The following is a 71,170-nucleotide window of genomic DNA, read 5'->3' on the forward strand; positions in this document are numbered from 1 at the left end:
CGGGGGAAGAATAAGGTCTCGGAGCTGTAGCCAACCTTTCCTCCGACATACCTCCTCGGCTTTCTCCAGCTTTCTTGTATTTTTCTTTTTCTTACTTATGTAGTAAGCTTTGACGTAGGCTGATTCCAGCTTTTCATTTGTACACTGTACTATTTCTTCATCGTAATAAAAATGGAAATTGATTTACATGTTTTAAGCGTTGATCTAATGGGCAACACAACTTTGTGAACGAATGTGCTCTATGTATGTGTTGCTTTGAGAATATTTGTGATAAAGCTACTTTGAAGCATAATCTAATCAACTCTCATCTGTCAGCACTATCAGGCATTATATCGATAACTTGTAATAAATCAGACTTAAGAAACTAACCGGGATATCAGTTGGATATTCTGTGATAAGCGCGTGAATATCGTTCAAGGCTGATGATTTATAAATATTCCATCCGAGCAATCGACTGGGAGTTAGGGAACTCCGATGGCGCTTTTGTGTACTTGGTTTCCCCATAGGCTTGAGTCCGAGGACCATGCAATGCCTTGGTTCTGTCCAAAATTTTTTGTTTTTCTTTTTAAGTAGTTGGTTTCCCCAGAGGCTTGGGTCCGAGGACCATGCAAGGCCTTGGTTCTGTCCAAAACTTGTATGCTTCTTTTTAAGTAGTTGGTTTCCCCAGAGGCTTGGGTCCGAGAACCATGCAAGGCCTTGGTTCTGTCCAAAACTTGTATGCTTCTTTTTAAGTAGTTGGTTTCCCCAGAGGCTTGGGTCCGAGGACCATGCAAGGCCTTGGTTCTGTCCAAAACTTGTATGCTTCTTTTTAAGTAGTTGGTTTCCCCAGAGGCTTGGGTCTGAGGACCATGCAAGGCCTTGGTTCTGTCCAAAACTTGTTTGTATTTGGTTTCCCCACAGGCTTGGGTCCGAGGACCATGCAAGGCCTTGGTTCTGTCCAAAACTTGTATGCTTCTTTTTAAGTAGTTGGTTTCCCCAGAGGCTTGGGTCTGAGGACCATGCAAGGCCTTGGTTCTGTCCAAAACTTGTTTGTATTTGGTTTCCCCACAGGCTTGGGTCTGAGGACCATGCAAGGCCTTGGTTCTGTCCAAAACTTGTTGGTATTTGGTTTCCCCACAGGCTTGGGTCTGAGAACCATGCAAGGCCTTGGTTCTGTCCAAAACTTGTTGGTATTTGGTTTCCCCAGAGGCTTGGGTCCGAGGACCATGCAAGGCCTTGGTTCTGTCCAAAACTTGTATGCTTCTTTTTAAGTAGTTGGTTTCCCCAGAGGCTTGGGTCCGAGAACCATGCAAGGCCTTGGTTCTGTCCAAAACTTGTATGCTTCTTTTTAAGTAGTTGGTTTCCCCAGAGGCTTGGGTCCGAGGACCATGCAAGGCCTTGGTTCTGTCCAAAACTTGTATGCTTCTTTTTAAGTAGTTGGTTTCCCCAGAGGCTTGGGTCCGAGGACCATGCAAGGCCTTGGTTCTGTCCAAAACTTGTATGCTTCTTTTTAAGTAGTTGGTTTCCCTAGAGGCTTGGGTCCGAGGACCATGCAAGGCCTTGGTTCTGTCCAAAACTTGTTTGTATTTGGTTTCCCCACAGGCTTGGGTCTGAGGACCATGCAAGGCCTTGGTTCTGTCCAAAACTTGTTGGTATTTGGTTTCCCCACAGGCTTGGGTCCGAGGACCATGCAAGGCCTTGGTTCTGTCCAAAACTTGTTGGTATTTGGTTTCCCCACAGGCTTGGGTCTGAGGACCATGCAAGGCTTTGGTTCTGTCCAAAACTTGTTGGTATTTGGTTTCCCCACAGGCTTGGGTCTGAGGACCATGCAAGGCCTTGGTTCTGTCCAAAACTTGTTGGAGATCAGCCACTAGACCATGGCGGGGGGATTTGGCCTGAAGCCGGAAGCCCCTAGAGCTGCCCGCGCTGTTGACACTGCAGGGCGTAGCCCCTAGCAAAAATTCGGGTCGGAGCAACGACTGCATGTCGCCGGAGATGGAGGGAATCCCACAAACCTCAGCTGGCTAGAGAGTTGACTCAAACACCTCCTGCGCCAACGCGCAAGCCTTCCCACAGACGGCGCCAATTGTAAGGACACAAAATCTTTAACGGCCCAACATCGATGTTGGGCTCGCACACGGAAAGTCCCTCACAATAATATTTGTAGAGAGTGGGCTTGAAAGGCCAGCGTTGGATCACAGGGTGACATTTTGGGCCGGACTATAGATGAACCAATATGAGAAAGAGCTTTGGGCTGGATATTCAGGCCCTTCAATCTTGTATCTAGGAGGATTTGGCTCCTCGGATCATGTCCGAGGAACGATGGTGCTGTCCCCGGTTACCCGTCGGAGGGTTTTTATGTGGTGTCCGGCATATATTATCCAGGCATTCTCTTTCATCAAGTCTTTCTCCAGAAGCTAGATGGGAGCCCCCCCCCTTTGGTCACATAACATTCTCTTTTATACTAGCCTACGTTTGTTGTCCTTCGTCCACGTGTAGGGTCGATCTTTCTAGGACAGATATCTGTCCCATCAGTCTAATCCCAAAAATTGCTGGAAATGATCCATAAAGCCTAAGATCCCGGCTCTGTTAGGGGCAGTGTCATGTCAGGGAAGGGTATTAAAGACAACTTCCCCAGGATATTTTTTGATCTTTCCAACTTACTCGTATTCCATTTCTATCCATGAGGTTTTGGACCTGCCGAGGACGAAACCGTCCTCGGCTATGTCTTCGGGCTATTTTTATGTTTCCTAGTTTCGAGCTTGGGCCCTGGCCTCCTTCAGTTTAAGACCGGTGGGCTTCCCATAAGCGTGTGGGCCGGACCCATAAATTATTGGACCCCACAGTTTTCTTATCAAATATTTGTCTATAATTTTAGCAAAAGAATAAATAATAAACTATAAATCCATTTGAAATATTAATAAAATTATTAATTATTGTTGTTTAGTTTTTCATTAATTTATTTGTCTTTTATAAACTATAATTTGTTATATTATTGTTTCATTAATTATAAAATTATTAATTGTTGTTTAGCCAAACATAATTTAATTTGTTTGTCTTTTATAATGTATTGGTTAATTCAATTATTAATTATTGTTTATTAGTTGCTTCCCACAATTAATTATTGGTTAATTAAATTGTTGTTTAAACTTATGTATTAATTAAATTAATACTTATTTAATATTTTTATATTATAATATATTTCATTTAAAATCCATTTTTGGTGAATTTCTTGCTCATTTGTGATATTTTCATCTAAATTTTGTGTTATATTTTGTTTATTACTAATAACGAATTTATCCATTGATCTTTGTTGAGACTCAATTAGTTTTTTTTTTTTTTTAAGTTTTTCATATTCAGATGCATATTTTCTAGTAAATATTTTTAATCAAACAATATATTTACAAAGACTAAAAAAAAAAAAAAAAACTTTCAAGTATAGAGCAAATGAGAAATAAAACCTTATTTATATAAAAAGTATTATTATAATTTCACCGAACAATAAAATTTTTTTAGCAATCTCAACCTGCATAGATAAAAATTTATTCATTATATTCCCAATAACTAATATATATATATATATATATATAAACACAAGATTAAAACAAAAAAATAAAAAATAAACACAATACTGTACAAGCCCAGGGCCCTAGCCCAGCCAAGAGGATGCCTGCCAAGATGGCACCCACAAAAAAAATAAAAAAACAAATCCAATTGCACCAATAACACACACCCAAAAAAAAGGCCCAGACGTGGTGAAACGTCCAGCCCACTGCACAGAGAAAAATTATCTTTAACAAATCTAAAGAAGACTAGAAGAGTCTAGAGAAAGCCAGTAAAAGTGAAAGGAATCAAAACCCAAATGCAGCCCTCAGCAGCAGCGGAAAAAAAAAAAAAAAAGATGAGATCGGAGGAAGCTTGGTCTAGGGCCGGCCCTGACAGTGGGAGTGGAGAGAGAATGAGAGAGGCGGAGAGCATGAGTTGAGAGAAAAAAGCAGAGCAAGAATGAGAAAAAGAAAGGTAAAATTTTTAGAGATTTGAGGTTTTTTTTTTTTTTTTTTTTTTTTTTTTGTTTTGACAACTTCTAATGCGTTTTTGGTTTTTTATTATTTTGTTTTTACAATCCGTGGGTTTGCTACCATGTTGGGTTTGCTACATTGTTTTTTTCCGTTAGATTGGGTTTGTAATCTGTTGTTTACGATTGATGTTGAGCCTTTTTTTCTTTTTCTTTTTTAAATTTTTGGGTGTTCCTAATTTTGGTTGAGGGTGTTCCTAATTTTTTTGTTTTAAGGGTAAAAAAATAAAAAAAAAATTTAATTATTATATATATAAAAAAAAAATTTCAGGTCAGGGTGTTCTTGGGAACACCCTGACCTCAACGTGGAGAAGCAAAAAAACCCCAAGCAGCAGTAAATTGGGTTCTAAAAAAAAAAAAAAAAAAAAATCATTCCCTGCCTAGTGTTCTTCTAGTTTGAAAAAAAGAGTGTATAGAAAGCTAGTAGCCAAATCAATCTCCAGGCTTCCGTATGGATTTCATTTATAAGGATAATTACAAGCATTTGAAAAATAAAAAGATTACAACAAAAAGGGATAAACTCTAGTTATCTGATGTTATGTCTCTAACTTTATCTTCAATAGCTTCAACAAATGGTGATTTACTAGGATTCATATTCTTAACACTTGTACCCATCAGAAACCCACAAAACAAATACAAAACAAAAACAGAAAAATTACTTCTCTGTCGTAATCCCATCTTCATAACCATTGCCACACCCTTCTGTTACCATTGACACCACAAAGAAATTACTCACATCGGAAATCACAACACACAGGTTACCCATCCCTCAGCCCAAAATCACTATTTATGCCATCTTCGGCAGATAAAGTGAACACTTACCCTCAATCCAGTCAAGCCACTCCACGAAGTATCATGCTGCTACCGAGATCCCACCGGAAGCATTCCTACCCACTCATTTCAAAAAAAAAAAAAAAAACCAAGGAGAGAATGGGTCCGGCAGTGGTGATGTTGCAGAGAGAAGGGAGAGGAGATTGCAAGAAATAGGATAGCTTGAAGTGGCTTTTTTTGAACCATTAGATCATTTAGTTGCCACATCTATACAAAAAAATGGAGAGAACGGGAGAGGAGCTGGACCCATAAGAATAATACTAAATTACTAATGGAAGAGATACCTCATCCTTCAAAAGTCTTCTTTCCTAACTTTTTTAAGAGGACATCCTCCAAAGTGCAAGGCAGGATGTTTCCTAGCAACCAATTCTTTAATTCAACCAAAATCCTTTCCTAATATCCCAAATACTTTTTTAATTAAAATATCTTCCAAAACTTTTAACCTTTTCTATTTCTATTCCATTTATTTACAGCAACAAACTTAATTGTAGTCAATGACTACAACTCGCACGACTAAATATTCTAAAAATATAACCGTTTGATTATATGTTCTTAGCAAAAAAACACATACGTCAAATTTTGTGTTAATAAGATGTTGTTTACTGTTCAATTCATACACTTATTTTTTATGCATAATTTTAGAATATAAAAAATTTAAATTTAAATATTTTATTGATAATATAGTTATTGATTTTTTTTTTTTTTTTTAGGAATTTTGCAAGTATGAAAAATATAAAAAGAAAATGTAATCCATGGAAAATACAAGTGCTTTAAGTTTTCATATAAGTTTTTAATCTAATTACTATTTTATGAAAATCATTACAATTTACATTTTCAATTTTATTTGTAAATTTAACTGTGTTCTTATTATAATTATCATTTTAAATTACTTTAAATCCATTGTTTACTCACTAGCCCACATGGGCCCGACTGCATTCCACTTTAAATCCATTGTTTCAAACTGTTTTTAATGTTTCCCTCCCATTTGGTCGTTAAAACTAATGGAGTATGTTGTTCATCTTTCAAGCCCTCAAACTCACACAAAATCTCTCTCTAAAGCTCACCAAAACACTCTCTCTCACAAACGGAAACCCCAAATCCTTTTCACAACGCCATACCACAACAACAGTGCCCAATCTAAAGCCTCTCAACTCCAAGATTTCAAGCTACATGAGAAACGGCCTCGTCGAAGAAGCTCAGAAACTGTTTGATAAAATGCCTCTGAGAAATACGGTCACGTGGAACGCGATGATTCGTGGGTACTTCATAAATGGGAGATTTGTTGAAGCGGTCAATTTCTTCGATCAAATGCCTGAAAGGGATATTTTTTCATATAACACAGTGATTGATGGGATGATGCAGTGTGGGGATGTGGATGGTGCCAGAGAGGTTTTTGATGGGATGCCATTCAGAGATGTTGTTACTTGGAATTCAATGGTTTCTGGGTATATTCGCAATGGTATGATTTACAAAGCAGTAGAAGCATTTGATGGGATGCTGTTGAAAGACGTGATTTCATGGAATGCCACAATATTTGGATTAGGAGAAAATGATCAAGGTGACGAAGGTTTAAAGCTGTTTATTAGAATGAAAGAATCAGGTCCATCTGCAGATAAAGCTACATTTACTAGTGTTTTGACAATATGTTCAGACTTGCCAACCTTACAGTTTGGAAAACAAACTCATGCAGACGTTATAAAATCTGGTTTTAATAGTTTCATTTCAGTTTCCAACGCAATGATTACCATGTATGCAAGATGCGGAAGCATGCATTCTGCTCTGCTGGAGTTCTCTTCCATGTCAAGCCATGACATCATTTCATGGAATTCTATAATATGCGGCTATGCACACCATGGAATTGGTGAAAAAGCCCTCGAGATGTTTGAAAGAATGAGATTAACTGATATAATGCCTAATCATATAACCTTTGTTGGTGTCCTATCTGCTTGTAGCTATGCTGGGTTGGTAGACCAAGGTAGGTACTACTTTGATTTCATGAAATCCAAGTGTTGTCTTCAGCCGGAAATTGAACATTATACATGTATTGTTGATTTGTTGGGGAGATTTGGACTCATAGATGAGGCAATGAACTTTTTAGATCAAATGAGAGCAGATGGAGTTGAAGTTCCTGCAAGTGTTTGGGGAGCTTTGCTAGGAGCCTGTAGAATTTACAAGAACATTGAGGTGGGCAAGATTGCTGGCGGGAGGGTTTTGGAAGTAGACCCTTGTAACTCTGGTGTGTATTTGATCTTGGCTGAATTGTTTTTGAGCGGTGGAAAGAGAGAAGAAGCTGAAAAAATTTGGGCTCAAATGAAAGAGAATGGAGTCAAGAAGCAACCAGGATGTAGTTGGATTGAGGTAAACCGCAGTGCACATATATTTCTTTCAGGAGATAGTTCACACCCTGAGTTCAGTAGAGTCTGTTGTGTTTTAGACTTGATACATATGGAGTTGGAGATCAAAATTTCAGAATCAAATGCTGCTTCATTTCAACAGATAAAAAAAGTTCCATTTGATGGACATTATGGGTGAGATCATTTTTGCTCACAATATATGTACCATATTGTTCGGATCCATGACTTAAATACAAAGAACTTATGGGTACAAGTTGATGGGATAAGGATTAAGATTTAAGAAGGACATGGATGGGGATCTGGAGTTGTTGCTTTTGTAGATTGGAGTTGCCAGTCAGAGGATAAATCAAGTAAAAATGTAACATTGTCCCACAACCCAGTAGAACTTTGAAATTTGGGTTGATCACTTGATTACTAATCTTAATATATCGAAATACAGGTGGGACCAAATTATCATGCTGTTTCTTCAAGAGTATATATACAAAGTGTGCTCAGGTGTATGCCGCCTAGCAGAAATGGAAGCATGTCTAGTAATGTTCAAGCAGATCTTAGTTTTTAATTTTCTGGGATGCTTTAAGGATTGCAACAATAGCAGAGGAGGGAAACAAGATTGTCAAAAGGTCGGCAGAAGAGAAGAGGTCGGTGAAAAAAGATTTTGTATTTACCCTTTTATGATAGAGGCAAACATTTTTAAGTCTTTGAAAAATACACACACCCCAATTTGATCCCTATAACTTACAACTTTTAAATGGAGTACCTAAAGAATTTTAAAATTTTCTCCCAAATTGTTTTTTCTTTTTTTAAATTTGCAATATTAAGTTCTTCCGTTTGTCTAATTGACAGAAATTAATGGTGCTGGTTTTTTTTTTTTTTTTTTTTTTGAGCTAACTCTTATGTGGTTAAAGGAAGTCCAGTTGAACATCCACACTCTTTACCTATGTAAAGCGATTATATGGAATTTCTTTTTTTGGGTAGATATGGCTCATTCATGTGTTATTTTATTCTGATTAAAATTAAAAGTTACCTAACCAAAATAATTTTAAAACAAAAAAAAAAAATCATATTTTTTTTTTTGCCTATTTATTAACGTAATGATTATTTTTTTACTAGAATATTACTAATGAAATTAGCAGTTAAACCTCTATGCTAAAAAATTAATTGGTGTCTTGGTCTAATAATAAAGATAAATCATCAAGAACGGACGTTATAAATTGAAACAATCTCTCAAAAAAAAAAAAAAAAAAAAAATAGTTGACCAAATTCCTAAACAAATTCAGATTCTTGGAACCATTTAAAATTTACGGTTATTTGTATCCACCAACAACTATGGGGCTGTTTGGAATGTACATCCAACAATTAACGCCTTAATTCAAAATTAATGTTCACTTTACCATCCAAAATTAGTATTTATTCTTGGAACCATTTAAAATTTACGGTTACCAACAATTATGGGTTACAATGTACGTCCTACAATTAACACCTTAATTCAAAATTAATGTTCACTCCACCATCCAAAATTAGATTTTTTTTTTTTTTTTTTTTAGAAGAGGTAGAGTTTCAACCTATAACGTTTGTTCTTGATGATTACCTTTTATCATCAAATTAAAATATCAATTGGTTTTTGGTGTAGGCAAGGATAAAATCTTAGATTTTTTATTCGATAATAAGAAACTTTACTAGTTAAGTTAATTGAAACTCACTCCCAAATTAGTATCTAAATTAACAAGTTCGTAAGTAGATTAATTTCTAATTAAAATGTTGGATGATTACCTTTTATCATTAGATTAAAATATCAATTGGTTTTTGGTGTAGGCAAGGATAGAACCTTAAATTTTTTATTCGACAATAAGAAACTTTACTAGTTAAGCTAACTAAAACCCACTCCCAAATTAGTATCTAAATTAACAAGTTCGTAAGTAGATTAATTTCTAATTAAAATGTTGGTTGTAAAATTTTCATACTTTAAGGTTACATTGCAAATTTTCCTATAATTTAGGATGAATGGTTCAATAATTATATGTTAATCTAAATGGTACTGTATATATAATTCATTAACTGAAAATTAGTGCTGACTGTAGAATTTTTTTTTTTTTTTTTTTTTTAGTGCAGTGCAAAAACTCCAGTATTGTTTTTTTTTTTTTTTTTTTTTGAGATTAAAAAAATTAATTTAGTTAGTACAATATCAGCTGCTCACTTCTTGGCACCTAAAACAAAGCAATGACAGTTAAATATGTCAAAAACACTGGAATGAAAGAGAGGGGGAAAAGGGAAATGAAAATGAAGTGATTTATACATGGTGTGTGTAGGGAATTTAACCAAAAATTCCTAACCTGTGAGAAACAAAACAAATAGAGAAAACACACGCCAAAGAAAATAATCACAAGCACAAGACAATATTTATGTGGTTCGGTAATTTGCCTACGTCCACGGAGTTGCAGGGATTTCACTATTATCAGGGAAAATACAATAGTGCACAAGAACACCCTCAAGAAACCCAAATCCCAATTAACCCAAATCCCAATTACACCCTAGCACTCTCTCATAGAAAAATTAAGAATAGAAGCTGACTGCCTCTCTTTTCTCTATTTTCTCTCATGCGGCTTGCTCACTAGGTTAATTGGAATTTTTCTTTTTCTTTAATCTCACGGCAGCCCTTAAAATATAATATATATATATATATATATATATTACTTTATGTAAAGTCGGCTGAGTGGGATTCCTAATACAACTTGTATTAGGTCAATTTATGGCCGGATTGGGCTTTATGGGCTTGTGGCAAATTCAAGCCACACTAACAAATCTCCACCTTGGCTTGAATTGATCAAGCTACACTAGGAAACTCCTCCATCAGCTCCACCTTAGCCCTTAAGGGCTCACAAGCTGCAAACATCAGCCACAATCCTCCATAACACAATCCTTCATCCCTGCAACTCATCCTCTTGTCCTCAAGCTAGAAGACCAATTGAAGCTGCGCACAGCTTCAACTTTTCAATAGTGACACCCTTAGTCAACATGTCTGCTGGGTTCTTAGATCCACAAATCTTCTCAAGCATTACCAGCTTATCTTCAACAAGGTAACGGATAAAGTGGTATTTTGTCTGTATGTGCTTCGACTTTGAATGAAAAGCTGAATTTTTGGCAAGAAAGATTGCACTCTGACTGTCACTGTGTAGAATGCCCATCTTCTGCTTCTTACCCAATTCATCTAAGAAACCATGTAGCCAAATCATCTCCTTTCCAGCTTCAGTTGCTGCAACATACTCAGCTTCTGTACTAGACAAAGTAACAATCTTCTGTAGATTTGAAGCCCATGATATAGCTGTACCACCCAGAGTAAAAACAAACTCAGTAGTACTCTTTCTACTATCAATATCACCAGCAAAATCAGCATCTACATAACCCTGCAGTTTCAAACTTGCACCTGTGAAGCAAAGACATGTATCTGATGAACCCTTCAGATATCTCAGAATCCACTTGACTGCCTCCCAATTCTGCTTTCCAGGCCTACTCATGAATCTGCTCACAACTCCCACTGCATGTGCAATGTCTGGCCTTGTACACACCATAGCATACATCAAGCTGCCAATAGCTGAGGCATAGGGCACCTTGCTCATATGGTCCCTTTCTTCTTCTGTCTTCGGTGATTGTTCTTTGCTTAGTTTGAAATGACTACCCAAGGGTGTGCTCACTGGTTTAGCTTCATTCATGTTGAACCTGCTGAGAACTTTCTTCACATACTCTGACTGTGAAAGCTTCAATGTACCATTAGCCTTGTCTCTAATGATTCTCATACCAAGGATTTGCTTTGCAGCTCCCAAATCCTTCATTGCAAACTGTTTGGACAATTGCTTCTTCAGATTATTAATCTCCTCAATGCTAGACCCTGCAATAAGCATATCATCCACATACAACAGTAATATGATGTAAGAATTGTCAAAAAACTTAACATAGCAACAGTGATCAGCTTCACATCTCTTGAACCCAATTCTGTGCATAAAACTGTCAAATTTCTTGTACCACTGTCTAGGAGCTTGTTTTAGGCCATACAAGCTTTTTCTTAGTTTGCAAACTAATTTCTCTTGTCCTTGAGCAATGAACCCTTCTGGCTGAATCATGTAAAGGTCTTCCTCCAAGTCACCATGAAGGAAGGCTGTCTTCACATCTAACTGCTCAAGATGTAAGTTTTCTGTAGCCACCATTCCCAGTACTAGTCTGATTGTTGACATCTTCACAACTGGAGAAAATATTTCTGTGTAGTCAATGCCTTCCTTCTGCTGAAACCCTTTAACGACTAATCTGGCCTTGTAACGTTTGCTACCATCATGCTCATTCTTTATTCTGTATACCCACTTGTTGTGCAAAGCCTTCTTTCCTACTGGCAATTCAGTCAGTTCCCATGTCTGATTCCCCAACAAGGAATCCATCTCATCCTTCATGGCTAACTCCCACTTGCTTGAATTCTCATCTTGCAAGGCTTCATCATAACACTCTGGCTCACCACCATCAGTCAACAGGAGATAATTTAGAGTGGGTGAATAACGCTGTGGAGGTCTAATGTTTCTGGAAGATCTGCGGACTTCAACTACAGGTGTACTCAGATCTACCTGTGAATTTACATTCTCTTTATCTTCTTCACCCCTTTTCTGGACAGTACCTTCAGTTAATTCATCTAAGTTGACAAACTCAGATTTCTTTTGATCTATCCCTGTAACATCTGACACTACAGTTGACCTGTCCTTATACATAACCTGTTCATTAAATATCACATTTCTACTTCTGATGATTTTCCTGTTTTGTTCATCCCAAAATCTATAGCCAAATTTCTCATCACCATAGCCAATGAAAAAACATATTTTAGACTTTGCATCAAGTTTACTACGAGCATCAGAATCAATATGAACATAAGAAACACAACCAAAAACTTTTAAGTGTGAAAACTTTACCTCTTTACCGCTGCAAACCTCCTCAGGAAGTCTGAACTCCATGGGAACTGAAGGTCCTCGGTTTATCAGGTAAGTTGCAGTGCTAACAGCATCAGCCCAAAAAGTTTTTGGTAGTCCAGTATGCAACCTCATACTCCTAGCACGCTCATTGAGAGTTCTGTTCATGCGCTCAGCCACACCATTTTGCTGTGGTGTCCCAGGAATGGTCTTCTCCATCCTAATTCCCTGTGCAGCACAATACTGATTGAACCCTCCATCTATGTACTCTCCTCCATTATCTGACCTCAAACATTTTACTTTTAAACCTGATCTGTCTCAACCATGGCCTTCCACTTCTTAAAGATTTCAAATACATCAGATTTATTTTTCAGAAAATAAGCCCATACCTTTCTGCTTGAGTCATCAATAAAAGTGATGTAGTACCTTGAACCTCCAAGGGATGCAACTGGAGAAGGCCCCCACAAATCAGTGTGTACTAACTCCAATTTTCTAGCCTTCGGTGTCCTGCCAGTTTTCAAGAAGCTCACCTTTTTCTGCTTTCCTAAGATGCAACTTTCACACATGTCAAAATCAATGGACTTCAATTCTGGTAGTTTTCCTTTTGACAGCAGCATCTTCATCCCTTTCTCACTCATATGACCAAGTCTGCAGTGCCATAGGCTTGTATTAATACTTACATCAGCAACTGCAATTGTGTCTCTTGGACTTGAGGTCATGTACAGAGTACCAGTCTTCTTTCCACGAGCCAATACCCTAGCTCCCTTTGTAACCTTCCAAGTACCACCAACAAATAGTATTGCATGTCCTTCATCATCAAGTTGTCTAACAGAAATCAGATTCCTCCTCAGGTCAGGAATATGTCGAATCTTCTCCAGTAACCAAACAGACCCATTGGGCAACAATATTCGAACATCTCCCATACCCACAACATCCAAGGCTGAACCATCAGCCAAATACACCTTACCAAAATCACCTGCAACATAATTTTGTATGATTTCTCGGTGTGGAGTGGTATGAAACGAAGCTCCTGAATCCAAAACCCAATCATCAAGTGGACTGTCTACTGCAAGAAGTAATGCATCCTGTACCTCTTCTGTTACAGCATTAGCAGAATCATCTTTATTCTTCTTCTTAGGACTTTTGCATTGATTCCTAAAGTGACCTGTTTTTCCATAATTCCAGCATTGTACTTGTTGGCCTAATCTAGATTTACTTCTGTTCCGATTAGAATTTCTGGATTTTGATCTGCCTCGATTTGAATTTCTGTTATTACCTCTGCCTCTTGTCTCAAGGTTTAGGGCAGAACCAGATCTTGAGGATTCACCTGCATCTCTTCTGCGAATCTCCTCAGCCAGAATTAAATCTCGTATATCATTGTACTTGAGTTTTTCCTTTCCTGTAGAATTACTTACTGCCATCCTCATTGCCTCCCAACTGTTTGGCAAAGAAGCCAAAACGATCAGTGCACGGATCTCATCATCAAAGTCAATTTCTACAGACGACAATTGATTTGTGATAGTGTTAAATTCATTCAGATGTTGTGCTACTGATGCATTCTCTAACATCTTCAGATTGAACAGTTTCTTCATCAAGTGCACTTTATTGTTTGCTGACGGCTTATCATACATACCAGACAAAGCCTTCATCAGATCTGCTGTGGTCTTCTCCTTTACAACATTGTGTGCAACAGACCTAAACAGAGTTAACCTGATAACTCCTAGTACCTGTCTGTCAAGAAGAGCCCATTCATCAGCCTTCATAGCCTCAGGTTTTGTTCCTAAAAGAGGCAGATGCAATTTCCTCCCGTAGAGATAATCTTCAATCTGCATCCTCCAATACGCGAAGTCTGTGCCATCAAACTTTTCTATTCCAGACGCCTTTCCTGCTTCCTCTGCCATTGCTCCCACTCAAACCTAACCCTAGGCTCTGATACCAGTTGTAGGGAATTTAACCAAAAATTCCTAACCTGTGAGAAACAAAACAAATAGAGAAAACACACGCCAAAGAAAATAATCACAAGCACAAAACAATATTTACGTGGTTCGGCAATTTGCCTACGTCCACGGAGTTGCAGGGATTTTACTATTATCAGGGAAAATACAATAGTGCACAAGACCACTCTCAAGAAACCTAAATCTCAATTACACCCTAGCACTCTCTCATAGAAAAATTAAGAATAGAAGCTGACTGCCTCTCTTTTCTCTATTTTCTCTCATGCGGCTTGCTCACTAGGTTAATTGGAATTTTTCTTTTTCTTTAATCTCACGGTAGCCCTTAAAATATAATATATATATATATTACTTTATGTAAAGTCGGCTGAGTGGGATTCCTAATACAACTTGTATTAGGTCAATTTATGGCCGGATTGGGCTTTATGGGCTTGTGGCAAATTCAAGCCACACTAACAGTGTGAAACTTTGCCATTGTGTGAATTGTATTATGTGAAGGATATTACAATAAAGCATGAGATTTTTTTCAGAAAAAGGAGAAAAAACCCCTGCATTTCAGTACAATCTACTGAAGTTCAAGCACCAACCGGCATATAATCTAACACTAGGTTTTCACAGAGCTTGGTTTGTTAGTCCTGAGGTATCTTTTTTGACTTGGAACTGCTACTGTGGACCCTTTCTTTCCTCTAAGGTCGCCCTTACTATCATCGGCATCCTTGGATTTCCTTGTGTGAACAGTACATTCAGTGATGTTGCTCGAGATAATCTTACACTGTGCATGTCTGCTTTGAACCAAGTTGTGGTTCTTCAAACCTGAAGGTCGTTTTGCTTTGACCCTATTTTTATTCCCAATCATCACGTCATTATCTGAATAGAAATTTACCAAACCTGTGGCAAATTACTCGTCAAAAAGCTGGTCAAAAAGCCCAATTTTCATTGGCAATATCAAAAACCCAATTTTCACTGGCAATATCAAAAGCCCAATCTTCATTGGCAATATCAAAAAAGCACAATCCCCACTGGCAATATCAAAAGCTCAGTTCCCACTGGCAATATCCAAAACCTAATTTTCATTGGCACTATTTTATCAAAAAAGCCCAAGATTATTAACGCTTGGCAAAGAAAAAATATCATGGTATAATATGAATATGGCAAAAACCATGGCAATTGTCTTATAAAAGCTTATTAGGAGTTATCTTGAAGATTATGTTCTCATATTATAAACTCATGAAATACATGGTCATCATTTGCATCACAACATCCATAACATATACCTTCAGCACTCATGGTAAATATTCAAACCCACAAGCTCATCATTTGAATTATGATGGGATTATTAGAAACCATGAACATTATTTACAATATGGAATTCATCATAGTAAATGTTATTTACAAAGGCATTTTGAAACTTGTCCTATTGTTTCAAATATTACAATTAATTGCCCAAAGGCCCATTGCAAGTATTTATGAAAAACCAAAAAATATTTGCTAATAAAAATCCATGAGGAATGAAAACCCATGGCAAACATGCGTTGTTAATGTCCATTTTGTAGGATGTATACAACCCAGACTATGTGAGCAAGCCCAATGTAAAAGATCCCAGCAAGAGACAAAGGATTGAAAGTGGACAAACCAGCCCCTGTTCATCCCTAACCAAAGTACAGTTGGAGGCCCCTACAAGAGAACCAAGTCTTTGAGGATGAACTAGGGACTGTCCCATCAGCTTTCTGTCACCCTCTACCTAACGTGAACAGTGCCCGAGGGTTGTGATACTAGTTGAAGTCTAAAGGATGATGGAACTTCATCATCCTCAAGACTGTACCTCCAGGAAAAAGGGAGCTAAAACCAAGTTATTCAAACCTCAACAAATTGATACTATAAATGTCAAAAAAGTTCAAGACATGATTCATGTGCCAAGCCCATGAATCCTAAAGGGGAAAAATTGGAAACATGTGGTTTGGAGGGCATAAAGGGATCTCTAGCGGAACCCCCTAGAGTGGACTTAGAGTTTGACACCTGGCTTGGGGTGTTGAATTCTACTTCTTGGGGATCCAAATCTCAGTTGCAGTATTAGGATTCGTTCTTGATACATGCCTTAATCCCATTGGTTAAGCTTAGCCCCAAAAATCCTGGCATTTAATGCAAAGCACTCCAAAATCCCATCATGTGTCATATATTACTCAAAGAAGCAAGGTAGCTCCTAAAGTAAATCTCCTACTTCTGGCCAAATCCTAGGAAGATTAACCTTGATTCACTTCCTCTGATCAGTCCTACGTTTTTTGGATTCTTGTTAATTAATACTTCTCTAAAACTTCATTATAAAAACATAAGCACCTCAGCCCACAAAGACAGCTACTCCCTCTGAAACTCTTGATTTGTTTGCCATTTTACTTGTGGTTTAACTCTCCTTTAGCTCACCACTCATTCCTCTTAGACCACACCTACTTAACCTCAGATATTCTTTTCCCCTTTTACACAACCACAGGTCATAAATGTCTCCCAATTAGTCATAAACAACCCACTACTCACTAAAGCCTTAACCTCAGTATTAATCCTATACCACTCACTCAAAACAACCCACATTACCTCATTCATGCCTTATGAACACACACTCACCAAAATCTTAATTTAATACTTGTTGCACTGAGTTGGGATCCCTCTCTCCCTTCACACCATGCCAATTAATCATTTTCTCCTTCCTATGAAACTTTTAATTTTACTGTTAAAAGATATAATGTATTTGTAACAATCGAACTCTTCCCTCACATTGATGTAATGATGGCCGAAAGTACAATAAATTCCCCTAACCGAGACATATAAGGACCCCTAGGAGTTAACACTTTTCTAAATTTATTTAATCATTGACTACTGGATTGTGTAATTTCACCTTTGCTGTTGGAAAATTTATCTTTCTAGACTTGAGTGTAATTTCACTCTTACCGCTGGAGAATTTATTTCCCTGGTACTATCAAAACAAAACCACTAACGTATTAATTAAGTATTGCAAAGTATTTTCATTGGGCTTTTGTTGTTGTTTTGTCAAGTGCAGCATTTGTCTCTTGCTTGGATAGGTTTGTCATCACACCGAAAGTCTTTGGGTACCATTTTAAGAGTCCATAGTTGAGTTTCGGCTTGACTTCCTGACATTTTATTCAGAGGCATTAATTTCTCCCTCGACAGATTGATAACATAGTTATTGATTTTTTTTTTTTTTTTTTTTTTATCTCTTTTAGAAATTTTGCAAGCATGAAAAATTTAAAAAGAAAATGTAATCCATGGAAAATCTTCAAGTGACCTTGAAGTAATTGTGAGATCGGTTGTGTTCAACAATCAATTTTTTAACGTTAGATTACTGTGAAGATGAAGGCTAGCTCTGCAGTTACAGCAGGAGAAGGGATCTCAGATACCGTGTTTGTGTACTCGTATTAGAGGTCTTATAAGTCAACGTGTATCACAACTTTTTTATAGTGGGTTTAACTAGTTGGACTAGGTTTTTCTTGGAGTGTTTTACGGTTTACCTTGTTAGATTTTCACTTCGTAAACAATTCATCGTCTCTTGTGTGTGAATGCGTGATTGTTTTTGTTGCGTTTGATGTACTGCTCTATCAAATCACCACTGAAACTGGCGAGCTAACTACTTCAACTATAATTGTAAATTTGTTAAAACTGTTAGAAAGCGGAACTAGGAGCATAAACGGAATTTTCGGTATATTAATTTGACTGGGAGTCTTGAGAAAATGTTTTATAGAAGTTGATGGATCATGAATACTCATCTCTCTAACATGTGATATTCCACATTGTAGTTACATAAGGTAGTCTTGATGAGTAATATACTCTCAATTTTCTGAGGACCTAATCAGTCACTCGTTTTAGAATAGAGACACAATATTTCTTAATTGAGAATAGGTCTTATTCTATTGTTACTAGGGAAATGACAGTACTTAGTAGAAACAATACTACAGTCTACAGACATGCATGCATGACTGACTTGGAATACAAAAACAACAACTCTCAAAACAATATTGATTACTGAAGAACTTGGAACCCCCTCAGAAATGCAAGACGGACACATTGTATTCAACCACAGCATTTCCGGTCTTTTGATTAAACCAAACTGTCTTCGCCAAAGCGTAGCCCCAAGCATATCGGAAAACTCTTAGGAGTTAACACTTTCTTAAATTTATTTAATCATTGACTACTGGATTGTGTAATTTCACCCTCACCGTTGGAGAATTTATCTTTTTGGATTTAAGTGTAATTTCACCCTTACCGCTGGAGAATTTATTTTCCTTGTACTATCAGAACAAGACCACTAACATATTAATAAAGTATTTTCATTGGGTTTTTGTTGTTGTTTTGTCAAGTGCAGCATTTGCCTCTTGCTTAGATAGGTTTGTCATCACACCAAAAACCTTTGGGTACCATTTTAAGAGCCCATAGTTGAGTTTCGGCTTGGCTTCCTGACATTTTATTCAGAGACATTAATTTTTTCCTTGACAGATTGATAACATAGTTATTGATTTTTTTTTTTTTTTTTTTATCTTTTTAAAAAATTTTGCAAACATGAAAAATATAAAAAGAAAATGTAATCCATGGAAAATACAAGTGCTTCAAGTTTTCATATAAGTTTTTATTCTGATTACTATTTTACGAAAATCATTACAGTTTACATTTACAATTTTATTTGTAAATTTAACTGTGTTCTTATTATAATTATCATTTTAAATTACTTTAAATCCATTATAATTTTAACTCTCTCAAGGTGTTTCAAACTGTTTTTACAGTTTCCCTCCCATTTGGTCGTTAAAACTACTGGAGTATGTTGTTCATCTTTCAAGCCCTCAAACTCACACAAAATCTCTCTCTAAAGCTCACTAAAACACTCTCTCTCACAAACGGAAACCCCAAATCCTTTTCACAACGCCATACCACAACAACACTTCCCAATCTAAAGCCTCTCAACTCCAAGATTTCAAGCTACATGAGAAACGGCCTCATCGAAGAAGCTCAGAAACTGTTTGATAAAATGCCTCTGAGAAATACGGTCACGTGGAACGCGATGATTCGTGGGTACTTTATAAATGGGAGATTTGTTGAAGCGGTCAATTTCTTCGATCAAATGCCTGAAAGGGATATTTTTTCATATAACACAGTGATTGATGGGATGATGCAGTGTGGGGATGTGGATGGTGCCAGAGAGGTTTTTGATGGGATGCCATTCAGAGATGTTGTTACTTGGAATTCAATGGTTTCTGGGTATATTCGCAATGGTATGATTTACAAAGCAGTAGAAGCATTTGATGGGATGCTGTTGAAAGATGTGATTTCATGGAACTTGGTAATTGGGGGGCTTGTAAATTGTGGAGATTTGGATTTGGCTGAAGAGTATTTCAGACAAATGATTGTTCGGGATATTGTGTCTTGGACTATAATGATTTCGGGGCTGGCTAGTGCAGGACGGGTTCTTGAAGCTCGTGAGCTCTTTGTGAACATGCCTGTAAGGGATGTTCGGGCTTGGAATGCAATGATGGTTGGATATATAGAAAATGGACAGATTGAAATTGCAGAGGATTTGTTTCAGAAAATGCCCAAGCACAATTTTGAGTCTTGGAATGAATTGATAAGTGGGTTGGTGAGGAGCAAAAGAGTTACTCATGCTATAAATCTTTTCATGGAGATGCCACAGAAATGTCAAAAAATGTGGAACTCAATCCTGTTGGAACTAGTAAGAAATGGGCTCATCAAACAAGTTCATGCTATTATGGAGAAATTCCCATACAGTGATGTTGTGACATGGACAAATTTGATTGTTGGATATTTTGGATTAGGTGAGGTTGGGGGAGCAATTCAGATTTTTGAATTGATGCCAGCCCGAGATGCAACTGTGTGGAATGCCACAGTATTTGGATTAGGAGAAAATGATCAAGGTGAGGAAGGTTTAAAGCTGTTTATTAGAATGACAGAATCAGGTCCATCTGCAGATAAAGCTACATTCACTAGTGTTTTGACAATATGTTCAGACTTGCCAACCTTACAGTTTGGAAAACAAACTCATGCAGGCGTTATAAAATCTGGTTTTAATAGTTTCATTTCAGTTTCCAACGCAATGATTACCATGTATGCAAGATGCGGAAGCATGCATTCTGCTCTGTTGGAGTTCTCTTCCATGTCAAGCCATGACATCATTTCGTGGAATTCTATAATATGTGGCTATGCACACCATGGAAATGGTGAAAAAGCCCTCGAGATGTTTGAAAGAATGAGATTAACTGATACAATGCCTAATCATATAACCTTTGTTGGTGTTCTATCTGCATGTAGCCATGCTGGGTTGGTAGACCAAGGTAGGTACTACTTTGATTTCATGAAATCCAAGTGTTGTCTTCAACCAAAAATTGAACATTATACATGTATTGTTGATTTGTTGGGGAGATTTGGACTCATAGATGAGGCAATGAACTTTTTAGATCAAATGAGAGCAGATGGAGTTGAAGTTCCTGCAAGTGTTTGGGGAGCTTTGCTAGGAGCCTGTAGAATTTACAAGAACATTGAGGTGGGCAAGATTGCTGGCGAGAGGGTTTTGGAAGTAGACCCTTGTAACTCTGGTGTGTATTTGATCTTGGCTGAATTGTTTTTGAGTGGTGGAAAGAGAGGAGAAGCTGAAAAAATTTGGGCTCAAATGAAAGAGAATGGAGTCAAGAAGCAACCAGGATGTAGTTGGATTGAGGTAAACCGCAGTGCACATATATTTCTTTCAGGAGATAGTTCACACCCTGAGTTCAGTAGAGTCTGTTGTGTTTTAGACTTGATACATATGGAGTTGGAGATCAAAATTTCAGAATCGAATGCTGTTTCATTTCAACAGATAAAAGTTCCATTTGATGGACATTATGGGTGAGATCATTTTTGCTCACAATATATGTACCATATTGTTCGGATCCATGACTTAAATACAAAGAACTTATGGGTACAAGTTGATGGGATAAGGATTAGGATTTAAGAAGGAAATGGATGGGAATCTGGAGTTGTTGCTTTTGTAGATTGGAGTTGCCAGTCAGAGGATAAATCAAGTAAGTAAAAATGTAACATTGTCCCACAACCCAGTAGAAGTTTGAAATTTGGGTTGATCACTTGATTACTAATCTTAATACATCGAAATACAGATGGGACCAAATTATCATGCTGTTTCTTCAAGAGTATATATACAAAGTGTGCTCAGGTGTATGCCTCCTAGCAGAAATGGAAGCATGTCTAGTAATGTTCAAGCAGATCTTAGTTTTTAATTTTCTGGGATGCTTTAAGGATTGCAACAATAGCAGAGGAGGGAAACAAGATTGCCAAAAGGTCGGCAGAAGAGAAGAGGTCGGTGAAAAAAGATTTTGTATTTACCCTTTATAATTGGCTAAGATTTAATTTAGTGGTGAGCATACAAGTTTGTATCGATATATTTTTATAGATATTCAAATATGATAGAGGCAAACATTTTTAAGTCTTTGAAAAATACACACACCCCAATTTGATCCCTATAACTTACAACTTTTAAATGGAGTACCTAAAGAATTTTAAAATTTTCTCCCAAATTGTTTTTTCTTTTTTTAAATTTGCAATATTAAGTTCTTCCTTTTGTCTAATTGACAGAAATTGATGGTGCTGTTTTTTTTTTTGAGCTAACTCTTATGTGGTTAAAGGAAGTCAGTTGAACATCCACACTCTTTACATATGAAAAGCGATCATATGGAATTTCTTTTTTTGGGTAGATATGGCTCATTCATGTGTTATTTTATTCTATTTAAAATTAAGAGTTACCCAACCAAAATAATTTTAAAAAAAAAAATTAAATCAGAATTTTTTTTGCCTATTTATTAACGTAACAACCATTTTTTTACTGGGATATTGCTAATTAAATTAGCAGTTAACCGTCTATACTAAAAAACCAATTAGTGTCTTAATCTAATAATAAAGAAAAATTATCAGGAACGAACGACATAGATTGAAACTATTTCTCAAAAAAAAAAAAAAAACAATTGACCAAATTCCAAAACAAATTCAGATTCTTGGAACCATTTAAAATTGACGGTTATTTGGATCCACCAACAATTATGGGGCTGTTTGCAATGTACCTCCTACAATTAACACCTTAATTCAAAATTAATGTTCACTCCACCATCCAAAATTAGTATTTTTTTTTTTTTTTTTTGAAGAGGTAGAGCTTCAACCTATAGCGTCTGTAAGCGGGTATAGAACTCCAGATTTCTTATTCGACAATAAGAGACTTTATAAATAAACTAACTGCAACTTACTCCAAAATTAGTATCTAAATTAACAAGTTAGTAAGTAGATTAATTTCTAATTAAAACATTGATTGTAAAATTTTCATACTTAAAGGTTACATTGCAAATTTTCCTATAATTTAGGATGAATGGTTCAATAATTATATGTTAATCTAAATGGTTTTGTATATATAATACATTAACTGAAAATTAGTGCTGACTGTAGAATTTTTTTTTTAGTTTAGAGTGTGCAGTGCAAAAACTCCAGTATTGTTTTTTTTTTTTTTTTTGAGATAAAAAAATTTAATTTAGTTAGTACAATATAAACTGCTCACTTCTTGGCACCTAAAACAAAGCAAAGTTAAATATGTCAGAAACACTGGAATGAAAGAGGGGAAAAGGGAAATGAAAATGAAGTGATTTATACATGGTGTAAAACTTTGCCATTGTGTGAATTGTATTATGTGAAGGATAATTACAATAAAGTATGAGATTTTTTAAGAAAAAGGAGAAAAAACCCCTGCATTTCAGTACAATCTACTGAAGTTCAAGCACCAACCGGCATATAATCTAACACTAAGTTTTCACAGAGCTTGGTTTGTTAGTCCTGAGGTATCTTTTTTGACTAGGAACTGCTACTGTGGACCCTTTCTTTCCTCTAAGGTCGCCCTTACTATCATCGGCATCCTTGGATTTCCTTGTGTGAACAGTACACTCAGTGATGTTGCTCGAGATAATCTTACACTGTGCATGTCTGCTTTGAACCAAGTTGTGGTTCTTAAAACCTGAAGGTCGTTTTGCTTTGACCCTATTTTTATTCCCAATCATCTCGTCATTATCTGAATAGAAATTTACCAAATGCCAAGAGTTAAAAAGGCTGCAAATAGATCATAGGTGAGGTTAAATTTGTCTCAATGTGTGTGTGTGTGTGTGGATGTTGATGAAACTTGCATTAGGAAATAAGTTACGCCGCAGTCTCTACAAGTACATTTCAGACTCAATTTCTTTAAGTTAATTCTTTCCCTTCCTAAAGCATAATGATAAAACTTTGGAAAAAGTTTGGTTCCAAACACGTTTAGAGTTATCTTGCTCCAACCTACAACATGGCAATTGAAGAAACCATCCATTTGTAATTTAGTCACATGAATTTTTTAAAAAGTCACATGACTGGTCTAAATATTAGACATAGATTGTATTATAATTTTCCAGGAAAAGCCAAGCTTTGTCCTAAAATTTTATCCCCACCAAAAGAAAAATGATTGGACTCTTAGCTTCCATCTACAAAAAGTGAATTATCTTAGCATCTCTCTCTCTCACTCTACGCTTCTGTATCTAGCCAAAGATTCTTCCCACAATCATAGTTCATCACTGCATACGGATTGACTTGCTCCAGTGAAGTATTCTTCAAAGGTCTCTATCATTGCAGTTAAAAGCAAACCTTAACCATTGTGAGATGTCGCTATGCTATATCTATTGTAGTTTTTGGTTGACTTTATAAGTTATGCAATAGCTACATGAAACATGGATGGTTGTTATGTGCTGCACACACAGAAGAATATGTCCCTGATTCGTTTTTGGATGATCTTACTATTTTAGAAGTTGTGATGAAGACAATAACAATCTTGTGCTACAAAGTGCAAACACCTAGTTGTTTAGATTTTTTAAAAAACTCCCCCTAAGATGGTCAATTCAGAAAGTATCATAAGGATAGAAAAATTGTAATTACACAAACTGCCAGATATTATGATGATGATGATGATGATAACAATAACAATAATAATAATAATAACTTCCCTCTGTATTATATTTTATTTCTTAAAAATTCTCTAGAATTTCATTTGGGAGAAATTATTCCCATATTGTCTATATAAGGTCATTAATAACTAATAGAACCTAATTGCAAGAACTGAATGAGACAGAAACCAAAAAAAAAAAAAAAGGAAAAAGTAAGATTATAATGAAGTAGTTATGTGAAATTACCTGGACTAGATAAGACAGCACGTGGACGCAGGATTGAGCTGGCTCTAATACTTATTTTATCATCCTCATCAATCTTTTTGTCAATTTCCCCTGTTCCTGTTGATCAACAGAGGAGGATGTCATAACTGTAAGATATCTCTATACAAAAATACATGCAGGATTTTTTTTCCAGAAATCTGTGGGGCAAAACCAAACCTTCAGATGCAGAAATTGTGGGCATAATCAAACTTTCAGATACAGAAGTTGTTGACACAAGTACGTTTGGTACATAAGACTTTGGAATTTTTGCAACATATGCTGGAGAAATTTCTTCATTTTCCTTTGCTGAAATGGGGATGAGAGGAAGAAGAATAAGAAAAAGAAGTTAAGGATTATATTTTAAAACCCAACTACCATTCAATCTACTGAAAGTAAACATAGATATAGCTTTACCAAAAAGAAAAGAAAAGATAGAAGTTTAACAAACTTCATCACAGCAGTTAGAGGTCTTCAATTTAAACAATACTCTTGTGATAATGTTTCAATTTAAAATTGTTGGTTTCATGTATCAATTTACCTCATTCAGACAGAAATCAGTGACATTTGAACCAAGGCTAGTTTTGTTTCAACTTCCAAAGAGGATAAAATATCATCAGGAAAGATGTATCAAAGCTTTGTCTCAGGAGGTAAACCACAGGAGGACTTTGCACTTGCCTTTAGCATTTTAGAAAATATTTCTTGGATTGCAAGTGATAAAACATTCTGAGCTAGTCTGGTTGTGAGATGCTGCTAAGGGAAAATATATTTATGGGACCTGTAAGTCACTCTGATCAAAGTTTGATGCAAGAAACTACACAAACTAGTGACTGTAAATTTCCCTAATGTTAACTACCTCTGTAAATTTTATTTGATTTAACTGTCATTTTGGTTCTTAACCTTTGCACCATGTTTCATAATGGTCTCTAACCTTTCAAATGTCATTTCGTTCTTCGTGTCAAAATAGTCATTGTTGTTAAGTAGTGGATGGAAGTGTGCCTCTGCTTGTCAGATCAAACTTTTTCATCCACTACTTTTCAACAATGACTATTTTGATACAAGAACAAAAGGTTAGGAACTAAAATGACACATTTGATAGGTTAGGAACCATTTTGAAATATGGTGCAAAGGTTAGGACAAATATGGTAACTAAACCTTTCTTTATATACCATAATTCCTTTAGAAGCGGTTGGGCCAAAAAGATCCTCATAATGCACATTTGGCAATTGACCCTTCTTCGGTCACTGGGTCCTAGGGCCACAATGATCAACCCATCTCGGGAGGATGTAACTGCATTACCGTACTCCTGTAGGAATCTTCCCTTTGGCTAGTCAGTATGATACGATGATCCCCCTCAAAATGAGGGTCTCACATCAGCATTTTATCGTGCCCTACCAATTGTCAATCACATTTAATATGATTGAACTCGTTCCATGCGCCTACAGTTTTGAGGTGGTTCATGGTTGTCCTGTACCCGTCCTTTTAGTCAAACGAAGGTCTGAAAGGCCAAGAGAACAATCAACAGACAGGCCAAAAAGCCTGATCTTGGGGGATAATTCCCACCAAATTCAAGTCCTCTCCATTCTATAAATATCCCATTACTCCACTAATATTACCCTAACACTATTGGCTCTACCTGTTTTGTTGACTTTAACCTTTAGGGCCTCCTTGGCCAGCCTCCTCCATAGGTTGGCCTTGGTTGTACTAAGTTTTTTGTTGGCAGAAAAACACCTGTGCTGTGTCCTTACTGCACTTCAAGTTTTTAAATACACTCACCTATGACTTCTGTAATTCATTCTCTAGTACTTTTGCATTGCATTCTCACAAGCTTTAATTTTTAATCTTCCCGCCTAGTTGGCACCTCCCAATGTTGCCAACAGAGAGATACAGAGTTTGAATCCACCCTCCACCAATCCAATTATCTAAAAAAAGAAAGGAAATCTTCCCAATTACCTGCCAAACCAGGGCCCAATTAAAACCGGGATGTTTTCAAACAAAATGGTCAGTACTCATGTTTCTCCGATGTTTCTTACTTATTTATTTTTCAGTCAATTCCGTACCAAATGCAGATGGAACTTTACGTTGCTCGATCCATCGGATTCTTTTGACTAAGTCAAAAGGTACTTGGATTAAAATTTTTTTTTTTAGAAAAAAAAAAAGTCAAAAGGTCCTACTGAAGCTGACACTGCCTTCATCTTACCTTGGCAGAAAAAAGATAAAAATTTCACCCAAATAACCAATTCCCATATAGATGATCTAAATTTTAAAACAACCAAAAATCTCAGGGCAGTTTCACAAGGCGATTATTACTCAATAAAATTTTTTTAAAAAAAAAAAACTAAAAATAGGATTAAATTAAGTTAATAATCTAAAGGAAGTTAAAAAAAAGAAGAAGTAGGAAAGAGAGGAGAAAGAAGTACCTGGAAAAGAAGAATCATCATTCAATGGAAGCAAAGAAGGTCCCTTGAAATCCTCTTGATCGTCTTGTTCCCTGACTTTCACCTTTGGATACACTTGAAGATTCCAAATAAAACAACAAAACCCATTTCAGTATTCAAGAAAACTTGTACAACAAACAAAACAAAAACCAAAGAAAAAGAAGAAGACCAAGATGAAAAAAAAAAAAAAAAAAAAAAACCAAACCTGTTTCTTCCATTTTTTTAATTTTTTTTTTGTGGTTGGTGCTGAGAGTCGTGAGTCGTTAGTTTATTATTAAGCTACCAAGAAAAAAAGCATGGCATGGAGGGAAAGAAAGCCAAAAACACGGAAAGCAAGAGTTGTTGAGTGGTGCGGATATTCGATAGAGAAAGGGTGTGAATTTGGAACTAACTTTGCTTTTTGTTTTGATTGATGATTGCGGAAAGGAAAGGAAATGAAACAGTAATATAGAATGCGCAAGCGCAACGAATCGAATCGAATCACTCCTCTGCAAAATGTCGCCTTCCTTTCCCACGTGGTCTCTTTTAAAATTTAAACTTTTGGCTTTTATTTTATAGCCTCCCAAATGGAAATGGAAACGTCAACGCTTCTGTAGTTCTGTGCTCTCTTTTTATTTCTGGCTGAATTCACACTAACTTTTTCAATCAAGATGTACAATTTCAAATCTCTCTAAGATCATCAACTAGTACCATATAGGACTCGTTTTTTATTTTATTTTATTATTATTATGTGCTTTCTGACTACATTTTAGTTTACTATGAAAGTTAAAAAAATAATAGGGACAATCATTAAATGCTGGCTGACTGAATAAATTTTCATAATTTTTTTTTTTTTTTTGAGAAACTAATTTTCAGATTCACATGTGGTTACATGGTTGACTATTTGATTTGGGTGTGTTTTAAAATTTGTCGGATTGTTTGTAAAGTTGTGCTTCTTTGATTTCATAAGTGATAAATGTGTCTTCAATAAAGAAAATTTGTTTTATGATTATCAGCAATTATTGTGTCAACTATTACTAGTGTGTAGAATACCCTTTTATTATCTTCAAACAAACAAAAAAAAAAAAAAAAAAATCTCCTTATATTATTATTACTCATAATTATTGTAGCATGAACCCTTTTTTCTTTTTCTTTTTGATACTCAGAGGGTAGGGGGGGAGAATAGCATGAACCCTTTTAAATTTGTATTCGATGTTGCATTTGGTACGAAATTTTTTTTTTTGATGAGAAATTTGGTACGAAATTGACAGAAGAACAAGGTACCGAATCAATGTAACATATTCAATTTTTTTTATTTGATTTCTTCTACATGATTTACAAACAAACAAACAAATATATATATATATATATACATATATATGGTAATGTTTGAACATCTTCAATAATAAAGGTTACAAACAAGAGAAGAGAATATATATATATATATATATATATATATATTTTTTTTTTTTTTTGAAATTAAAAAAAAAAAATTCAAATAGGATTAAGTAAATCATAAATCATAGCTCATTAGTCAACTAAAACCCTGAGTGTTTTTTTTTTTTTTTTTTTAAATTAGGGGTTTAGGGTTTAGGGACCGTTGGCCATTTAGCTTAGTCCAAATTTTAAGGGAATTTGGGGTGATGATGTGGCGAAGGTCAAGGTGGGCATGGAACTTCCGGCGAAGATTCTCGACAGCAATACGGCAGCGTATAGAGGACGAAGGGGACTGGTCATTCTCCTCGGAGTGGTGGGGATCGGAGTCCCACGGTCACACCGTTCTCCGTTCTGCTTCCGACAAAGGAAACGGCGTCGTCTCCGTTCTCGCTTTCCCTTCCTCTAAACCTGTTAGCCTTGCACATTCTCTCTCATTCTCTCTCTCTCTATTAATCAACAATTAAACTTGATTTCTCAATTGATTTTGGTTGCAGAGTGAAGTGCAGTGGCCTAAAATGGAGAGATGGTTACAGGAAAGGTATGCAGAGGAGTGTCCAGGGTCAGGATGTGGAGATGAGGAGCGTTTTCGGATACTGGGTTACCAATGGCGCGCTCTTCGCTTTAATGATGATACTCGCCAGAGCACTGTCAAAGTAATGTCTGCTTATCGCCAATCCGAACCCGCTTCAATCTTCCTTATGCAGCAGCCACATTGCCTTGCTGTTCCATGTAAATACCCTTTTTCTTGTTATGCTCTTTGTGGTCTACTCTTGCCTTGCTTGTTAACTTCAGGACAATTCTGTGGTACACACAATATTTTTAAAGGTGTTAACATGAATGTTGTTTTTATTGAGAATATATATATATATATATATATATTCGATGATAATAAATGAATGGTTAAGATTGGATAGCTATGATACTAGGGTGCTGTACCTGTGTCATGTTATAATTTTTCAGAAATTACCTTTGTTGCCGTGTCATACCCTTACTTGTGTCCGTGTCCGTGCTTCCTAAGTTACAACAATGGGGGTGGAGGGATTTGGGCCCTGGCCATTTTTGTGGGAAACGTCAGGAGGTGCTAATTTTGCTACAAGACTCTTGGCAAATGACCCTTAAGTCTTATTGTGGTTTAGTGGTAGTATATCGGATGGTTCACATATTGGCATTTTGGGTTTGAAAAATATGGGCTGGCTTGGGTTTTCTAGACCCTTTTTGGTATTGGTGAAGTTATTAGGGCAGACTTGGAAGGTTTTGCAATAGGTTTTAGGGGTTAGTCAAAATACTAAATTAGCTCTGTAAATCATTGTAGGAGAATGGAGAGTACTCTAAAGCAATTGATAGATCAACAGATTAAAAATGTAGTTGTGGAGTGTGTTAGAGGTTGTGTCATCATCTGTAGACCTTTGGAGTATTCTTCTTTTTTTTTTATTCTTTAAAAGAAGAAAAAGATAAAATCTGTTTCAAGTTAATCAATAAATGGAGAAAGTGGATAGATGTGCTTTTAATAAACAAATTTTCAGTTCTGTTCAATCTCATATACATGCTTAACACTTGAGTATCTGACAGGTACTATGCTTGGAGTTTTTTTTTTTTTTTTCTTTTTTCTTTTTTTTAGCAGGCAGATTGTATTTTCATTAACACTTGTTAATTACTTGTAGCATTTATACACCTTATTGAATTTGAACCTCAAATATTAATGGCTCCTAAATAAGCTTTTCCTTTCATAAATATCACTGTTATATTCTCAGAAAAAAAGAAAGAAAGGAAAGAAAAGAAACCTAGCAGCCACATTGTGGGTCTGTAATAGTTTATACAACTTAAAAAAGTAGATGTCGGAAAACCCCATGTTTGGCTATGATTGAGGATCTATTTTTATTATTTTTCTCTTGCTTCATTCGCAGAACAATGAATGATTGTTGATTGAGGTTAAGTTTCTGTATTTCTACAGATCCTTGATTTGAAAGTCTTGGTACTTAGATACATGTGGGTGTGTTTATTTATCAATTCAAGCTGTACTACTGTTAGTGCTATTCTGATTGAAATGCTTGAGCAATAAAGATTTGTTAGTGAGTCAGTATGGAGAACTCTCACTGATAGAAATTAGTGTATGACAAGAGGGAAGTCATTCTCATTTCTGAAACTGGTGCAATTTTGGCAAATTGGAAATCTAGGCAGTTTATTTGTTGGATGCTGCGCTTATTTGTGCTTTGAATATATATATATATATATATATATATTTTTAAATATTTTTTTCTGTGTGTGTTGATCAAAGACTATAGATCTCTGTTTCTTGTCATGATAGATGTGCTAGTTGATCTTTGGTTATGGTTTTGTCTTTATCTTCAATAGAGTTTGACGATATGGTACCTTTTGCATCTGTGTGTGATGTTGATTGCTCCTACATTTCAAATAAAGATTCCTGAATGAATTGAACCATTGCTACACCTTTTTTGGTAGAATTTATTCTTTTTAATTTTTAAAGAAATTGAAGTAACCTTTTGGTCTCTTTACATTTTGCAGATCTGAAGAGTATGGTATCAGTTGGGTTGTCAACTATAGCATCTTGTGGTTATGATATCATTAATGCAGTGCATGGGAAGAAAACAATGAATATCTTATGTATTGGTCATGGTGGGGGAAGCTTACCATTATTTTTGGCTAGTAAAATCAAAGGTGAGAAAATATCACTTACCCATTGTTTATGTGCTGTGCTTTTCTTTTATTGGTGTCAGAGGTAGTTTGAAATTTAATGAACATTTTGTTTTTTCTGAAGTTTAAAAAAATAAATAAAAAAATAAAAAAGAAAGAAAAGAAAATCGTCAAATATTTTATTTTGAGTGTATTGATTCCACTGTGATTTCACATCACCCTTCAATAAGAATTAGCAAAAGCAATATCTCCTTGCATAATATGGATTCCAAACATTCATGATCTAGATGAATGAGTCAAATTGTGTGCCTGTTTGAAGGGAGCATCATTGCTATGGCTTTGAGGGCATATGCTCTATAAAGCAAGCACAAAAATAAAAGGAGCTGTTGGATGTTGCTTAGTGCTGCTGTAACTTTTTTTTCTTTCTGATCAGTAAGTATAATTGCTTAATTGAAAAAAGAACAAACACTTTATGTTCACGGTGATGAACACAAAGGGTCAAAAAAAATTACACAGCATAGCTAAGAGAATCATGAAATTCTAAAATAGAGGTACAATAAGTAAAGCCCCAAACTCAAGACAACTCAAATGGGTTGTGAATCAATAATGATTTCAACTGTTTGAGGAATCTTTTGACATTCTGAAACATGCGAGAATTGTGCTCCTTCCATACTAACCACATCAAACAAGATGGCACTAAATTCCAAACTACTGAGGAGTGCTTGCCAAATCAATTCTTCCACCCAAATAATGAGGATGAAACTGTCAGTGGCATTACCCAATGAACTCTAAACAAAGAGAAGACGTCACACCACAAGACATAAGTAAAATCACAGTGAAGCAATAAATGACTCACCGTTTCCCCACTGCACTTAAACAAAACTAACCAACTTGCAGTGCTGCTATAACTTATCAACCAAAAAGCTCTATGTAGAACTTCAGCTGCAGCAAAAGTGTCTATTCTGAAGCTCTATTTCTTTGAATTATTCGTGTTTCTTTTTTCCCACTTGGGAGGTTATTAGGAAATCTAAAAATATATTTTATGTTAGATAATGATTCACAACTTGACCTTTTAGCCAAAAATATGTTTTTTTTTCCTGGCTCCGTTGCTTTGAACTGCAAGCAGTGAATTCAAACATCCATAAAACATTGAAAAGTCTAAAAAGAACTTGAACCAGTTCTATCTCTCTGCCTGTGGGAAGCTGGATTGTCACAGGCTATATTCCAAATGTTTGGATATAGGATGTTTAAAGCACTAAGATTCTGCAGTAAGAACTCCTTCATCTAGAATGAGGAAACCTGCAGTTGAGCTAAAAGGTTCCAGAAAAGTAAAATTTTTAGTTCCCTTTCCTTCTTAATTTTTAATACATAGGAAGCAACCAAATGGGTTTTAATATTAGTTCTTTGAAAAACTAGAAGATGGATTTGTATGGTTTACATTAAAAGGTGGTCTGAATCATATTTTGCAATTCACAAGGACTAGTTTATTCTCAAATTCAGTACTCTTGAAATGAATCTGAGATCTGTTAATATGCTGCACATATGACATTATTATATGCAAATTTTTAGCTTTTAAAAAGGTTCACAATTTCTGAAAGCTACACTTATGTCCAATGATGTATCTCTCTTCTCTTCTTTTGTTTCCATTCTGATCATTACTACAGATTCCAGGTGCCTGTCACTAAATAAACTTGAAGTCTTTATGTTTAAGTAATTACTTTTCAACAACAACCAAGCCTTAGTTCCCAAATTTTTGGGTCGGCTATGTATCCTAAATAGACTAGTCAGTGTCGGCCACATGTATTTTTTTTCGTCGTTCTATTCTATCCGAAGTTATACTTTTCGTTACTTCCTTAAATGATATGTCATTTTTTTGTCCTCTACTCTTTTTTTTTTTTTGTCATTCCCTCTACTTGAATCAATTTACTCTTTTTTACTGGTGCATTAATCACTTTCCTCTAAACGTGATCAAACCATATCAAGGCGACTCTCCCTCATCTTTTCATTAATACAAGCTATCCCTATCTTTAAACAAATTTCCTTATATTCATGATATAGTGACTAAATTTTACACTGACCATTCACTTACCGTAACCTTCCTTTTTTCTGGACTTAAGACTGGTTGTAAACAAAATATATGGCACTAAGCACAAACATAGACAAAGTTATTGATTAATTACTTTAGAAGAGGGATTTTAACTGTTTTCTACGTATCCTCAAAGTGGTAGGAAAATGGAACTTGCTGTTTAATTTTATACATATGTTATGACCTTGCTTCATAATATTGCCTATAGATTCTCTTTCCTTATGTCATCTTGACATCCAAATGGTGCTCAAAGAAAAACCTCTGATGCTGTGTTGGAAATAAATTTGCATTTGCATACTTGTGTAATTGTGTTATTTTGAAAAGTATGTGAGAATTGTCTTTGTCATACACAGTGTGGTTAAGAGCACACTTGGTTGAAGTGAAGCTTGTTAAATGAATCATGCCTCAAGCATGCTTTTCTAGTGCTTTTTGTAAAAGCATGAAGTGAAGCTTGTTAAATGAATCGTGCCTCAAGCATTCTTTTCTAGTGCTTTTTGAAAAAGCACAAAGTATGCGCCTATGCATAATTTTATATTTTTTTGCTAAAAATATATGAGTCATGAAATTTTACGGCCCAATCTTGAAGGAAAAGCACAAAGCATGCCTATGCATGCTTTTTTATTTTTTAGCTAAAAAATATGAGCCATTAAATTTTACGGCTCGATCTTGAAGGAAAAGACATGAACCCTTGAATTATTATATAAACGCTATCTACTACATATACCTTTTTTGTTTACCTATCAAAGGATACAAACATGGATAATTTGCAATTCTTGTGCTTTTTGGTGTTTGCGTTTTGAATATATTTTGATTGAAATATATACTCCATTTTGATTAGTAGTCTTAGTTATTATTTTTATAAAGTACAAGAGAATTATATAAAATGTTATGTTTAAACTTAATGTGAATAGATTATTATCATATTGTCCATTGATTATTGATTTCAAATAACCATATAAAATTTTTAAGAAATTGGAATGACTTGCATAAAATTTGAACTTACAAGCTTTGTGCAATTGCACTATCCATTTGAGTTAAATAGGAAAAATATATTACTATTTTTAATTTATTAACTTTTCTTTAGTATATGTTGTGAATATTTCTATTAGATGTTATTATGCATTATGTTTGGAAAATCTACTCTTTACTGCAATCAAGCTCGCACTTATGCTATACGTTTAGGTTCTAGGAGGCATGTATGATTAAGTGTGCTTGACACTTTTACTAACACTGGATATCCATTATATTTTTGTATTGAATGATTGGCAGCTGTTCCCTGTTGGCAGCTGTTCCCTGTATACTTGACTCGCAGTTTTTGTGCTCCCTGCAGGTGCTGTTATTCACATAGTTGAAATTGATCCCCTTGTCATCTCAGCCTCAATCAAAGCTATGGGTTTTCCTGCTTTCTCAGTTATGACCCCATCAGGTGAGCGTGCCTTCTCCAAACCTAGTACTATTGATGAAGTACTGTGGAAAGGCATACATGAGAGGCTCTACCTCTATGAATCAGATGCTGAGAAATTTGTCCTTGACAACACAAATCTATATGATATGGTCTTCATTGATGCTTATGATGGTGAAGACATCTTCCCTCGCAAGCTTTGGGACCCAAGTTCCCAATTTCTAAAATCTCTTAGTAATCAACTTCACCCTGGACATGGCACCGTGGTGGTGAACCTTCATTCAGATTCCGATATCTTGGATCTTGTTGGGTCTGCTCCATCTTTTCTTCAGCAAATTTTGCCAATGGGAAAGTATGTTTCTGGAATAGGCAGAGCGTACATGGATGTGCTGGTTGGAAGTGGAAATTGTGGGAAAGAAGGTTCTGGTTTGGGTTTTACTGTTTCAGTTCCTTGGGTGTGTAATACATCTCTGGTTGTGTGCAGAGGTCTTCAAACAAGTGGTGGTTATTCTAACAGGGATTTGGTTATGAACACTATCTTATCCAAATCCCTGGAAGTGGAAAATCTTCTAAACTTACCATTCTCATGCTTGCAGTATATAAAGAGTGGTTTTATATTAGTTGAATGATCATTGAGTAGTATAAAGTTAGTTATCTTTGCAATTTTTGCAAACTGCAAGAGTATCTGGTTTTTTTTTTTTTTGGTTCTCCTATTCAACTTTATTTGAAATTTAGCACATGTTTATTGGGTGCTCCAAGCCATGCCCCATTCTTGGACTCTGTAGGGTTCTGTAGTTCCATTCCTTTATGGGAGAGTGGCAAATTACAGAATTGAATCAATTTTGATATAAGATGAGTGAAGGCTAAAATTGGTTCAAAATTGAATTTGCTTTATCTAATACGGAGTGTCTAGTTTGTCTAGACTTAGTTTAGAATCAATTTTGGTGGACAAACATATGTGAAAAATGTCAAATTTAAAAATTAAAACTTTTTTTTTTTGGGTAGAAATATGCATGCGGGGAATCTGCATTTAAAAGCATCAAAAATTTAAAAACTAGTTTTTTAAGGGAATATATTTTGATTCAATTAAAAAAAAATAATAATAATAATAAATTTTTTTTTTTTGAGAATAATAATAATAATAATTTAAATATGCTACATTAGTCCTAATTTGTCAGATTCTATGACATGGCAAAAATATATACCGAAAACAATGAAAATTGGTTATGTTGTCCCTAATTGGTTAGCCCCTTTCCCTATAGTCTTCTAATTCATTCTTGACAGATCCAATTGGGTGTTAGTAATCTGGAGTAAAATAATTCGAACCATTTCTGGTTTAATGTGCTTGACATGCCTTAAAGTGGTGCATTTTGTTTTTGTGTTTCATTTCCAATATATGTGTGTGCGTGATAGTTTTGATTTAGCAACGCACTGGATTTCTACCATGTCATTTACATACCAACTGAGCTTGGCGTTTGATAATTAGAAAGTAAAGTTACAGAAATTAAAAATGCAAGAGAACATAGACACATGTTTTTTAACATGGAAACCTTCTATGTTTGGAGAGGGAGAAAACCACAAGCACAAATCAGTTGAATATTCCACTATTTTTTTTAGAATGGTTATAATGGAGTATTGTGTTATAGTTGAGAAAGAGAGAGGAGAAACAACAAAGTACGAAATAATAAGAGAGAAGGGGAGAGAGCTTCCGACGGATTGATTTTTCTTTCTTAGGTCCGTCATTCTTTAATAGTAGTGTATGCATATATCACTTTCCTATTGGGTAAAATGTTGTCTTTTCATTGGAGAATGACAAGGTAGACCCTTGACAAAATAGGACAACATGCATTTGGTATTTCTATGCAATATAGCCAAACCTTATAACAAATGGTTGAAATTTGTTGATGTAGCTGTAATAGTCCTTGATTGATTTTGGCATTACTTTTACCCCTCATCTTAGATACGTAGACGATAACTAATGACTACATACTTTCTCATTTATACATAGCTTTTATCTCTCTCCCTTTCTTATTATTTTGGTATGCCTTGAACATGTGGTGATGTTGGATGGGCTATATAACCAATCTAATACCATCCCCGCACAATGTGCAAGCTCTCTCCCCACATAGTACAAACTACAAAGCCCTTTGGCATTTGGATAGCAAAAACTTGACTTGGGTTAAGAAATGGACCTTTTTGGATTAGTTGGACAAGATCTTAGGTAATAGTCCATTTTCTAAGACATTCATTATTGTAGAGGGTGTTTATCTATCAAAATAGGTTGGGTTTGAAAAAAAAAATTCAACTTGATTTGATCTTCTCACTTTGAGAAATCCACAATTAAGCCAATCTAACACAATTCATGATAGTTCTAAAAACCAGTTCATCCCAACATGTAAGAAATGGGTTTGGTCATCGAGTTGGGATCATTTTGTCATGCCTAATAAAACAGTTGGAATTTCATTCAACTATTTAAACATATTATTCAATAAATGATTGCAATTTACACAATCAAGTATAATATTCTAACTTGATCAAAATCAAGTCTCAAAGTCACAAATAAATCAAACTAAAAGATTAAGCTAAGTCTCAAAATTCAAAAGTAAATCAAACGAACAAAATTAAAATACATACATATATATATATATATATATTTTTTTTTTTTAAGCTATTGATAGTGTCTTGGATTGAAAATTTTGCCAACCTAAATTCAACACTTAAAAAAAACAAAAAAAAAACTACCCTAATGTATCTTACCCTTATTTGTCATCCATGAATTTAGACTTAATTCTCTCAATTGACAGTACCAAAATTAGTTCAAAAAGTCTTTTGATATGCATTTTGAAACACAAAGTTGCAATGTCGTAGATGAGATAAGGTTTAGACTATGGGACTTGTATGAGCCATGCTGATCGTGATTGGAGAAGAAGAGGAAAAAAAAAAAAAAAAAAAGAGAAAATTTTATCCAATGTGAATATTTTATATTTAAAAGACGGTTTTAAATTATTAAAATTATATCACTTGGTTAAGAACATTGTAGTTCAACCAATTACAATAAGAAAATTTTGTATTTCGATAAACAATATCAAAATTTCCCTAAATTTAAATTTAAAGAATGTTAGTAATTAGTATATTACTCAGTATGGTAGTAGCATTATATTTTAGTATTTAAAAAATATATATATTTTTTGTTATATAAAAAATAAATAAATAATTAAAAATAAATAAAAAAAACCAATATTTTGTTATTTCAATACGAAACTTGAAACCCTTTTGAGACATTTTTTCTATATTTGGTTTGGTTTGCCCTTGACTGTGACCGCAAAGCAAAGCAGACCCAACCAAAACCATAAAACCCTTTCTCTCACTCTCTCTCTCTCTCTCTCTGTCTCACACGCACGCACACAGCTCCTTGTAATGGCGTCGGCTCAAGGGAAAAAGCGAGTGACCCAAGGCAAGGAAAGCGAACAGTCCCTCATATCCAGGGCCAGCCGCAACGTGTCCCAGTCGTCCATCGTCATCCACGCCAAGCGCGCCGCCTCCGAAGCCGCCGTCGTGTCCAAGAAACTCCTCCGTAGCACTGGCAAGGCGGCGTGGATCGCCGGCACCACCTTCCTGATCCTGGCAGTGCCACTCATCATCGAGATGGACCGCGACCAACAACTCACCGAAATCGAGCTCCAAAATGCCAGCCTCCTCGGCACCACTCCCACTCCCAAGTGAGTGTTACACAGAGAGAGAGACCCTTTTGTTTCTTTCTTTTTCAATTAGGGTTTTCGAAAAGTTTCAGACTTTTTTTAGAGATAGAGACAGAGAGAGAGTTTTTAATTTGGGTTCTGTTTCCTGATTATGTTTCTGTTCTCTCTTTACTATTATTATTATTGTTAGTGTTTTTAATTATGCGGATTGTGGAGTTTGGTTCGGATATTTGTTTTGCAAATCGATGCCGATGAAATTATTAGTTATTATTTTGAATATGTTCTGTTGGGTTTTCTATGATATGTTGCTGAGAAAAAAACAGTAAAACAAAATTTGTTCAATAAGAATTATTAAGGCTATAATTTTGCATTGGCAATATTTGCACTGGAGATATGCTGATTCAGTAAATATGAGTTTTTGTTTTCAATATGATGCGTTGAAGTTTTCTCTTGCACTAAGAATGTGAATTGAATTTGAATAAATTGTTCTTGATGGAGATCCCCAAATTCAAATTGAACTGTAGTTTATCCTGATAGCATAGATGCATTCATTGAAATTGAGTGTGTCTGTACACCAGCATGTAAACCTTTAAGTTTGGTTAATTTTTGGGCTAAAAGTAATTAAGTTGGAACCATTCAATTTTAGCTGAATGGGTATTAAGTTGCTGTTACACTTCTAACCTGAACTAGATTCCATTAAGAAGTTCTTTGTTTCATTCTTAAGCTGTTGTGTGTTCTCACTTATTTGAAGTATGCAACTTTAAGTTGGGAATTTACTTCTCTGGATGCTTTATGCAATGGATTTGAAGCTATTCAGCTGAAACAATAGTCCTTAGGTTGGAGAAGATAATGAATAGATTTAGGTTTGAACTTGAAACTGTCAAGTAATTTTCATTGATGTTTATGAAGATCATGCCTTGAGCTTATTGTAACTAGAGCTAGGTAGAGTGTGAGGTCATAGGTTTAATAACTATTAGGTGTGGGTTCGAGCTAATAGTCAAGTGCACTGCCACCTTTTGTGCTGCCTGGTGTCTAGGTTTCAAACACCATCTCCCACTCCCCCCCTATTGACATACCTAAATATCTATTAGATGTGTCTAATTCCCATTTTTTAAAAATGTCACTAGAATGGATATTTATCCATTATTTTCTGTTTGAATTTTTTTTATATTTTTTTTTCTGATTACCTAGATGCATATGGAGATCTTGAAGCTTATTTGTTACAGTTTAGTATAAACACCTCGGTTATCTGTGACAAATGTATTTGGCATTTTGCGAATTTGAAATAGTATGATATTTACACTACTAATTCAAATGGGAGGTATGCTTACCCCATCCCAACTGAAACTTGGAAGTTGGTTCAAAATCAATTTTAGGTAGTTGTCTAACAACCTATATATATATGCTCAAGCTCAAGAAAAAGATTATGTTTGTTTAGGGATTGAATGATGAGGAATGAATCCTAAACGATCTGTGGAGATTAAATTGACCTTGCACATCTTTTAGCAGTGCTCACGAGTCAGTTGGATTCAGGTTGAGAGCTGATTCACCAATCAACCCGATCATCTTGGATTGGAGAAAATTCCAACTGATGTCGATTGAGAAGATACAGGTTATTGACCAATTTTTGAAGCTTATGTTAATGATTCGATCAGTCAGTTATGCCAATTTATCTTGTTGGGTGAGCCATGACATTGAGGATGGCAATCCGAGGTAAGGACCTGAAAGGTCTTGTGGATATTGAACCCAACTCTAGTAGATCTAACGAAAATCAAGATCTGTGTGAGATCTCAAGGTGTAAGCCACAATGATGAGGACAATATGGATTACATGCTAGTTTAATATTAATAGTTAGCTCAATGTATGTATAAATTTAATTCTTCAAAGTTCAGTATGGAAGTATCATTGTTTAGTTCTTTAAACTTTAAGCTTTAATCTTTCGAAGAGTTCAGGTGATTCATAGTTTGGTAGGGCTTGTTTTTGTCATCTCTTTTAAATCTGAAAAATTCAAGAACAATATAAGTCAATGTAAATCTGAGCTGAAACAGTCGAGAAACCCGAAACAAGCCAAAAGAGATAAGAATTTAGAGTAGAAGAGAAGGAAGAGATTAGGTGTATTGGGGTGATGATTTATCTGATATGTTTCAAACACTAAAAAACAAAAGTGATTACTTAGGTATTGTGAGGTGGAGGAGGTTCCGGCATTTTAGAATAATCTAACAACGGTCTTCTGAATTGATCTCAACCATTTTACATCAAAATTGGTTACTTTGGAATTGAGAGAGAGGGGAAGGATACTGGATTTTGGTTAACTCTAATAAAGGTTGACTGCTTTCTCAAAAAAAAAAAAATAAAGGTTGACTGAATGAATGGATCTCTAAACTTGGAAGATTTATAATGGGATAGAATTTGTTTTTTGGCTCATGATAATGGGATAGCATTTATCCATCGGGTATTTGATAGTTGTACATGATTTTATCAAATCATTTGATAGTTTTCGTGGTCCATTTGGTACTTCTCCTAATCAAGGAAGAATGTTGCGAGCTCAGCTGCAGCACGTACTTTAAATTTCACATTTTTTGGATGTGGGCAATTTTTGGGATAGGCTAGGCTAGGAAACCCATATGCCTAACCTGATACTAGCACTAACTCGTATACCAAAAATTTCTTATGAAAATCCCTACAAATCCTTCATTTCTTCACAATCCTTGGAAACTTTCCTAGAAGTGCGGCCCATCAGCACCAGTTATCACTCCAAACGCCATCGCCAACGAACCGCTATGACAACAAGTTTGATAATTAGGAATTTTTATTTATTTATTGTTTTTGAATTTTTTTTAATAATATTTAATATGTTCACTTCTTTTTGTTTGGCATAATCTTCTTTTTGTTTGGGTTATTTGGGCTTTTTTTTTTTTTTTTTTTTTTAAAAAAAAAAAAGGGTGTTAAGGATTATGTGTGGGGGATAAAATTATATTTGGAGTAATAAAACATCCACAACGTTTTTACAATAAAATTTATGCAATAAACTGTTATTGATAGATAAAAAGGTGATGGCAGTATTGGGCTCATATTAGAATCAATAATAGTTTACCACATATGATTTGTTGTGAAATTACTGTGAAGATATTATGGGCATAGCATTATTTTTATTTATGTTGAGTCCAAATTCTTATGATTCTCAAGTAAGGGTATTCAACATTTTTATTAGGTGGTCAAAATAGATTAGTTTAGTATATACATTTTTTTTGCAAGTCAAGCTGTTCACAGAAACACTCTTTAACTTGAATGTGAAGCTGCCACTATTTGAAGAGAGAGAAAACCAATTAAACCTAGGAATGTAAAGAAGAGTCTCCATTGTTGCACATCTCTCACATAGCAAGAAGATTCAAATGAGAAGCAGCCTATCGGTTACGCACTCTGTCTCTATAACTTGGCACGGAACTCTCTCTCTCTCTCTCTCTCTATGTTGTTGGCTTTCTTCATATACTACTTTCTTCAAAAAATTCCAAACTGTAGGCTAATTTCTCAGATTTCTCTCCCCCCTTGTGACTTACAGTTACTAACTCTCTATCACTCTCTGAATCGCAATTTTAGCTTTTCATCGGTCTCAGTTTTTACGATATTTATTACATTGATACGGTACCAAGTACGAACCATTTAATATAGCAAGGGTTTGAATGAATGATTATTTCTTTTGGACTTGACAAACCAACTAATACATTGAGCTGGGTCAATGTCTTTTGGGAGTTATATCATACGGTATATTTGATATTAACTTTACGTTAAGGTAAAGTAAGACCCAATGTAGAGCCGCAATAAGTTAATTGTATTGACTTTTTAACCAAAAATATAATAGAGGGACCCAAAAAAATTAAAGATAAAAAAAATAAAAACCTTCATTGCAGGAGCCATGTGGGACCCACAAACAATTTGGGGGGGGGGGGGGGGGGTGGGGGGAGGGGGAAGAAAAATAAGCTATAAGCTGGCTTATAATCTAATCCCAAACACACATGGACAAGGAGGAATGAGAAATGAAATGGTAAGAAGTTTTTATCAGGTCCTTTGCTTGTGCAGTATCTCAGTGAGTTTCAGTCTAATTGAGTCAATTGTCAGCACCATCTAGAATGCAAATCATTGTTAGCATAAAAAAAAAGTGTTGAATAACAAAATGAAAATAGCACAAAAATAAATAAATAAATAAAACAAGAAGACCGTATCCTAGGGTCAACGAATATTGAACCTTACAACATAAGAACATCAAAATAATGGATCAGTTTGTTTCTGCTATTAAATTTCATCACCGTTGTCTAGAGATTTAAACCAAACGTAAAGGAATTTGATGCTGCAAGCCTGGTCATGTATATCAGTGTCATCTAAGCCAGTTTCTAGGTGAATAGCTTGGAAAGAACCATACCACCCATTCTCTACTTAAGTTCTTGTTTTTTGCATTTCATCAGATTTTGTTTTTCAGGCGCAGTTTGGCAATATAATCATACTTGACACTACTAAGACAGCAATGCACCAGTACTACATAAAGGGGAACACCTGCACAAAATTAGAAGCAAAAGACCAGAGCAGCCATGAGTTGAGGCACTTGCTAAGATATTCATACCACAACACGCAATGCATGTTGGACTACTTACTCTAACGAACTAAACATGTACTGAAAGTTGGTATATGCAATAAGCAGAAATAGATTTTAGTCATACCTGGTCATGGTGGATATCAAGAGATACAACGCTGGATATTAATGTTAGCCAGTGTTGAAGGTGTCTAAAAACAAATTAAATGAGAAAATGGGGGGATCACAGCAATTAGTAATTGACAAACATATGCTGAAAGATAGGTAAGAGAAAAAATATCCTTTGAACAGATCAGTTAGTACTTCAATCAAGGCAATCTCTGTGATACAACATCATAACCAATACCTGCTGCTTTTTGCTCTGATGTGAGTGCCATGTTACAGTCAATCAACTCAGCAATAATACTAACAGATTTTTAAGGACATATTCTTTTTCCACCAGACCCAACTCATATCTCAGCAGCTATAATGACATTAACAGAAGTCCAATGGTACTATAGGTTACCAATTTTTCCATTACTAAGCATAGGAGCGTTGGCCGTAACTGCCATTGATGCTGACACAGGTATCTGCATTTCAGCCTGAGCAAGTAATGACCTTGCTTCATTGCTTGCTTTTTAATTTTCACAAGCAGCATCATTCTGCCCATATATGACAGATTGAATAAAAAAAATTCTAGATGAAACCATGAAAGTTATAGATGCATGTTTAAATCTGTATAGGAAAAAAGAAAGAAAGAAATGGAGTGTCAATCTGAATTTTCTATAAAGCGACAATGGAGGAAATTATATACAACATAAATAACCAAGCATGAGAGGCTGGGAAAAATTTTGGTAAAAGATTTTAGAAAACTATTGCAGCTGAAACTCACTTCTACTTTTTATTTTTTTCACAACTTTTCCTTACAAGTGCAACATTGAACTAAAATAACCTTAAAAAGCGTGTCATATTGTGCATTACCAACAACAACAACAACAACAAACAAAGCCTTAGTCCCAAAAAAGGCATATTGTGCATTACCAGATTCTGAAATACTATTAACAGCAAATATTCTGTAAAGAAGAAAAAACATGAGTGACATAGAAGCAGTAACACCGCCAAAAGAAGTTTGGCGGTGTTAAAAAATAAATAAACATCAAACAGATTTTATTTTGACTGGTAAGTTACATACACAGCCAACAGGTCTTGATCTCAAAACCTCGCCCCTCCATCCAATTCTTATATAAACATTTTTGTATGCCAATGATCATCAACCTGGCAAAATAATTAAGGTGTAGCTTGAGACAAATAAAGGATGATGAAACAGGACTTGAGGGAGGGAAAGCAAGAAAATAAGAAAGCAAAAAAAAAAAAAAAAAACCTAGACTTCACCACCTAAGGGTGCTTGTAATCACCACCAATTGATAAACACCTAACCAGAAACTAACCACCGGATGGTACACCAGAGCAGGGATACAAAGATGGTTGCTTGGGAACAATAAAGGCTCAATTCCAAGCAGGGATTAGTTTTGAATATCAAGTTCCTCTGGTACCTCAGAATAACTTAAGGCCTTTCTAAGATGCACATTTATAGTTATAATTACAGAGCTTTCATTTTAATTTGAGGACAGGATTTCAAAATGTCAGGACTCCATCACAACATTTAAGAACAGGGACAAAAGTGCTTAAGGATTCTTGCACATTGTGACAACAATATTTAAATAATTAAGAAAAATGTAAATGAAAACCAGAAACATAATATGCTTCAATTGACACTAAAATCTTCTACCAAATTCAGAATGTGAAACAAAAATTATTGGGCATATAACCTAGTTGCTACTAGCTCTTGCCAAGCTGTATGTAGTTTTTCTTCCCATGCAAAATTGGACGGCATCTCTCATCACAACATCTCATTCCTATAAGCATGGAAAGAAAGGAACAAGTCTTACAATCGAACACTAAAGAGAAACTCAAATACTACAGAAAAAGAATAATCATCTTCAATGATAGAATCAAAGTGCAAAACTTAAGCCACAAAAATTATAGGCTCATTATTTAATAAAACGATCAATGGAAAAACTCATTTAAATAAAGCAAAAAGTGATACCATGAACTAGCAGGCCACACACTGCATCACTATAACAGGTTGTTGGAGTGCATGTAATGTATTCCACATACATAAGGAGGAAAACTATCGGAATCATCCAACCAAATTCTAAGGTATCCCTTATACTTGATCATGCAGATGGTGCACAAGAAGATTTGCAAAGCCAGCTTGGGGTTTGCTAGTGAATTCTATAATAGAACCTACATATTGAAAAAGTACTTCTAGTAAAACATAAACTTCACATCCACCAACATGAAGGTCCGGGGTTCAACATATTAAGGAAGGGATTTATAACGAGGGATTCTGGGGGAGACCACTACCATTTGATTTTTTAAAATAAAAAATAAAATAAAATAAAAGAAGAAGAAGAAGAATGTTGAATAATTGATCTTCCTGATGGATACCTATGTGGCAAAGGATTTAACAAAACAAGACTCACTACGTGAAAGTAATGTATAAGTCAACTGTTATACTATGACCATAACACCTTTATCAGTGAAACTTAAAAAAGGATAGAACAATGATAAAAAATTAAAAAGTACAGAAAACACACCCGTAACATTTAAAGGGCATGCATTCTTTCTCCCTTGAGCAGCATTATAGAGCTGATTTCCTACAATTTACCAGATATCTCCACAAGAACAACTACCATTTAAAAATTTATGGTATCTGTTTACATCCCTCACAATGATCTCCCTCTCCAATACTCTACTCATATACTTTATAGCTTCATGACAATCCCTACAAATCCTTAGATTCTTCACAATCCTTAGGGCCTTCCCTGGTGGTGCAGCTCCGCTCACCACTCCAAATGCCACTGCCAACTTCTCACTATGATACCAAAGTGCTTCCCTTTTCTCCCCTTCCCCTACCTCATGCAACATCTCTTTCCAAACCGGCACATAACCTAATTTCTCAATCTCTTTCATTAACTCTGCCAACTTCTCATAAATTTCCTCTGTTCTCTCATGCCTTCTATCCCCAGCCAAAAACACATGAACTTCTCCCTGCACTTCGATCCAACTCCTCCCACCTTCCTTCTTCACTCTTCTATCTTTCATCAACTTCCTCACTTCCGCAACCTCATCCCACCTTCCTGCAGCTGATAACACATTGGCAGCAATAACATAAGCTGAGTCATCATGCGGGTTCAGTTCCAATAACCGTCTAGCCATAGCCCAAGCCATGTCCGCTTCACCATGATATGCACAACTCGATAGCAATGCCCGCCACACTGCAGCATCTGGCACAAAAGGCATTGTCATTGCAAGCCTCTCAGCTTCTTGTAATCGACCAGCTCGTCCCAATGCACCCACCAAACATGTATAATGCTCTAACCCTGGTTCTAAACCATAATCTACTTTCATCCGGGTCAGCCACTGCTCAGTCTCAACAGCCAAATTCGCATTGCAAAACGACATTAAGACTGCTAGAAAGCTATATTCATCAGGTACAAGCCCTCGAGCTTCCATCGAATTGAAAAGTTCAAAGGTCGAGTTCGTATCCCCCTGCTGTGCATAACCAGACATCAATGCATTCCACCCCACGATATTCATTCCCAAAAAATTCTCATCAAAAACCTGTCTTGCATCCAAGACAAAACCCGCCTTTCCATACCCATCAACGAGAGCACTACCCACAATCACATTCATATCGAAACCAGTAACAACCGCATGGGCATGTATAATCCTACATTGCTCCAATGCAGCAACCTCTGCAGCTGCCCGAAGCGCCCCAGATACACTATACATCGTGGACGCCACATTGCAAGCTTTCATATCAGCAAACATTGACAATGCATCAATAGAGCGTGAATTTTGCGCGAGACCCACAATGATTGCGGAATAACAAACCTCATCTCTTTCAGGAATTTCATCGAATACCTTACGGGCATCACCAGGAAGCCGATATTTAGAGTAAAAGTTAATAAGCGCAGACCCAGAAAAGGGTTCGTTAGAAATACAAAGTTTCAGCGCAAGACAATGGAGTGAAAGGCCGAAACAGAAGCAAGGGAGTGAGGTACAGGTTTTGAAGAGAGAAGCAAAAGTGCGCTGGTTTGGCAAAGTGGGGTGGCGGAGCATGGAAACGAAGTGTTGGAGAGAGAAGAGGGAGTTGGCGTGAGCGGAGATGAGAGCAGTCCATGAGACAACGTTGGGAGATGGGATTTGGTGGAAGAGGCGAAGAGAGTAAGAGAAGAGGTTGTTGATGTTGGACTTGGAGTAGAGGGTGATGAGGTTGTTGTAGACAAAACGGTCTGTGTAGATGGATTTGATGGCTTGGGCATGGAGTATGCGTGGGTCTAATGCATCGTTCATGTTATGGAAATGGAATGGAGGAGCTTTTTGGTGTCTTCTTCCGCTGCGTTTGAACGCAGAAACTGATGATTTTGTTTGTCCAAATGGTGACTGAACTCCGCCGAGGAAGAAGCGCGAAGCTCAAATCGGTTTAATTAAATTTTTTTTTTTTAAATGTTGAAAACAAAAATGCACATGCCCTTTTTAATTTTTTTTTTTTTTTTTTTTAACATTTATGTCTGCTTTAGACTTTTTTTTTTTTTTTTTTTTTTTTTTTTTTTTTGAGAAAGAAGACTTTAGTGTTAAGTATAATGAAATATAGTTTCAAAAGACCAATATACCCTCTATTGTCTGTTTTGGATGGATTAGTGAATTGGTCTTTTAATACTAAATTTTATTAGACTTAACATCAAAACATATGACAATAGGCTATATAGTGTATTTCAATAGTTTATGGAATTACAGTAGTTGTACATGATTTTTGGAATGTAAATTTCTCTTATGTTCGTCGTAATGGAAATAAACATGCTAATTCTTTAGCTAAACATGCTTATGGCATAGATGATTATTGTGTTTGGATTGAAAAGAGTCCTTTTTTTTAGAACAAGCTCTTCTCCATAATGTATCTATGGCTTTTTCTATTTAATGAAATTTATGTTTGTTATATATATATATATATATAAATAAATAAAAAATAAATAAAAAAAGATATAGTTTATTACGGAAAAGTGTAACTTTCTCGTTTTTATTTTCATTTTTTACATTGATAGGCGAGAGGGGGAGGATTTGAATTTGTCCATATAATGAGCCCCTAACCATTTGGGCAAGTTCACAACTAAGTTGGCCTATCAACTAATTCAACTCTCTAAAAAAAAGTCAAAAGACAATACCTTAGAAAACAAAGAGTCAAAGATTGGAAGCATTTTTGAAAACTCAAAATACAAGAAAGATTGCTTGGTAAAGTGTTCCGACTAAAGGTGTAATTCGAAAAAGAATGGACATTGAAGATAAATGATGTGTTTTATGCGAAGCCAAAGAAGAGACTCGAACACATCTCTTTATAGAATGCCTAATTGCAAAAATCCTTTGTTTTTGTCTCCTTGGCCAATCATGTTCTATGATATGCAATTTAATTCCATACCTGATGGTTCAAAACTATTCTACATTCAAAAGCAAAATTGAAGGTGCCAAAAGTACTAAAAAGCAGTTTCATATTATTCACAGCTATATGTTGTAATATAATATAGATGACAAGAAATCACATCATAAAGCAAAATGAAAGGGAACTACCAGATCCTTTGGTGTTATGTAGTCAAATTAATAAAATACACCCTAGACATTTTAATGTCTTGAGATTATACAAGTGAGAAGAACTCAAGAGAAAATTCATGGGATACACCTCCCTCCTTTTGTGAAAGTAAATTTTGAAGAGAAATAAGTGAAGAGAAAACATGCCCAATAGCAATAGGTAGACATCATAACAAAGAAGTTATATTCGCATGGCCAGAATAGACAAATGATCAAGATCGTCTTAAAGCATAAGCCAAAACAACAAGGGTAGAGCAACAAAGGCAGTAGAATTTGTCATTAGTGAAGGAGATGCATTAAATGTCATTCTACCACTTCAAAACTCAATATCTTCTCATTGGTCGATTGAACAAATGTATGACGAAACTAAGCTCATTTTGAACTATTTCACAAAATATTTTGTAGATTACACCTATATGGAGGTGAATTTAGTGGCTCATAATGTAGCTAGATGGGCTCTATTGTGTAATCTTGATGGAATGATTCTCATTTCTTCCATTACAGATTTTTCTTTTGGGAATTGGGAAGAGTGGAGTTTGATTCCCTTATATTGTAATTTGTTTATTTTCTTTGTTCAATAAATTATTTAAGTTTATTTAGTAAGATGTGTCAATTGAGTTACAAGATTCTTAGTACCATACTTGTCAAACAACACGTTAATTTGTCATACTATTAAGTTGGCTAGACTTGTGGGGATTTGAACATATCAACTTTGAATACTTTGGAAAAATGGATCTCCTTAAGCACATCACTTGTGGGGTTTTTTTTTTTTTTTTTGGAAGGGGGGTGGGGGGGGTGGGTGGTGGTTTGTTTGGTGATGGTTAGTGAAGGAATTTGGAAATGGTTGAATGGTGAACTTCAACCTTCGTTTAGCCGTGATATTGGGGATTGGGTATATTTTATTTAATGTTTGATTGCCCATAAAAAAATTCTACATCTCTTTACTATTTCTTTTTGTTTTCAAGTCATGTGATCTCTCCATTAACAATTTGACGAGACACTAATAGCAAGGTTTACTTGGTACACCAACCAAGTTTCATGTACCAAATTGGCAAAGAAGAAGAAGTAAAAGGACGGTTTTAAGCAAGATAAAAGTTTAGGAGATCCTAATACCATTTACCCTTATTTATTTATGCTTTTAGAGCTTGAAGATAGGACTTTACTTAGCACACTCATCTAAACTCGAAAGCAAAAAAGAGTTTTTAGGCTAAAAAGCAGTCTTAGCTTCCAAGTTTTAAACAATAATAACTTGGGAGTTCATTCAGCATAAATGAACAATAAATAAATGAACAGAATGGGATCCACATATATTTTGTGTACGTAGGAGTTGATTCAGCATGAACTGTATTGTATTGTTTTTGTACTTGTGTAGTGTATACAGCTAACTTAGAGTGTGTACACAGCTTGAATATTTGACCCATAGCGGCATTCTGAAATAGTGCACGTTAACAGCTTTGACCAATCATTGCTACTGCTACATCCATAAAAGCCATGGTATACAATACAACTGTCTGTCCAATTGTGTTTCCGCGTGAAATCCATTGTCATCATATGCAGGGAGCTCTGAAATCTGAAGGAGGAGGAGCATCAATGATCAATTAATCATCATCATCTTGCAATGCACAACACAAGCAATGTCACGAAGCTTCCACATCAATATCATTATTCTTTAGTCTATAATTTTAGATGGGAAATTAATACATCAATCCCAACCTACTAAAGTTTTAGACACTTGTGTCGAAAAATAATTGGAGAGAGAGGTCAGGTCCTGTTGTTTCAGTGGATCCATACTTCCATTGTCAATATTTTAGGAGCATTCACATCTATTGTCAATTGTGTGTGCTCCCTATCTCCCTATAGGCTATAGATATCTTATCCTTGATTCTTTTTTTCTTTTTGATACTTGATTTTCTTATATTATCACGACTTGAGAAAAGCAGATTATGAGTTAAAAAAAAATAAAAAATTGTTTTAAATTACGATGCAGTATGAGCTGATATTTGGGGCGGACCTTGATTGAGTTTTGATTTTTCTTTGGCTTCTATTAATACAAATATCCCAGCCTCCATGATGCAGAATAAAGAATCAAAAGCACAAAGCAATTCATAATCGAGGTGATCTAAAGATAATTAAAAGCACTTCATAATAGGGTGTTCTAAAGATAATTAAGACCTAGATGAAGTAAGTTTTTATCAGTTCAATTGGTGAAATATTTTATCGTCAAATAAGAAATTTGAGTTTAAATCTTACCTATACCAAAAATCAAATATTTTGGCCTAATGATAAAGGAACCAGCATCACACATTCAAAACTTGTCATATTTATCAAAAAAATAAATAAGACCCGACATAAACAATACACATAGACATAGTTGATTAAAACCATATGACCTTAAAGTTCTTAGGCATCTAACACGATACACAGAGACTAAAATAAAACATTGTCACATCTTTTTTTTTTACCATTGTGCCTTTGAAATAGTGTCAGATATTAGATCACAGGAAAATGATGTTACACTAATTACAACATCTCAATAAGTTAGTAATATTCTTTTGTATCTCCAACATTGCTCACCAAGATATTTTTGTGTTGGATAAAAAGGGAATTCAATTAAGATGATAGCAATTTCATTAAAAATGAGATTCATTAGAGTTTGATTCCTAATCCACATCTGAGGAGCTCCTCTACCCAAAGCAAAGGCAGACCCATTGTTCTTTTTTTTTCTTCAGCATATCCGTCGTTCTTGTTTCTTTAGCATCTTTTTTAGTGTATAAACATATCGTATGCATATAAAAATCCTAGAAGCTGAGATCCATCAACAAAAAAATTGAAATCCACCAATTGGAAGGTAATATGGAGTACACCTATAACATATTGAGTATGTGTTTGGCATGGCTTAATTTTGCAAACTTATTTTATATTCAGCTTATTTTTGTTACTATTTATTAAGTTTCCCAGCACTTTTTGATACTGTTAATGAATCTTATTGTACTATTTCAACTCATTTTTACTTTTATCTACAGTATTTTCAACAAAAAAATTTTCAATTTCAACAAAATAAACTGATCCCAAATAGACCCTGAATGAAATTTATAGATGAGATGTACTTTGTTGAAATAAATATCAGAATGATTTTAGTAAATCCCAAATGCAAGCGAGAGATAATTTAAAAGCATTTTATTGAGAAATTCTTATGTTTACTATTAAAACGCAATGGAGGGTACTATCATTCTGTAAGGTTTCATCAATATAATGGAGGGTAAGCTTATCGCCAGGTCTTTTTTTATTTATGAAAAGCAGTCACCAGGACTTAAGACTCTTAGTAACACTCAAATCAATGTAGTGCATGGAAAGCCAGAGCCAAAGGCATGGACAGAGAAAGTGATTGATTAATTTATCTTCCCATAGCATATAGAAGATTGTGATATTTGCTACGTTTGCCAGTGTCATTATCAGACCCAAATTAACAAATATACACAAATGCGTGTGGGGGAGCGTGTCTATGTACTTTTAAAATAAAAGGGGAGAGAGAGAGAGAGAGAGAGAGAGAGAGAGGTTTGCAATTGCAACTTTCTAAAAAGCATAAAGTTGTGTGAAGAAATTCAAGAAAATGGAGATGCATTCATCTGGAGATTAGAGAAAAGAGACAAACACCCACATGGCTATGGCTATGACTTTTTTTTTTTTTTTTCTTTTAAAGGCCAAATCCCAGTAGTCCACCCTCTTTTTTTGTCATCCACCAGGACCACCACCCAAAATGACAAACATTCATTCTTACAATTTTTGCTTTTGTAAACATTTTTCTTAATTTCATTCCTTCACTTAGCTTAACAAATGCTTACCTAAACGGTAGGTAAGTAATAACAATCCCCAAAATTAAAGCTAAACCCCTCTCAAATCTCTCTCTCTCTCTCTCTCTCTCTCACTTCTATCCACCACAAAAACCCATTTCCTTCAGCTAAAAACAAAAATAATATTGTAGAAAGAATCTACCTCAAATGAACTTTTGCTTCTATTGAAGCTCATCTTTCTCCTATCAAAAATCTGCACCAAAATACCAAAAAAAAAAATTCAAATTGGTAACAACATTAGAAGCAGAAAAAGCAGGTAAAAAAAAAAAATCAACCTCATGTTCCAGATAGACATACATACCATCATCACGTTTCTTCATCAAATTTCTAGTAAATAATAAGCAAATAACTAGAAACCCAACTCCTGCCGCCCCTCCTAATATTATAGCCACTGTCTTTCCAGTATTTCCACCTGTCCCTACATTTAATTTAAAACACATCTCACAACATCAATATATTAATAAAACTACACTAAATAAAAAAATGTTCAATGTTTCATACAGTAAATAACCACTAATCTGGCTTGGGATTAGGCCAAAAAAGCCCCATACATAAATTAGTCAATAAACAATAAACAAATAAATAAAGCAGAAAACATCGTTAATCTAGATGAAAATCAAAATTTTGTAGGTAAAAACAGGAACTTTACCTGATGAAGATGAAGATGAAGAGGAAGATGAGGAGGATGAAGAAGATCTCCTAGGAACCCCATTTGGATAGTAATTATAACTAATAAAGCACTTATGCAGATAGACTTGGCCTGAAATAGAGCTCCCACATTCAACCTGAGCTCTCTGCACAGAACTCTTCACACAATCCCCACAATCTGTGTCCCCCAAATCCCCCTCACACTGAGCCAACATATACACATCTTGATAGCTCGTGGTGTAAAAGCCATGGCCACTGACAACCCCATTTTCCAACACAGTAAAAGCTGAGTCCCTCCTCTCCTGAAACCCAACTCCAGCCACGTTGGTTGAGCCACAAGTCTTGTAGAGCATTTCATACCCTGAAATCTGAGCAAACCCAGAAACCTCATATAGAAGGTAACAGCCAAGGAGCTGGACTCTAGCGGCTACAGTTTTGCCACAGAGACTGTTAGCCATTTGGGGCAGTTTGTTGACACAGTTGTAACACTCAGCATTGTTAAGGTCTCCTCTGCATTGGAAGAGACCAGAGATGGTGGTTTGGCCAGTACCAGAGGTGGTATTGAAGTACCTGGCCTTTGAAGACTGTGAAACAAGGGAATTAAAGAGAGCTGAGAGTGTTTGTGAGTAAACCCCAGTTGGATCTGAAAAGGCTTGCTTTGCACACCCCTTGTAAACTAAATCTGTATTAGAAACAGATTTGGCAAGTGGGATAAGCTCCAAATTGGTAAGGAAAATCAGAGAATAAAGGAAAAGAGAAAAGGGTTTTGAGGAAAAACCCATTTGGGGTGGAGTTGAGGGATCAAATCATGGCAGGTTTTTGAGAAGTAGTTCTTGTGGTTGGAACTGTGGGAAAGATTTGGGGGTCTTGTTTTTGATTCTTTGATTTCTATTGCTTTTTGCTCAAAAAGGGTTTGGAATTTGGTTTTGGTTTTTGGTTCTGTGGTGCTTTGGATGGGATTCACTTTACCTTTGAATACTCCTATCTTATTCTTACCTCTTAAGTCTGAAGAGACATGCAGCTGCAGAGGCTGAGGTGTCTGATATGTGCTACCTCCACTCTACGCAGAGTACAGTGTGTAGTGTGTACCATTGATAAAAATATATTATTTTTTGGAACAGTGAACTATTTTTTGGGGTTTAATAATGTTAGCTTTTAATATTTGAAGAGATTCAGTTCAGAGAATGAGAACAAAAATGTTTTAAACAACACACTAAAAATAAAAATAACTAATGCTTAAAAAAAAAGACAAAATTCTTTCATGTAATACAGTAATAGGGAGATGTGGAGGAATCTGATTTTGTGGGCAAGAGGTGCATGAAGTTTGACTGAAGTACATCATACTTTGAGCTACGGTTTGAACTTTGAACCATGAACCATGAATTGAATAATGGGTTTGTTTATTGTTTTTTCTTTTTGTTCTAATTTAAGTTTTGAGTACGTGAGGTATTTGGCACAAGAAACTGGTGATGATGCCATTTAAGATTTGGAGCCTAGCATTTGCCCAAGAATATTTAACTTGGAGAAGCAACTCATGACAACTACATGAATCATTTACTACTAGCACATCACAGTTAGCAGTTAGGTTGAATATTAAAACAAAGTTGGGAGATTGATTTTTGGATAAATTATTGCTAAACTTTTCGTGATTCATTTTTTATTCTGTGTTACGAAGGAACCAATGTCCAATAAACTGGTATTTTTGGTAAGGGCAAGATTTAGATACAGTATTTAGATATTATTCTTTAGATTCTTTTCTTAAGATTCTGTTATGTAGATTTTTTCTCATGAAATAGAATTGTATTTTTTAATTAAGTAGTCACATGACCGAATCTTAAGAGAAGAACCTAAAAACCAGCACTTAAAGTACTGTACCTAAGTTTTGTCCTTTTAGTAACTGGGTCTGTTTGGTAAATAAGTTTGAGTAAGGTATTTAGGGTATTTTTGATATACGTATGGGTAAAAAAATGTATTGAAATGTGTGTAAGTGCCCGTTCGTTTTAGCTTTTAGGGGCTAAAACGCACGTTTGTCTAAAAGACAGATGGAAATATGCGTTTGGTGAAGCAGAAACGCAACTTTTATATAAAAGTTGCGTTTTGGATGAAGGCATAAACGCACAAGACAGTTATAGACCTCTGGAGGTCCATAAACAAAAACTCAAATGTGCGTTTGAATGGTATCCGTTGGCCTTTGTAGAAAAATACCAAATTACCCTTGATAAATGGCTTCAGTTCTCACGCGGTCCTCATTCCTCTCATCTCATCTCTCTGCTCTGCCCCCTCAATAACAAATTTCCAAATCCAAACACAAAAAAAATCTATAACAAATTCCCAAATCAACTAAGGAAAAAAAAAAAAAAAAATCAATCCCTTGCATGGGTGTTACAGACGATGTGCTAAGAGAAAAGGGGAAAAAAAGAAAAGAAAAGAGGAAGAATGATTGAAGGAGAGCTCTATTGAGTTTGTGGAATGTTCTAGGAAAAACAAAGAGCAGAAAAGAGTAAAGGAAAAAAAGAAAGAAGGAAAAAAAAAGAAAAGAGTAAGGGTATATTTTTAGTAAAGGGAGAAAGGAAGTGCTAAGAAAAAAAAAAAAAAAGGAAGAAGGAGAGCTGGAACGTTCTGAGTTTGAATGAAGTGGTAGATTGCAAAAGAGAAAAGAAGTTAAAAAAGAAAAGTGGAAGGGAATGTGTGTGGAGGAGAAAAAACAAAGGGAAAAAAAGGGAAAAAAAAAAGAAAGAAAAAGAAATGCAGTACGTGTGTGGAGGATAAAAAAAGAGGGAAAAAATGAAAAAAGAAAAGAAAAAGAAATTGAATCACAATATTTTTACAATATTTTCACAATAAATTTTAAGTGGTATGTTATTATTAGTTAATATTAGTGTGAAAAAAATAATTTTAATAGCACGTTCAAATTAAAATCAGTATCAATTTTTATTACAATATTTTCACAATAAATCTTAAATGGTAGGTTATTATTAGCTAATATTGGTGAGAAAAAAATGATTTTTTAGAAAGAGAAAAAAATAATTTTAATAGCACATTAAAATTAAAATCAGTATCAATTTTTATCATAATATTTTCACAATAAATCTTAAATTATAGGTTATTATTAGCTAATATTGGTGAGAAAAAAATAATTTTTTTAGAAAGAGGAACAAAATAATTTTAATAGCACGTTAAAATTAAAATCAGTATCAATTTTTATCACAATATTTTCACAATACTTTTATAATAAATTTTAAGTGATAGGTTATTATTAGCTAATATTGGTGAGAAAAAAATAATTTTTTTAGAAAGAGAAAAATTGATTTAAGTATGATGAAGTAGTTGATTTAAGTATGAACCAAACTCAAATAAAATAAAATAAAATAAATAAAAAAGTATGAAATAAACTCCCTTATATATACATTATCTTTTTTGGTAATTTATCCCTAAAATTGCCACTTTTATAAGTGTTAGCCAAACACTTAGTTTTTTCAAAAAGCACTTTTTAACAGTTTTTACCAAACACTCAGTTTTTTGAAAATGCACTTTTTCATTATGCACTTTTTGAAAACTCCACTTTTTCATTATGTATTTTTACAAAAAGCTGAACCAAACTCACCCTAAGTGTGTTTGAAATGTGAAATAGTGAGTTAGAACTCACAAAACAAACGCCCAGGTTTCAAATTTGAATTGGATATGAAGTGTGTGTGTGAGGTTTTTTTTTTTTTTTTAATTTATTCCTTCGAGTGAATGTTACTCTATACATGGTAGCAGCAAGCACAAAACAAAGTTTAGTATAGTTTTTTTTTTTGTACTCCCTATTGTTTTATAATGTCAATGGTTTGAAATAGTAAAATTACTAAAGTAGGGAAAGTAGTTATCAAAAAAAAAAAAAATTTAAATCACTGAAGTATGGAGGGTATAAAAATTAGGGAGCAGACGTTTAGCTGTATTCGCCATTTTAGCAGTAAGATTCTTTTTTGTTTCTTTCTCCTCCTTTGGTCATTATTCTCAGAATTGTAGCATTGAAATCAACAGCTGAAATAATATGGATCTCAACAATTAGCACGGGGCATCAATGAGTTTGGCCTTTACTTATTTTCGGCACCTTACTTGTATTGCATTTATCAAAAAATATAATTTTTGAGTAAATTAGTATTTAGTTCATATTCTTTACATCATAATTCAATTTGGTCCTTAACATTTTAATTGTGTCAATTTGGTCTCTTACATCTTCATCGAGTTGAATGACAATCAATGAACTCAAGACTTTATCCAACCACAAAATTCCTTTATGTTACACCAAAATCTATCTCCTAAAATAAGTGTTCCCAAGTTTGACTAACATTTGACCAAAAATTTGATAATTTTGATCGTGATAAATTCAAGCTCTTGTGATAGATAATCCCTTCTAAAATGACTGCTCACGAACCTAGATCGGACATAAGGCAAGCAAGATATTGCCCAAAAAAAAAAAGGTGCCCAAAGCTTAGCCATTTAATAATATAAAAAAGAAAAAAGAAAAAGGAAAAAGAGAAGAGGTCCTAAAGCTTGATTGTGATTTAATCTCCTTTACATCATAATCGAACAACCATGGTTTGGAACGAATAAGGTGTCATTGGAAAGTTCTCATGACTTCAATCTAGTAAAGCTCAGATCACACCGAATCTCACTTGAACAAAAAGAATTTATAAAAATACCTAAATGGGAATTTTGGGATAAAAAAACTTAGGCCAATGCAAGCTATAGGTGCAATGTGCCTTGAAGAGTGGTCCTGTTAGTTCAGTGATTTTGGGTGGGTGTTTTGTATATTTGGTTTGGTTTTTAGTTTCAAAAGGGGATTCTGAAAATGCATATGTTTCAACCCTCTATGAGGGATGGCCAGCTGGGGTTGTTGGGTATGAAGGTGATGGAGATGGGCATGTTCTAGATCTGCACACTGCTGTCAAAGATGGGGTTTTGGGTGGGTTTGTTGGAGCTGGTGTAGACTGAAGAAGATGATTGAAGAGCTGGACTTATCTAAGGTTCCATCTGTATTCATTTGTCCAATTCATGTTCTTCAGATGAGGATGAGTGTTATTTTAATTTTTGATTTTTTTTAATTAACGATTTTTTTAATTAAGAAATAAATAATTAAATAAATATTAAATTAAGGCCAAACAACATAGTTTTGAGCATGCTAACTGCAGGAATGAATGAAATGTTTATGGAAGACTAAATTGAGGAGGATTGAAATTTAGAGAACTGAAATGATAAAATGCAAATTTAAAAGACTAAAATGAAAAGTGATAAGTTTTGCATTTTGGCCAAAATCCTGTTTGGTAGAATAATTTGAGTAGTGTTGTTTGTAATTTTTTGAAATACGTGTGGATAAAAATGTATGTAATGTTGTTTAAAAACTGAAAATGGGTATTTGAAATGCCCTACCAAACAGGCCACTTTCCAAAACTTCTAACTTATCAAATCTGAAACAATGAGCCATAAAGCGGATATCTTTTGAAAGTTGAGTTTTTTTTTTGGGATAATTACACATAACCCACCTGTGGTTAGGGCGAAAATCACTTTGCCTACCCGTGGTTTGAAAAGTATCACTTAACCCACCTGTGGTATGTTTCCATCAATCTCCGTAACCCACCTCAAGCCCAGTCGTTACAAAAACACCTCTTAACACCAAAACACAACATAACACGAATCAAAACACCCAAAACTCAGAAACTTTTCAAGAGAGAGACTTGTGGTGAGATCAACGTGTTCTTCGTGGTTTTGATATCTCTTTTTCAGCATCACTCACCCGCAAATCCCTACTCTCTTTCAGTTTCATGGGGTTTTCTCGCAGACCCATTTCGCATTCCACCCGAATTCCCACAAACCCAGTTCAGATTAGTGGGTTTCGTACTTGTTCTTCGTGCCACTCTTACTCTCACCCGTTGAGTTCTAGCCATGGAGCCGAGTTTAAGAATTTGGGCCGTTTTGAAATGCGATTTGGGCAACTGGGTTTTGATCATTTTCTAGTTTCTACAGTTTTGAATGGTGGGTCGGGTGGCTATGGAGGTTCTGGTGGCTATGGGCAACTGGGTTTTTTTTTTTTTTTTTTTTTTTTTTTTTTATATAAATTCGAGGAGTTAGCCAAAGGGTTGAGGGAGGCAATGGGGAAAACTTCTATCTTTCTTTTCTCTCTATTGTGAACCCATAACCACTGGCCATCGTGATTTCTGCAAAAAAATAATAATAATAAAGCACACCCATGAATCTGTAGTAAGGTTGATCTGGTGAACCTATACTAGTAACTTAATTCGATAGTAACCCATCAAAAGCAAAAGTGATTTATAATGGAATAAACCAGCTGCCTAGATTGAAAAAAGAAAAAAAGAAAAGAAACTTGCAATAACATACAAAGAGATGGGAGTCACCTCAATGTGTAGAAGATATAAATCAGAGTCTATAACCAGGTTTTGTTCCTTATGAAATATCCATCGTGGCACAACTTTATTAATCCAATGACCATAGTTTCTTGGGAAGCTCCATATCAATCTGCTACTCCCTGGACTAACTGGAATGGAAAAAAAAATTTAAAAAAATTCCTTCTACACAGATGTATCCTGCATCAACCAAGATTTACATAAATAGAAGTACTAAGGAACGAAAAATGAAATACATAAGTAAGAATTAACCAAAAATTTTGTTTATCATCTATGTATAAAAGATTAATCAATCTAATAGATAACCTTTCTGGTTCCAGCTGATGATTCAGATCCATTAGCTTGATCCTCAGGCTTAAGAGATGCATAAACCAGGTATGGGGCAATAAATGTGCATCTGCTCCATTCCTGAAACTGTACTATATTGAACCCATTGCCGTCCAACTTTTCAATCTTAAATTCAATTGGTGTGCACCCCTCTCTATCAGCCTCCACTGTGAAGGTAACTTGGTTTCAGTCATAAATAAAGAAATCAAAACTTATTGGCAGAACATAAGGATTATTCAAAACTTCACTGTTTTTGGATGGTAGAATTTCCTTTACTCTATAATGTGCATAAGGAACATGAGCAGGATCCATAAGATTCTCAATCAATACCTCATATCTGAATTTGTAAAAAATCAATATATTCCCAATCAGATCTGCTAAAGAGAAAGGAGGTAAGATATAAAAAATAAAAAATAAAAAAAAGAAGCAAAGCCCAAATTCAGGTGCCCAACTTTTAGTGATACACACATTTGAAAACCTTCCATATGATATTTATGCCAAATGAAAAGAAAGAAGAAACCATTTACAATCAATCAAAAAGATATGAACTTTCTTATGACATTTGCCAAAATGAAATTATAAAATATTAATACTTTGTCCTTCAGCATTACAGGTGCCTAAAAGTTATAAAACATATAGCAGGAAAAAAGGCTAGATATGGTTTCATAAGTAGAAAAAATAGAATCTATATTTTCCAAGATAACAGGTTTTTGTCAGAAGATAGTGGCAGACCATACCCATTAGGAATATCTCTATTTCCCATTAAGTTAGTATATGAAAGATCATCTATTTCTGGAATGTAGGGGGGTTTCTTTTCCACAAGAATATCTTTGTATAAAAAAAAAATAAAGCACACCCAAATGCAAAAACCAACAAAACCCACAAATGGTGACACAAAACCACCAAATGGAGAGCCATAACTCATTAATGGCGAGAAAATTTGTAACCACTTATGGAGAGCCAGAACCATCGTGATGAGATGAAACCACCGGGCCAGGATAGGCTGAAAAAGAGATATAAAAACCACGAAGAACACGTTGATCTCACCACAAGTCTCTCTCTTGAAAAGTTTCTGAGTTTTGGGTGTTTTGATTCGCGTTATGTTGTGTTTTAGTGTTAAGAGGTGTTTTTGTAACGGCTGGGCTTGAGGTGGGTTACGGAGATTGACGGAAACATACCACAAGTGGGTTAAGTGATACTTTTCAAACCACGGGTAGGCAAAGTGATTTTCGCCCTAACCACAGGTGGGTTATGTGTAATTATCCCTTTTTTTTTTTTGAGAATTGAAAGTTGAGTTTATGTTTATATATATATATATATATATATATATATATTTATGAATGTGAATTTAATTGGATACTTATCAACAAAATAAGGGCTAATGAGAGGTTAGGTCCTATCATAGATAAATATGAAACTTGTGTTTGCTTCTTTGGAAAATATTAAATTATTAGTGTTCAATTATATCGAGAGTAATCAATTACTTTTTATTATTATTTAGAAATGAGAGTAATCAATTACTTGATACAACAAATCTGAAAATCTTCTCCTCTCTCATTTTCTCTTGGTTGGTTTGTTTTCTTGTCTTTATTTCAATAGCATAAATTTTTTTTTTTTTTTTTTTTTTTTTTGTATAAGATAGAAATTCTACTCTAACTTAATCTAAGTGTATATGTGTGTGAAACTCCCTCCTAGAGACTTGAATCTTGACCCTTGCCTCACACACCTCACAAGCACTTATATCTATGGAGTAACCATCGTACTAAGGATATGCGATAGTAATAGAAACTTGAAACTACAACAACCAAGTGCTCCTCTTTTCTTTCTCAAAAAAAAAAAAAAAAAGTGCTCCTCTTTTTAATTAAAGTAATTATTGTGTAAAAGTGTAGGTTATTACATATTAATTAATTAATTTAGTAAATTAATAAATTGCAAATATTCAAATCAAATGAACAATGCCAACAAGAAAATGTTATTATTGCAATGGGTGTTGTAAGTACGTCAACCTCTCTCTCTCTCTCTCTCTCTCTCTCTCTCTCTCTCTCTCTCTCTCTATATATATATATATAATGTCAAAACTAAGAGAAAATTTAATTAGATTTTAAATTGGATTTTAATTGAAGTCCAATTTTGTGCCACATGGACAATTTAAGATTTTTTTTGTTGCCAATTTAATTATTCAATGAAAAAAAAAAGAGTCCAAAATTAAATTAAACATATAAAAAAAAAACAATCATACACTTAATCTAATTATTTTTTGTTTGTATAAATACCTTTGATCTAAACCACCTGAAGGTTGATCTTGGGATAATACGTGGCATTTATGCTAGAAGCACTATGTGGGCAACTAATAATTTTCATTTTAGTACCCAAAAAAATGATAAATATTTTCTATTGACCAAATTTTAAATATATATATAGGATAATTAGGATCAAAACTCCTCCTTGAAACCACATAGTGCTTTCAAGAAAAATTTGAAATTATGCATAAAATATAAACTTATAGATCATATATTAAATAATATATGATCGGTACAAAATTTGACATATGAATTAAGAGAGTAAAGAACATGCAATTTAACGGTTAGATTTTCAAAATATATAGTAATGTTAATTTTATTAAAGGAACTTGTAACCTTAAGCTACAACTAATTTTATAGCTAAACTTTGTTTAATATTTAAAATAAGTACTAACAAAAAATTACATGAAATTATCATGATTTAAGTTAAATATAAGCTACAATATAAAGAGAATTAAAACAAAAAATACAACCTAAAATAATAAAATACTATAGCTAAACATATGATCTACAAATCTTTTTTTTGTATTTTTTGAGATAAAGGATCTAAAAATCTTAGTTTCTGTAGAATTGTAACTGCACATAGTGCGGGTTACGTGCTAGTTTTAATAACGAGAGATATGAGTAATGACACATTCATATATTGCATTTTTTTTTTTTTTTTTACTTTTAAAATATGTGATTGGTTGGATTTTGGAACATTAAACACAATGTACCTTGTTAGTAAATATTAATAAAAAAACAGTGTACCTCAATATCTCATCCTTATATTAATCACTTAAATAATATATAAAGGAAAATGAAGTAAAGTGATTAATTGCTACAAATTTAAAATTCAAAAAGTTAAAAAATAAATAAATTGAGAAAACAAAATCAACCAACTTCATATTTGAGAGACAAAAATGTAATTTACTCAAATATTCTAAATAACATTAATAAGTAGTATGTTATTATTTCAGCAAAAAAAATAGTAGTATGTTATTATTGGGTAGCGGCCCAACACCGAAATGTTGCGTTTGGAAGAGAGACAAGTGGCAAAAGAGAGAGCGCGATGAACTGAGCTGAGGATTAAAGTTGAGCTCGACATACTTAGGATACCCATTGCAATAATAGATGATTGTGTCACAAACAAAACAAGAATAGAATGGTACGTTTTAGAACAATAATAACACTTTCTTGCTTGTTGGCATTGTTCGTATAAAAGGGACTTGATTTGAGTCATTGCAATTTATTAATTTACTAAAATTAATTAATTAATACATAATAATCTACCAAACACTTTTAAAGACTAATTGCATTTCTCAATTAAAAAAGAGTACCTGGTTATTGTGGTGTGTGATAGTTTCAGGTTTCTGCTGCAGCAGCTTCTTTCTTGCAACTATAATTAAAATAAAGACAGGAAAACAAACCAAGAGAAAAAAAAAAATAGAGGAAAATAATTTCAGATATGTTAGAATGAAGTAGTTGATTCCTCTCAATATAATTGGACACTAAAATTTCATATTTTCCAAGAAAACAAACACAGGTTTCATATTTATCCATGACATGACCTAAGCCTCTCATTAACCCTTGTTTATATATATATATATATATATATATATAAAAGTAATCCAATTAAATTCACATTCATAAATACATATATATACAGATCATTACTAGGCCAAACATAACATATATAGTCCACAAGCTGAGTCAATTCACGGCCACCCTTGAAAACCTCACTTAGATGCAGTATTACAATACATTAAGGGATGTCTTGGACAATAAATCTTCTTTTTTGCAGAATTTGAATTGTATTTGAAGGCTTTTGCTGATTGGGATTATACCTTTTGTATTGATTAAAGGAGATCTACAACAGGATATTACATATTCTTGGGTGATTCCTTTATTTCATGGAGAATCAAGAAACAAACCACAGTGCCTTGATCTTCTGCAAAGAAAGAATATTGAGCTATGGTAGTATGTGATTTAACTTGATTAGTTGCTCTCTTAAAGGATTTCAAGATTGATCATTCTAAGTTTGCCTTGTTATTTTGTGACGATCAAGTTGAATTACACATTGATTCTAATCCAACTTTTCATGTGTTAAGGACATATTTTATGTAATTGGCTAATCCTTTGACGAAATGCACTTTACTTGTAATTGGATAGATCTAGGTTGACAGATCTCCATGAAGTGGGCCTGACGGGTCCATGTCCGAGGGCCGATAGAGGGCAAGCCCAATTGTGCAAAGGTTTGTTGTGGACAGATCCTACATAAACAGATGCGACAGAAGCCCTAGATGGAAATACTTGTGACACACGCTTAACCACCACAAGATCCCAAGGCAAATAGGAATTCTAGCACAAAGAGGATTCTGAAAGATGCACGCATTAATGAATATCTTCTCTATAAGGAAATGTCTTGTCCATCACTTTTGGGACTATTCAAGATGATTCCTATAAGGAAAAGACTTCTACACCAAGGAGGAGAGGTCAACCTTCTACTACTATAAAAACCCCAATACCCTCACAAATCAAGGTATGCATAATTTACCTTTCTCTAGCACTCTAGAATTGCTAGAATAGTTCTAACTTGACCTTTGGAGGGTATTCGGCCGGCACCATACCGGTGCTCTCTGTTAAGTCTTCTCTCTTTTCTGTGCAGGTATCTTTACGAGCGTGCGAAGATTGTGTAGCTCACTAATGATATTTACGGCATCATCAGTTGGCGTCATCTGTGGAAAAGTGTGAGACTTATAAGCCATAACAAACGCTTCTTGGACTAAGAGTTGCATGGTTCTTACTCGCTCAATGGCGACCACCACCAATAACATTCAGGGAGACAAGCCATGCCCAACCACTCTCGAGAGACAAGTACAGACCTTAACCACGGCTGTGGAGCGCCTCACCAGACAAAACCAAACCCTAGAAGAACAACTACTACAGAAGAGCGTGGTGATAGGAAACCAAGAGGAAGATCAAGAAGGGGCCAGTGCTGACCACAGGAAATGGTGATTCGTTGGTTTCGAAAGCGTCAAGAAATTGAGAACAAGGAGCAGGATCAGTACAAGGAGGCTGCCCGTACCCTTAATAAGGAGGTGACGGCTATCACTGAGAAACTAAAGGAGGAATCTTGCCTCCGAGAGAAGGCATAGAAAGCCAAGGAAAGCTTAGAGACAGAGCTAACGACCCTTCGTGAGCAGTCGAAGACAGCCAAGGCCGACACCATAGCAGAGTTCAGGGCTTCCTAGCCCTTTATTGATGCATGCGCTGTATACTACGGTGACGAGTTTGACGACTGCCTGAAGTAAGTTAGGTCTGTTGACCCAAACCTTGATTTTTCCAAGATCACCATGGATGATCCAATGCCGACAACTCCTGCAGGCGGCAACACTGTTAGTGAAGAGTCCGACGATTCCACTCATACAGAGGAGCAGATTCCTAGGGACGATGGTGTGGTTATTGCTCAACCTGTTCCTGATGGTGTCGTCGCCCTCTTATTCCCGTCTGCTGAAGACCTTCCTACCAAAGATGTTGAGAACTCATCTGCTTTGGATGCTCCTTCTACTTAGTCTTTTTATAATTTTTAACTTTTATGTACCCCGTCTTATTTTCAAACAAGAGTGGGTGCCCTTTTGGTTTTGGGCTTAACTATAAACATTTTCCCCCTTTTTATGGGTTTTTATCTAATACTTCATTATATCTGTTGCTTTTAGTCTCGCTACTTTGAGTATACTTTTGGTTTCTAATGTTTTTATCTGTCTGCCTTAGCATACGTATTAGGATTCACCCGTCCCCTCGAAGACTCGGGGAACCCATCTACTTGGGTGGACCCATCCCTTCTAAGGACTTAATGTTTTCAAAGCCTCCCTTAGGCTGAACTCGTCCACTTGTGGACTTAGTATTTATCCCGTCCTTTTAAGGACTTAGGCCCTGTTTGGTTTAGAGCTAACTCATTCTCAGTTCTCTGTTTTCAGTTCTCATTACTCAAACTTAATTCTCAAAACCCATTTTCACTCAAAATTTGCAAAATAATGTTTAGACTCAGTTCTTAGTTACCTATTTCTACCACTTTTCTCGAAACCCGTGGGCCCCACCACTGACACTGTGTCTGTTGCTACCCGCGTCTCTTTATTAATGAAAAACCCACTTCTTCCACTTTTTCTCAGTTCTGCTTTACTTCTCCCACTTCTTCTTCTTTACTTCTCCAGACTAAAAGAGTCACCGTGTTCTGCCTCTTGCCTCTCGCCTCCCACATCGATGCACGCCAACATCAAAACAGGTATTTTCTCTAACGCTCTTCGCTCTGTCTCTCTGTCTCCATTGCTCTGTTTCGATTCGTTTTTTCGTCTCTTGCTTTTGTCAATTTTTGAGAGATTGTTTTTGTGTAAAGACAGGAGCAGTGATTTCAACGCCAAAGTTTCATCTTCCAAATTAGCCGTGAGGAGCAACCCAGCTTTGAGGGGCCCTTTGGTGTATGTTTGCTCTTTTACTTGTTATTTTCTTAGCTGGTAATATTGTTATCGTGAGTTTTTTGTGCATGTCTTTGTGGCGATTGTGATTTGAAACTTTTATTATGGTAATGATCTGATTTACAATCATATTGTGCATATTTTGCAATTTGACAGTCACCCATTTTTTTTCAATTCATTTTTTCAAGGGAAAATGAGTTGGGATCTTTGATTTACTATTAGAACAAAAGAGGGTTCTTTGTTATTCTCCTGAAAGGTGACATTTTTTAGACATACTAAGAGTGACAATCTCCATCTGTTTGTTTAATGTCTCAAACTTTCAACGTGCACTCTATTTGTGGACTGGTTGCTCCTTTGGTTCAAAAAATTTATAAATATTAATTTCCTTTCAAGTTCTGAGAGAATTGTGAATGATTACCTGCTTACGATGCATAATATGTACCATTCAAAATGCATCATTTGTAAGGCTTAATTCTGTATGCGCTCATGGTTCTTGATTACTAGATATCATCCAAATATTGATAATCAGCGTTACATAATATTTTGACATTAATTCTATATTATGTTCGTTAGTTTTTGAAATCTTAGATTGCTATAAATTTTTTTTTTTGAATGGATCTTCTATCAAATTTTGGGTAGTATAACATGTAATAAAAATGCATGTAATAATATGTAATAAAAATTCTTGTGGAGAAAAGGAGTGAGAAGGAAAGTAATAGTTCACCAAACAAGGTATATATCATAAGGTGTGATAGTGTAATCCAAATTTCTACCAAAAAAAAAAAAAAATAGTGTAATCCAAACAACTGAAAATGCATTTTTATTACATGTTATACTACCCGAAAATATGGCAGTGGGCATTGCATTGTTCTGTTATATGCAATGTAAGTTGGATGGATCTTCTATCAAATTTCTATGCATTCTTCTGTGATATGCATTTCATTTCAGTAATAGCTTGTAAGAGTTAAATTTGATTTGGCATATAATGAGATCAGTGTATCCTCTATCAAGCTTGTTTCTTTTTGTCCAAAGGAATTTTGAGAGGTGAGGAGGAGGATGGAGCGGTGATTTTGGATGTACATTGTCTTTTGGATTCATAAGAAAAAGAGTGGAGAGTGTATTGGTATCTTAGGTTGAATCAAGTTAGGAGTGGATATACATTGTCTTTATTAACATATTTTATCCTCCTTAAGCCCAAACTCCCATTCTCTTTTGATTTACATAAACTACTTGGAGAACCTATTACTGTGGATTTGGATTGCTTTACTCATGCTTGTATAGAATGTTTGTATAGAATGTTTCAAGTATTCTTGTATTTATGATTGATATAGAGGCAGGTTCTTACCAATGTCAGAAACAAGTAATTATTACTCCAGTACCAGTGGGCATATGTGTGACCTAGACCATTGCACCCTTTAGGACATCCCTAAAACTTCATACTTTTGGTAGGAGGTTTTATGGCTGTCGCTACTGGTCACCAGTAAGTACCACATCCAAAATTAGTAAAACATTGATTATGTGCACTAAGTCACCAATTTGTTGAAATGCTATTTAATTGCTTTATTTGATTGTACAGGGTGATGACCGTGCATGTAAGTTCTTCAAATCGTTGGACACCAACACTTGCACGTGTGGCGCAGCAACAACACCTATTGTGTTAGCAAAATTCCGAAGATTGGAGCATGAGGTGGAACTTGCTAATGAAGAGTTGAAGCAAGCACGTGCAATGGGAGAAGCTGCAAAACAAAAGGTTGAAAGAGCCAAGGTTGCGCACAGGATTTCCGAAGAGAAAGCGGAGAAGTTCAAGATAGCTCTAATAATATCATGGGTGATGTTTGGAGTACTGCTTATTTTGTCTACTAGGTTTAAGGATGTTAGAAGCAGGCAAATGTATTTGCCTGGATGAGTTGGTTATGTGCGTAATAAGCTAGAATTGTATTGTGAAAATTGGAGATCATTTGTATTGTAATGGTACAACTTCATGTACCAATTTTTGTATTGTAAGTATAAACATTTATGGTATGTATGACATTGTACTTTTATAAATCTTCCTTCCAAGTTTTTCCTATGCTCAATTATTTTACCCCATGCCATGGAAGTCTCACAATGCTTTTATCCATTGATTTATATATATATATTCTTGTATTGATTCTCTATTGCCTACCTTCTTTTGTATTTTGGATGCATTTAGCTGTAGTTTTAGTGCTTTTGATTGGATAATTGAGAACAGATGGTGGCTGATATAAGCTGTAGCAAATTTCAGTTTTTCACTTTAACTGATGTGAGTCAGGGAAGAACATTGGCAACATCCCTGCCTTACAGGTGGGAAGATTAAGAGAAATTATTTAGTGGGACTAGTAGAAGCTTAAGGGATGAGAAGGATTTAAATTATTTTATTATGTGCATTATCCATTCATCTTAGATGCACTCATGCACAGATTTAAATATAAATTATTTTGTGTCATCTTTTGTGTCCTTGAATATAAATAAATTTGTTTATAAAAAAATTAACATGATATTCATTGACCCTGTAGCTAATAGTTGAAATTCTTGAAATCCAGCTTTTCCAAAATATTGCGAAAAGGAAGTACATACAATTGCATATAAGCATGTTTACCTGTACTTACATTACCAATAGGTATTAGATACACCTATTTTTACATTGCCAAAAGGAATTACATCGGAAATGTCAATAGGTTATTGACATTAAGCCATAACATGTAACCATTGTTCATAGTTAATGTAAATTTACAAAAAGATGCATCATAATATCTAAAAGAATGCATCATGTATCTAAGGGACTTCTAGTCACAGTACCTAACTTTATACAAAAGTCACCACAAAAAGCCATAGGCGAAGGTAATAACTCTATACAACAAGTCCCAACAAAAAGCGGTGAATTTGTATACGTGCCCACCATCAACCCCGTCGTCATGCGTACTCCTCCCACATGCGAGCAGTCACATCATCCCTAAACTCACCCATTGCCCTCTTCGCCGCATCAAACATCTCCCTCACATGCCTCCTTTCAGCACTTGCACTTGACTCAGGAGAATTCCCATTGTTCTCAGCTTGTACATCATCTCTATTAACGTCAAGGTTCTCCCATGAGTTAAACATTTCATCTCTACGATTATTGATACGTATAAATTGTGTAATGCACAACAAGCAGAAACAACCAAACGTTGCCGAGATTCCTTATAGTTTGCCATACAACTCAAGATGGGAAAGCTAGCCTTAAGGACTCCAAAGCTCCTCTCAATTACCATGTGCAATGAAGAGTGTCTATAGTTAAACAACTCTTTCCTCGATGCTGGTTGCCTATTGCTCCTCCTGAATTCCTAAGCATGATATCGGGTGGCCTTGTGTGGTGGAAGAAACGATGCACCAATGGGGTACCCCGAATCAACCAAGTAATAGGACCCTACAAGAATAACATATCTCAATTAGTAATAGGTGCATGTTATATATATATATATATATATATATATATACAAGAATTACTAAATGGCATTAGCATTACATTCAAAACCAGCACATAATATTTGATTTTAATAAGACAATAGCAATAACATTCAAAACCAGCACATAATATTAGGACATCAAGACAGAACCGATCAAACTATAGTTTAAAAAAGTGAAGCAACAAATAAATCCTTATATCAGTAATCAACCTAGATATGCATAATTGTATGAAAAATTTACTTCCTATGGCAAAACAAGGCTAGTTAACATCACTTCTTCTGTAGAAAAATAGGAAACAAATAACGTGACAATAAACTAGACCGAAATAGAGTGCAATATTGTACCAATTCTCATTATCAAATATCTATGAAAGTTATAGCTTTTACTAAAACTATAAAAACAAAAGCAACACCCTACGGAACTTGCGGGACAGAAAAATACTATTTCTCTAATCCTAATAACTTCAATCAGTGATGGGAATAACAGCTTTGCTCCTTCAAGTGCAAACAGCCAAACAAACATTCCAGTAGCACACATTGTGGTAATTTCTACAAAAATCCAATATGCTAACATGGAATCACATCAAGGAGAACATGGAATCAGCAAGTATGCTTGAAAATTAAAAAGGAAAAAGAAAAAAGAAAAAAAGCTTAGGGAGAACAAGAAATCAGCAAGTATATGCTATACCAGGGGGGAAATTCCTAAATTGAAAACATGCTTACTAAAAACTAGCATAATTGAAGAAGATGACAAATAAAAATTAAAATCTTCAAGCATTTTGCACTATACCATAGGAATAAACTCCGACATAGCAAAGGTAGCAAATGAATTACACAAAGATATTAAAGCAAAGCAGGTGACATGCAATATCCAAGAGGAACGAGCCACATCATGTGAAACGTCCCTCTTCAACTACAATTTCACAATTCTATATGATGCCAAACATATAGTGTTCTGCATTCCTATATTCTGCATAGCAAAACTCACTCATAACAAAACTTTACTTCTCACAATAGAAAAACATTGCCTTCCCATGTTCAAAGTTTTGCATTAAAGATATTCAAAGTTAGGAATATCCATAAACTGAAACAGTAAGCAACTAAAGATTCTTGACCACAATTCTACATTCTATCAACCTATTAAACTAAACCAGCATCCATTTAATGGCATTTCCCCAATTAGAAAGTAAAGTAGCTCTCTTTCCACAAGAACAAATATGCAATCAAATCACCTCGTAACACTAATATTTACATACATGATACACCATAAATGAAATACCATATTATACGACTTCCATTCCATTAAAGTTACAAAATTTACATAACAAATACCAACTAGACAAAGCTAAAAACTTCCCAAA

At 35.0% G+C, this 71,170-nt stretch overlaps 7 protein-coding genes across 13 annotated transcripts; 4 read left to right on the forward strand and 3 right to left on the reverse strand.

The window, feature by feature from the left end:
- Nucleotides 1-3,709: 3,709 nt before the first annotated feature.
- LOC126688549 (pentatricopeptide repeat-containing protein At4g02750-like) lies at nt 3,710-21,636 on the forward strand. Its single transcript, XM_050383278.1, has 2 exons — nt 3,710-3,999; nt 18,970-21,636. Exon 2 carries the CDS (start codon nt 19,113-19,115, stop codon nt 21,027-21,029), a length of 1,917 nt encoding a protein of 638 aa, XP_050239235.1. The 5' UTR covers nt 3,710-3,999; nt 18,970-19,112; the 3' UTR covers nt 21,030-21,636.
- LOC126688550 (pentatricopeptide repeat-containing protein At4g02750-like) lies at nt 5,574-21,636 on the forward strand. Of its 2 annotated transcripts, none has more exons than XM_050383279.1 (2): nt 5,574-7,678; nt 21,295-21,636. In XM_050383279.1, exon 1 carries the CDS (start codon nt 5,894-5,896, stop codon nt 7,415-7,417), a length of 1,524 nt encoding a protein of 507 aa, XP_050239236.1. In that variant the 5' UTR covers nt 5,574-5,893; the 3' UTR covers nt 7,418-7,678; nt 21,295-21,636. The 2 variants fall into 2 exon arrangements, with proteins under 2 accessions (XP_050239236.1, XP_050239237.1); XM_050383280.1 differs by having other exon boundaries at nt 5,574-7,589.
- Nucleotides 14,590-27,355, reverse strand: LOC126688553 (uncharacterized). 3 transcript variants are annotated; one of them, XM_050383283.1, is made up of 6 exons: nt 27,040-27,355; nt 26,817-26,909; nt 24,577-24,705; nt 24,382-24,477; nt 23,187-23,240; nt 14,590-14,944 (listed from the first exon to the last, which is right to left on the reverse strand). In XM_050383283.1, the coding sequence occupies exons 1-6, from the start codon at nt 27,050-27,052 to the stop codon at nt 14,736-14,738; spliced, it is 594 nt and encodes a 197-aa protein (XP_050239240.1). In that variant the 5' UTR covers nt 27,053-27,355; the 3' UTR covers nt 14,590-14,735. The 3 variants fall into 3 exon arrangements, with proteins under 3 accessions (XP_050239240.1, XP_050239239.1, XP_050239242.1); XM_050383282.1 differs by lacking the exon at nt 23,187-23,240 and having other exon boundaries at nt 14,590-14,998; XM_050383285.1 differs by lacking the exon at nt 23,187-23,240 and having other exon boundaries at nt 14,590-14,998; nt 27,227-27,336.
- A 54-nt stretch (nt 27,356-27,409) lies between these two features.
- On the forward strand, nt 27,410-35,275 carry LOC126688552 (uncharacterized). The gene is made up of 5 exons (XM_050383281.1): nt 27,410-27,486; nt 28,393-28,660; nt 28,745-28,979; nt 30,774-30,926; nt 34,319-35,275. Coding segments are annotated over exons 1-5 (1,359 nt in total). The 5' UTR covers nt 27,410-27,484; the 3' UTR covers nt 35,020-35,275.
- Nucleotides 35,276-37,701: 2,426 nt separating this feature from the next.
- On the forward strand, nt 37,702-38,367 carry LOC126688554 (mitochondrial import receptor subunit TOM9-2-like). The gene has a single exon (XM_050383286.1). The coding sequence runs from the start codon at nt 37,808-37,810 to the stop codon at nt 38,111-38,113; it is 306 nt and encodes a 101-aa protein (XP_050239243.1). The 5' UTR covers nt 37,702-37,807; the 3' UTR covers nt 38,114-38,367.
- Nucleotides 38,368-42,252: 3,885 nt separating this feature from the next.
- On the reverse strand, nt 42,253-47,263 carry LOC126688555 (putative pentatricopeptide repeat-containing protein At5g52630). Of its 2 annotated transcripts, XM_050383288.1 has the most exons (3): nt 45,313-47,263; nt 44,482-44,568; nt 42,253-43,927 (listed from the first exon to the last, which is right to left on the reverse strand). In XM_050383288.1, exon 1 carries the CDS (start codon nt 47,072-47,074, stop codon nt 45,380-45,382), a length of 1,695 nt encoding a protein of 564 aa, XP_050239245.1. In that variant the 5' UTR covers nt 47,075-47,263; the 3' UTR covers nt 42,253-43,927; nt 44,482-44,568; nt 45,313-45,379. The 2 variants fall into 2 exon arrangements, with proteins under 2 accessions (XP_050239245.1, XP_050239244.1); XM_050383287.1 differs by having other exon boundaries at nt 42,789-44,568.
- A 2,384-nt stretch (nt 47,264-49,647) lies between these two features.
- Nucleotides 49,648-53,964, reverse strand: LOC126688556 (plasmodesmata-located protein 2-like). Of its 3 annotated transcripts, none has more exons than XM_050383291.1 (4): nt 52,862-53,964; nt 52,514-52,624; nt 52,355-52,405; nt 49,648-49,931 (listed from the first exon to the last, which is right to left on the reverse strand). In XM_050383291.1, exons 1-3 carry the CDS (start codon nt 53,640-53,642, stop codon nt 52,398-52,400), a joined length of 900 nt encoding a protein of 299 aa, XP_050239248.1. In that variant the 5' UTR covers nt 53,643-53,964; the 3' UTR covers nt 49,648-49,931; nt 52,355-52,397. The 3 variants fall into 3 exon arrangements, with proteins under 3 accessions (XP_050239248.1, XP_050239246.1, XP_050239247.1); XM_050383289.1 differs by having other exon boundaries at nt 52,514-52,630; nt 52,862-53,955; XM_050383290.1 differs by having other exon boundaries at nt 49,648-49,973; nt 52,514-52,630; nt 52,862-53,955.
- Between the last annotated feature and the right edge of the window lie 17,206 nt (nt 53,965-71,170).

This window comes from Quercus robur, chromosome 6 (assembly GCF_932294415.1).
Source record: "Quercus robur chromosome 6, dhQueRobu3.1, whole genome shotgun sequence".
Lineage (NCBI taxonomy): Eukaryota > Viridiplantae > Streptophyta > Magnoliopsida > Fagales > Fagaceae > Quercus > Quercus robur.

What these genes read in the sequence shown, in the direction of transcription:
- LOC126688550 (XM_050383279.1), top strand. Translation starts at nt 5,894, where the DNA reads ATGTTGTTCATCTTTCAAGCCCTCAAACTCACACAAAATCTCTCTCTA.
- LOC126688549 (XM_050383278.1), top strand. Translation starts at nt 19,113, where the DNA reads ATGAGAAACGGCCTCATCGAAGAAGCTCAGAAACTGTTTGATAAAATG.
- LOC126688553 (XM_050383282.1), bottom strand. An exon ending in TGATGATTCTTCTTTTCCAG is followed by an intron (nt 24,706 to 26,816) that starts GTACTTCTTTCT and finishes TCCCCATTTCAG; the next exon opens with CAAAGGAAAATGAAGAAATT. An exon ending in TGCTGTCTTATCTAGTCCAG is followed by an intron (nt 14,999 to 24,381) that starts GTAATTTCACAT and finishes ATTTCTATTCAG; the next exon opens with ATAATGACGTGATGATTGGG.
- LOC126688552 (XM_050383281.1), top strand. An exon ending in CTTTCCCTTCCTCTAAACCT is followed by an intron (nt 28,661 to 28,744) that starts GTTAGCCTTGCA and finishes TTTTGGTTGCAG; the next exon opens with AGTGAAGTGCAGTGGCCTAA. An exon ending in TTTGGCTAGTAAAATCAAAG is followed by an intron (nt 30,927 to 34,318) that starts GTGAGAAAATAT and finishes TGCTCCCTGCAG; the next exon opens with GTGCTGTTATTCACATAGTT.
- LOC126688554 (XM_050383286.1), top strand. Translation starts at nt 37,808, where the DNA reads ATGGCGTCGGCTCAAGGGAAAAAGCGAGTGACCCAAGGCAAGGAAAGC.
- LOC126688555 (XM_050383288.1), bottom strand. Translation starts at nt 47,074, where the DNA reads ATGAACGATGCATTAGACCCACGCATACTCCATGCCCAAGCCATCAAA.
- LOC126688556 (XM_050383289.1), bottom strand. Translation starts at nt 53,642, where the DNA reads ATGGGTTTTTCCTCAAAACCCTTTTCTCTTTTCCTTTATTCTCTGATT. An exon ending in TTCATCTTCATCTTCATCAG is followed by an intron (nt 52,631 to 52,861) that starts GTAAAGTTCCTG and finishes AATTAAATGTAG; the next exon opens with GGACAGGTGGAAATACTGGA.